Below are 72,089 nucleotides of genomic sequence, written 5' to 3'. Positions count from 1 at the left end.
TTTTTAACAGATAAAACCCTCTTTTCAGGGTTTTTAACAGATACAACCCTCGTTTCAGGATTTTTAACAGATAAACCCTCGTTTCAATTTAAAGAGATAAATCTCTGTTTCGAGGAACTATACAGATGGACAGATAAAACCCTCGTTTCCGGCAGTTTTTGCGGTCAAAAATTTAATAATCCGGCCCTTCTTCCCCCGCCCCCCCCCCCCCTCCCCCCATTGATCCGCCATGAATAATATCATGAAATAAGTAAGACAAATAACTTCAACGCCGGCATCAATGCATACACATTCAGTTACACATCTATAGAGCAGTTTTCAATTGAGTGTCGAAAGGAATCAGGTAATTCCTTTGGTTTTGGTTTTACTACGGTTTGCGATTGGCTCAGTAGTCTAATTGATAAGTAACTGGTTTGGCTTTGGTCTTATGACACTCGAACGAAAACCGCTCTATCGCTTTATTAATACAAAACGCTAAAGCGATAACTTACGTGTGCTAATTCCATAACTTGATGAAAAACGTATTACATAATACAATAAAATAGAAAATTCAACTGGGATTAAATTAAAGTTGAAGAGCAAACAGTGAAAACAATAAAATACCCCACCTGAGAAAGATGTATAAAACGAAAAACGTCACGAGTAAATACAATAGCAAGCCTAAAAGATTGCCTTCAATAAACACTTATAAAATGAAGGTAATTTATCTCCATTTAAAATGTCTGTTTGCATTTTGTTCCATGGTTTCGGCACAACGGCGCAGAAAGACCCACCTCTTGAGGTCTTCTTGAGCGTATCGCTAGGAGCACCACTGAAGACGTATTACTGGATCGAAGACTGCAAGAGTCCGAGAAGACATTCTGAGATCTAGCACTGTCAGATAAATTATCGCCCGACAAGCACCGATCTTGTCGCAGACTTGTCTGAATTCAACGCACACTAGCCGACAAGTGAAGATTTTTTGCGTGCGGTGCCCTTTCAGAGACGCGCGCTCATGTATCTCGTAAAGAGAAATTTGGTGGGAGGCCAGAGTCAAGAGCATAATACCGGTTTACCATGACCACAGCGTAGAACATGAACTAATTTAATAAGTCCGGCAAGCGTTCAAGTTCACAGAACATAAACGTCGGCTCACACAAGGGGACATATCGTGAGGGCGTGAGGCGGGGATAAGCTCCTCCGTGTGTACATGGACAAAATCTTTTCGAACCGATCAGACTCTATCCGTAAGGTCAGGGAAGCTTTTTTAATTCAAAAAGGCAGAACAATTGATCCTGATGGTCTGAACATACGTGAAGAAACATTAATTGTTTCCATTTGTTTTCTTTTATTATCTTCTCTTATTATGTTATTTTATTTTACCGTATGCTTATCTTTAATTTACATTGTCAATTACTTTTGCGTATTTTCGGTATTACGAAAATATCGGCTACATAAAAATACGTCCCAATGTAAAATTCTCATTGTACCTGAAGAAGGCTGGTTTGGCCAGCCGAAATATAGTACACCTTCAAAAAATCATCCTACGTTGTGTCGGTTTCTGCTTTTGTGTTCTTCATTTTATATGTAAAGCCGATTAGATCACTATTGATCCAACGTATACCAGCAGGATCATCGTTCCGGTTGCTTGCTTAAACATTTTGTACACAAAGGACGCATATGCTTGAGCACATGAAGCTGATACTGGTTCATTCTTTTTCGTAGTGGGGACAGATTGAGAGAGCAGCACACACGATGCGACACTGAGAATTGAGGTCATTTTGTCCCATCTTAATGATGCATGATGTAGAAATTCCAACCACAACAACATAATTTGTACTCATTCATTCACCTAGAAATGAAATAAACAAATATACGTCTAAAATATAAAGACCTGAATTCCTTGCAATATGTTGTCGCACAAACAAAACTATCGCTGCAACATGCCCCCGCTTCGTTATGTCCTCCAGTGTGTACCAACCTTGAGGTCATCAAATCAGTATATAATCTCGGTTGCTCTTTCCCTTTCGGACATCACGATGACCTCATTTCCTTCCCAGAAATCTGTATGCCCCGCGTGGCGGAAACGTGGCTGTATTCGTTGTTGACGGTAGCTTATATCGACTTGTACGCCACGAAGCGGTTATCGATGTTTCGTTCAGACTATTTCTTGACTTCTGCCTTGCTGTTAATTCTCTTTTACATACAGTCGTGGTCTCACGCGGCCAAAGCTGGTGAGTCATTGCATTTGAGTAAACAAATTTTAATTTGTTTGTAGTTTAAAAATATCAAGCAAATGGCAGGCATCGGCACTGAATACTTGACCGAATGTGAAAGAATTGATAAACCGCCATAGTATAATCGAAAAAGCTGTGTTTATATGTAGTTAAAACGCAGAGCATTAGGATATACTTCCCCTACAGACTGGGAGCAGAGTCAAGCCCGCTCTGCGGCTTAGAATGAAGAGACCAAATTGTTGTGACGGCGTTAAACAAGACCAGACAACGCTTCTAAGGGAACGTTGTGTGACGGTAAAATCACTGCAGGGAGGCAGACTAGAGAAAACCTTGTGTGTCTGATTAATGCCTTCAATCATTGTTTAATGAAAGCCACGTATTTTGTAATGCTTGTATGTCACGTTTTTGTTATGTTGTATGAAATGATTCCAATCACTCCTTTCGTTCTGTGGCTGATACCTTTAATGTGTGACCATTCAAATTGAAGGAGCAGAGCTTTCGTCTGGTGGTCTGAATTTTGCTTTATCGCGCTAGACGGTTTTAAAATTATAACTGGCCATGCCCAAGTGTTAGCTTAGTTTTTTTTTTTTCCCGTGGGATGCCTGTGGCAGGCCACGGTAAGGTTTGCCCGGGGTTCCTTTTTCATCGTCGACGCAAATCGACAAATTTGATTGACAATGAAATGCACGTCACAGCTGGAAGGTTAAACTTGGAAGCAAATGCAAGATGACATGACTTTCACAGGAGTAAAAGTACTGTAATTTCGAAAGATTCTGCGATTCTGGCAAGGAGTAGCTTGTGTAGACAATGTAATGCTCGTAGCAACGTGTACGTGTTCAGGAAATAGACAGAAGGTAAGACATTTAATTTTAGAAGGTGTTTCGACTTTGTGTATTGAATTGAACTGTGAAAATTGCATAGAGTTCGCGGATCATCCGTTCCGTATTACGCATCTAACCAACGCGTTCACTATTCACTCGGCCTGCCAAATGAACCAACGAGTTCAGCAACCGAACCTGCTTGTTCATCGGGCCTACGTGCCTAACGCGCGCTTAGTCTAAACAAGACGTTTGAAGCAACTTTGACACACGATATTCATTGAATCAGTGTATTCCAAAATCAAGGAGTCCATCACGGAAAACATCGAGACCAACCATTTCAAAACTTGGCTCAAATTCATGAAATCGAATATTTGTTAGTTTGCACTGGAAGATATTTAACCCTCGAGAGTTTTACTCTATCGAAACTTTCACAGTTCAATCCATGAGTCGACAATCGTGCTACGTGTATGTTTAAGGTTTTGTGTATTCTTGCTGACATTGAGCTACCTATTTACCAGAGCTAGACACACATGTAAAAAGTGTTTGCGAGAAGGTTTAATCCAGTCGATTTTATTTTACTTTCAGTGTTCCACTGTTAACAGTTATAAATACAAAGGGAAATATTTGTTAAGATGCATGGTTTAATCCTTTCGTTATCTCGAATAAACAAGCATACATTATGGCAATATACCAGTTGCGTTACGTTGCGTTACGTTGCGTTACGTATCTCTCTCACTCAAGTGAGCCTCTAAGGACAATCAATACTTTTGTTAATGTTTTCATAAATACCCTACTTCAGTCCTTCTCTCACACAAAAGAGCGTCTAATTATAGAACAGACAATCATTACTTTAGCCTGTTAATGTTTTAGTAGATTTGTCACTTTCATTGACAGCAATACAGCCCTTCACAATATTTTAGTCTTCAAATTTGAAGACTAAAATATTGTGATTGGATTAACGCAACGTTTTAAAAAACTTTGCGTTACCATTAATGTCTCAAATTTTCTGGCAGTACTCAACGTAAGTGATATGGCCGAATTAGGAAAAAAGCAAATCCCATTTTCCACGCTGCAATATATTACTTCAGCCAGTTTTGATGCCACTTCTAAATACCATGCACACTCTCGTCCCATCTTGTAGATCACCCAGAAAGAGGAAGGAGCAGGGGAAGGAGATTGTGCTCGCACAGTAATTTTCCGCCTACCTTATTTTCCACTACAAACACAGTGATGGTTTCTGCAACACTTTCTACAGTGATTTCTATGGCTGATCTAAATAACTAATCGTCGCACTTAACTGTAACTTCACAATTCATTCCAATGCTACGCTTACTAACCAAAGCATCCCCTTTAGGTGTCTTGTTACTCTAAGATTCGGAACTTTTGCACACAACAGACGAAGGTAAAGGAATTGATGGAAAACCTTGTCGTTTGAAGAATTCACGCTCGGTCGACCACTAAAAAGCTTCCGCTTGGGACTTACTGAAAACGGAACTTTTTAAATGAAGACTACTTCTAGGCACTGAATTTGACTACCTTTACATTAGAAGATATTGTTCCGGATGCATAAATGTCTTTCGATTAATCGTAATTACGGTATTCCGATTGCAAACCGATCAACACACTGTGACAATCCGGAGATATATGGGAGAATATCTTAACGAAGCAACAGGCTGAAAAATGTGCCGCTTCATTTCCAGAATTTATTCCCCACAGTGATATAACAATTACACGGATGTAACGATATTCGAATTCGAAGTAGTCAGTTTCACATTTTAGATTCTAAACACCCAGGGAGGCAACCAGACAGGACCGGGTTTATTTATTTTGGCAGCGTTATAAATGCAAATTTACTTCTCGCGACATCTGTTGACAGCTATCAAAAAGATATAATAAATGGAAAGAGGCGCTTTTCGTTTGTAACTTTGCATGGTATCAAGCTTTTGCCGTAGAACTTTTTTTTTCATGAAAGATCTAAATAAGATCTATCTGAAATAACATCTATCTCAGAAAAAGCCAAAAACACTTTTAAAAAATGGTCAATTTTGGGGTATACAGATACCTTATTAAGGACGAAATGTCAAAACATCCCGAAATGGCCACACACCCAGAAATATAACTTCTAGTGCAAAAGTAGTCCGGTCTTATTTCTCTTTTCGTTTACCCTAGATGTTAACTGTAATATACACAGCGGCAAGTCGTGTAAAGATTGCGTCGAAGTGTCGGGGGTAAGTTCACGTTATTACGAAGTTAGCACCACGGTCTACGAAATATAGCTAGATTGGATCAATAGCTTGACGTGGAGGCATTACATTGTATTGTTGTCATCGAGGTTTCCCGAAAACGGTAATGAAGCTGGAAGAATAATTGTTTTTGTCTAATTCTAGGTGTTTGTTCCTTTTAACCGCATTTCAGCAACTTTGTTATGGGTTGCCAAACCTTGCTCCACCTTCCCACCCCCTACCTCTATCCTCCGCTGTTTTACTCTTAGGCTTCAGATTTGGATTCCACAATTGAGACCCTCGGCTTCGTACAACAGGAAGGGTGGGTGAAGAATACCATATACTATTGCCCTTCCCCCCTCGGTGGTCGTTGTTGGTTTATGATACTCTTTCATTTTATGAATAAGCTCTCTGCCCGGAACGCGCTATTCGTTCCATGCATAGAGAGAAAAGAGTAAAAATATTAGGATCGACTCATATTTCTCAAGACAAAATGACAACAATCCTTTGGAATATTTGCAATGTGTGTACATGAATGCAAACCAACACAAGTTAAACGAATCGTAGAATTTTTTTCTTAACCCTCTTTAGTGTTCTTACTGTGAGCCAACAAAAGTATGCTAGTCAGGCAGCGTGGTAAAGAAAACCCTTCACAAATCATGCGAGGATCAGGAATGGATGACTGGACAGTGTCTGGGTAAGTGATTCACACGTCGTTCAAAGAAAATCTGGCGTGGCCGGAATGGTTAGCGTAGCCTTTTATTTGAACTTTTAAGTGGCTTCCTCGGAATGTTTTGGTCCAGTCCAGTAACTACTATAGCGTTATGTTAAAAAGTAGTCTTGCAAGGTTGTAGCTTTAATCTGCTAGTTACGCCGGATAAAGCGTTTCACACAGAAAACCAGGAAATTTTGTCCTGACATGGAAGTTCGAGTTGGATTTTCGGGCAAGACACAGCGTTTCTCGTCGTCATGTAATATAAAACATATACGTTGATTAAGCAGTGGTTTCGTTATCCTTTGCCCGTGAAAAAGAACAACTCCTTCCCCCCCCCCCCCCCACCCCTTCCCCCCATGGTATACTGTGATTGTCTGGACGACATTTATTCTGGAAAGCCGACCTTTGTTAGTGACTGACGTTTCGACAACGTCAAGAGACAACGTCAGAGTCAGCCACCAGCAACACTCCTTTCAGAACAAAATCACGAACTACTGATAGTGCTGAGTTCTGACTATTTACAGCTAATCAAGACTGTTGGCACTTTTAATGGGAGTTTTCTAAGGGGTGGATTTCCGTGTGGAGTTCATGTAAGTTATCTTTTAAGATAAAATGCTGTAATTTAATTTACAGTTTCCGGAAGAGTCCTGATCATTGCCCTGTCTGTGACCGGTTTTGTGGTGCTTGTAGGCCTAACATGTTGCATCTACTGCTGCTGTTGTCGAAGACGAAAACAAAGGGGGTATGTAACTCTTCTTACTGGGATATCTACTCATATTATTAAGTTGGTATGCATGTTCATTTAGTTATTTGACTGTTGCGATCGAAGGGTGTTTAGCGGGCCAACCTCGACCCGGAGATATGATTGTCAAGTTCTCAAACAGCTGGCCCTGACTGCGTAACATATCAGGACAGCGCCACCTTAACTAGCGTGAACTGTCACAATCGTAATTACTTTAGCGGCGAACACAAATTTGTTTTTGAAACATTGCAATTCATTGCTGCTATTTCAGACCCGACAAGGAAGAGACCAAGAACCGTAAAAAGCGACAGGAAATAACTGCCAAACACAAGGATAGGTATGTAAAAATAAACATCTGGTCAAATATAAAACTCATTTCCAAGGTTGGATATAATATAGCCCCTAATTATTTCACTCTTGCCCCTGATCACTCTTGTCCCCGTCTCGATTAGTTCTGGAAACTAATCCAGGGGCAAGCAATTCTTGTAACTGTATTTAAAAAAAGAAGATAAAATTACTGTTTAAGTTAAATCACTTTTCTAATCATTGATTTTTGTTTATTTCTCACTTTTTTCTCCGCAGGGAGGCAGAGAGACGAGAGAAGCGCGATGAAATCAGAAAGAAATATGGTTAGTATAAATCAAATGAGATTAAGTTGATCTTATTGATGGTTTTTATAACCTCAAGAAAAGTAATTTGCGATATTCGGAAACAAGCCAAATATTTTATTTTTGGTATTACCGAAGTAAACACGTTGCATAAAGGTTGGCTAGCCTGAAAAGCCCCAATGGGGAGTGGCCAATTAGGTATATTTATTATTTATTTATTTATTATTTACACAACATGCTTTCCAGCTGTAGGGATTGAGGTCTAATAGTTTATTTTTTTAGTTTTGAAGTCGGTATATATTGTAGTATCGTTTATTTATCGTTTATTTTATTTTATTTTAGTATCGTTTAAATGTTAGATAAAGGTTTCCAATAATTACAAATAATAAATCGAGGGAGGGGGCTGTTCTAATTAACGTTTCCTTCTCTCCAATATTAATTTAAATTATATTTAACATGCGGCCAACGACAACTTATATCTGCATGACAGTGACCAACTTGAAAGCTCATTGGCTACTTTGGTCACTGTACACAACTAAATATTGTTTCTTTTAGTTAATTTCTACTTGTATTTTTTTTCTGTGTCATTGTAAACCATCTTATGTTTAGTTGTTTTCTGTAAACAGTGTGCAATGATAAAACTGAACTGAACTGGTCCACTGCTAGAAGGGGGTTTATTAGATGGCCGCTGTGAGGGGTGAGATAAAGGGACGCCAGACTCGCCCTTCCACCCATGCTGTCAACCCTTTTACTTCAAGAGGGAGGGAAATATTACAAGAATTGAAATGGAACTGAAATATTTTTACTGTATAGTTCGTTAGTTCGAATTTGAAAGTAAATTAATTAAATGGTAATATTTATTTGTCCTCTAGGTCTACAAAATGTCTAAATGTGGAGTACATCAATCAAGAGTATTGCTGATAAAAGCGTTGCTACATGTGTGGGAACTGAAGCAATTATATGATAGCAATATATAATATCTCTGAGTGACGGAAATAGATCATGCAATGTTCAAGGCAGATGAATTTTCATTGTAGAAATCAAACTTAAGCCATCATCTTTTTCCTTGTCTCACTTTTGATCCACTTGCATGTAGGTTGGATGTAGTATTTTAAGGTGAAAGGAAAATTTCCCTTTAAAATTAATTTTTAGAATTTTTCAGCTTTTTATCCTAGGTTGTAAGGCAATCAAACTGTAACGAGAAAAACGCTGGTAATGCCTGAACGTTTTGTGACTTATAGTTGTAAGTTTTTATAAATATAAAATATATAAAAGTTATATTGGTGTTTTGTACTGGTGTAATGGTTTTTGGTTGGGGGGGGGGGGGGGGGCAAGTCAAACAAGTGGGATTGGCCATAATTTTCACATGACACCTCCCTGGTTTTGCTGAGTACTTTTTGCACCCCAACATGGCAGCCAAAATAAACTCTCCGTTGAAAGCTCTTTAAGAGAGGCTTGCTCTGTATAGAAGTGTAATAACATATTGTGTTTTGCATCATTTGGAAGAACATTCTCTGCAGAGAACCTGCCATCTCCAGTAGACATGAAAATTTGCATGAAAAATAACCCAACATTTCCGATGTTGATATCAAATAAAGTGTCAAAACGGGACGCAGGATGAAATTGCTTTCCTTTTAATTACCAGAGAAAGCACGGTGCCAATCGCTATATCACAAATCGTCGAACCTTGACTGGACATAATGAACCATTACCCTTCTCCTACAAAATTCAATTAAAATATATAGATTTAGGCCAGCCTAAAAGCGGAGCTCCTCAGTTATTTTTCGGAATGTTGTTACTAATGAAAATAATCCAACTTGTATGAGGTAAATTGCGAATGATTTAATAGTTTCAGCCGGAACTAGTATTACATCAGCAGATCGAGGTGTAAGATGGTGTGATTATGAAATATAGAGCCATGATTTCAAGGATTTCTTGGAAGCCACCAAAAATCTTGATCACATAACAGAACGGTCTTCTGTGCTTTTTGGTGGCATTTCTTGTTCTTTCCTACCTTATTCAGAAAGACAAGGCATTGTTATTAATCATTATATTCTTCCTTAGCTAACATGGGGACTCCCACACAAAAGAAGTTTACACATTTTTTTGTTGTGGGGACTGATTGAAATGCAGTGGTTACAATATACTCAGTCCCTGAATCTCTACCAAATGAAATCTCACAAAAGTACCAAAACAGTATACATATGTGAAAAGTTGGAAAGTTTTGTTTTCTAACTTGTCCCCAAAGATACATTTAGCCATCTTCACTATTGTATGGAGTCTCCTCCTGCTGGACGGGTTTGCAATGAGCAAAATCACCCTCGCATGAATGGTAATTACGATATTTTTTTTTTTGCTGATCATGAATACTTGCATAGGCTTCTAATAATAATTTTATTATTCAATTTCAATGTGATTTGTTCTTTTTTTCGACTGGCATTGTGGACTACAAGAGCTGTTATTGGATTCCATTAATTAATTTTACTATGATTAAATTATACCAAGAATTATCAGTGAGCTAAGAGGAAGTTATATTATGTACATGTATTTTGTCTGCACTACACAACCAAATGCACTCAAAGGTTATGAGGCATGGGTACATTTGTCAGAAGAGCCCAGCATATCCAAGATATGTTTTGATTGACACATCAATTAAGATAATTTACAGCAAAATGGATAAAAAATACATCAATATCCTACATGCACCAAAGCCAGGAGAGGGGTTATAAGGCAATCGTTTAAACAACAGATTGAAATAATTTATAAATTAGAGAACACTATTTCTACAACAGAATGGAACAAATTAACCTTATCGGACATTGCGAATGGCAAGGCTGTCTGTAGAATGTCACAAATTTCTCAACCCTTTCTTTCTACAAAAATGCTAATCCTGCAACTTTGCTTAAGACCAGTTCTCCATTTCGTGTTGGCAAAATATCAATTTATGCCATGTCCAATGCAGAATATCACAAAATTGATTTAAAAGCTCAATAAATATCATTTTAAAGCCAAAAAGCCAATTATTTAAATAAACCATGAGTAAATTATCTCTAAGAAAAACTGATTAAATTAACAGGCACTTAAAAATAATTAGTTAATATGTGTTTCTTAATAATGTAATGCAGTGTATCTGTCACAATGTTGCAGCTAGGATATTACTACAAACAGGATGGGTTGCAGAACGGAACCTCCAAGTCAGTTTATTCAATGAACTTGGTGCAGAATTTATAATCCCATCAAGTTGTCTGTAAATACAGAGAAACCAAACAAAGCATTACAATCGTAAGTAATGAATTACTGAACTCTTTTACATGTACTGTATGAACAGTGTATGTTCCATTAATATTGGGGATCTCTCAGAAGCTGCATCCATGATAAATTAATTTGTTCCCAGATGCATTTGTTTATAGAACTTTTCACAAATTAATATCTCTGTCATAACAGTGACCTCTGTGTTCTCCAACAATTAGCACACAAGAAAAATACACTCAGTAAGATATTGTTTACAATAAAAATCAATGCCTATAAGCAATCATAAGGACCTTAAATTTATATTACCTCAGAAATATCTCACCAGGCCATGGTTGCTTTGAAAATCTTTGATGTTTTAATACAGGCTCCCCATCTGTAACCTGTTCATATATTGACTGACAGGAACAGGCATGTAATTCCTTTCTTTGATATACAGTGTACTTCATTGTTAGCTGTTTACTGAGTGTTAGTAGTGAATCAAATGCTAGGGGTTGGTACTCCAACTTTCACTGTGGCAGGCTCTGCCCTGAGATACAAAGCAAACTTACATAACTGTTATGAACTTCGCCACTTGCGTTCAAGAGCAAATGCAATTTGCTTCAAACAAGCAACTGGAACATTGAGGGTTACAACAATGTGCACCGTCCCAATCACAGGGTCATCCAGGCTGTTTGGTTGTACATATAACTGTACAACTGTATATGAGTTCAGCTTCCAGAAGAAAATCTGAGTTTGTCACGATAAATACTGATGTTCTTGCTTACTCAATGAATGAATGTGCAGTTCCAGAAGATATTCACACCCAACACCCATTCATGGCCAGTCTTTAGAAATTCCAAATTAAAGTATCAGGAATCAAGAGCTCTAATAGAGAAAAAACCTCCATGTGGGGTATGAATCTTTTCTTGAAGAAAACAATGTCTGAGAAATCATTAATTACAAAATAATGCTTAAGAAACATCTTACCTTACAGAGAATTTTGTAATCTACACTGTCTGGCCAGTTCATATACATGTATTTGACAAGTTGACACTGGGCATGTTTGTAAATTTGTGCACTTCAACATCACATTACTATGTAGCACTGGCCAACTAAAAACAAACAGCATAATTTGGGTAATTAATATACACTGTACATTATTAGGTTGAAATATTGGTGTAGATTGTTGCACATCAACAGATACAGAAACTATTTGCACCTGAATCATAACAAGTGAAAAATCGTGCATGAGACATTTACATGTACATGTAACAGCCCTCCACCTCAGAACCATCACAGATATGATATGATATTTTTAAACTCTCTAAAATTTCAGATTATTCAAGATTAACATATGCACATACATCATCTGGGGCAACCCTAAAACACTGAATTTGGAAACCGAAATCCAGAATCCAGAATCTGGAATCCAGATATTATGAATGATGATAGAAATAATTCACTTCAGCAATGTCTAATAAATAAATATGAGCAAAAATCATTTTGTTGTTATTTATTTTCTTGGCTTTACTTCAGCCACAGACTGTAATTGCTAAAAAATTATTGACTAGTTCTGAACAACCCTTAGCTATATATCTGGCCCCGTTGTTCAAAAGCTGCATAAAGCTATTCATTGGGTACATCACTATCCAGTCAGGGTTACTGATTTTTTGGTAGTATCTGTCTCTATTGTCTGAGCAGGCTAAATAGGTGTCTAGTGTTTTTCTGCATTGGCATGTCACCAAGAGCCTTCATGCGGCTTTGCCACTCACACCCCCAGCCCAAACACGAGAGCCTGCTCATAGGCTAAGTTACCCATCTTTTGTTCAAGCTGGCCCTGGTGAGAGCCCGGTTCTTGTCTAGATCAAATTGCTCTGAGAAGACTGGTGAGCAGCACATTAACAACAAGCTATTATAGGATATTGCAGTGAGTTTCTGGCAGTCTTTTAGCATCTTTGAACAGCATGTGGTCTGATCTGTCAGCAAGTGAGAAGCAGACGGAAGTAAGTGTGCAACATTTCTACAAATTGTTTTAATATGATGGCCGCTAAGAATATGAAATGCTGATTTGTCACAGTATCAGTGTGGAAATTGTGTTAAGCTGGAATTGGTCTCGTATCTGTTGGAAAAATCAAATTTCATATTTAGATCAGATGGGTTAGCCCTTGGACTTCGAAATTGGGGGGCGTGACCATCAATGTACAGGGGGCTGCCACTGATGGATATCCTGTTCTCTATGACATTTTCTATCTTGTTCAGTATGTACTAGACATAAAGGATAAATTTATACTTCCGGTAAATTGAAGATCACTTATTAAACAAAATGGCAATTACCAGCAAGCTTATTTTAGACACTCTCGAGGTGCTTGGAATAAAATTAAGACGCACTTTACTGAGATTCTCATAATCATAGCCCTCACTAAAAATAACGGTTGCCCAATTTCAACAGACGGGGAATTTTCGTTTCAAAAAAGGTTAAGTTTGAGGTCCTTTTTACTTGGCAGCTTACTTTTTACAGTCAAAAAGCTAAGCAAAACAATTTTCGCGTATTTGAAGAACTTATTTTCTTTGATTTGCGGATTCCGGTTTCCAGTTTCTGGATTCCGGTTTTTGGTTCCAGATTCCGGATTCCGGTTTCTGGGTTTTAGGGTTGCCCCATATTTAACATATTGTTTGCTTCACATTCAGTTTACACATGGCTGTTATCCAGCATAGGCAGACTTCTAAGTTTTCCTTCAAAAATATATTGCAACAACTATTGCATCTTTCGTTACCTATTCTTGTGATGAAATGACACAAAATTCAAGAACAAGAAGTCATAAGCATAAAACTAACTTACATGGTAGTGCTTACAGTTCCTCTTACTGTCTGCATATGCTGTCCATAAACTGATGCTGCCTGGACAATGTACTCATTATTTTTCTGATCACACCTTTTAAAATGTCACTGTTATATAATTTGTCCTGAAAAAGCAATACATGAAATGTTATGCCTTTGGCACTGACCAAATACCTTCACATGATGTTAATGTACACCATATCAACATTCACAATTCTCTTTACTTTCATTGTAACTCTTTTGTGTCATTTTCCCTCACTTGAAGACAGGACTTCCACATTAGGTTATAATTTGCCTCTGGAATCTCTATGAATTCACAGGGAGTGATAACAATTAAATCATGACTAATTTTAGCAAAGGAGGTGTTCAAATGTCAGATTTTAATGCTAAGTTTATACAGTAACTTTACATTACTCTTCGTACATATATATAACCTCTCAATTATTGCACCTATAGACAGAAGGTGTGCTGGGGGAAGAAATGTTCTAAACTCTCTGAACTTTTCCCCCTTACCTGTAATAGGATGACTATTATGAACTACGGTTTGTAACCAACACCAACATCAGGTTATGTATACACATGTATATTTTATTGTCGTCTGTAATCATAAAAAATAAAAATTTAAAATCCTCCATAAAGTTCATACTCAATAACACTGCTACATGAAGCGCTGTCACTGGAAATCAATTTAAGTGAAACTGTTGCAACAGCTCTGCCAAAATTTTTCCTAGCAGTTAAGGCAGGATAACAGAATATACATGTACCACACAGCAAAGGCTAGAGATACACACATGTTAGTTATCAGTTAGGATTTGGTGAGCTTCTGTGCTGTAGGTATGGTGGAAAATAACAGATTATCAGAAATGAAGGTTCCTGAGACATTTTGACAGCACTGAGAGGAATTAATATATAAATTCACAAAAGAAGGAGAAGTTCTTGCCCTGTCTAGTTCTCTGTAATAAAAATATCATTTACATATGAGTCATTTGTAATATGTGGTTTGTGTTTAAAGCCGATATAATGCACACTCTGATTGGCCAATTCCAGTGCATTATTTACATTTACATGGTATACCTTGGTAAAACCATAAAACATTGCGTGCGACTAAAATAAAAAATATAAAAAATAAAAAGAAATGCCTAATTCATAACAATTTAAAATACTCAACACTAAAACGAATGTAATTCTTTACTTGAAAATAATTCTCCTGTAATGCCCATGGGCCAATTACAGGCATGCTAAGAAGTCCTAACACAAAGTAAAAGGAAATTAAGAAAACTATTGCTTTTTTCCGGAAAATTGTAGCGACTGAAGACAATGATGGAACACTCTGAGAGTGCATTCTATCAACCTGATGAGATAAAATTTAAGGAGAATAGAGAATTCACGAAGTTATATCACAAACAAATTGGTACAGGACAGGAGAAAGGAAACTGTACAGCCAGGAAGAAACTGAAACTTTCTTCGACCAGCAAAAAAGTATGCACGCACAACAAAGAAAACAGTCAGTGACATTCATTTAATAAGTTAGTAAATAAAGAATTAGTGTGAAGAAGAGAGCAAAGAGAGAGAAAGTGGAGATAGGAGAGCGCTCTCTCCAACTAAATTGTGTATATATGTATGTAAAAGTTATTCTTATTACTGAGAAATGGTCAGGGCAAGAACTTCTATTACACTGTTCAATTTACCGAGTTAATTAGTACTATCTCACTTTTTTGGAACATTTCCATATTAAGTGTAAATACCGCATTGGGGAATAACCTCTTATTAAGAAAATAGGGTCCATGTACCCCCAACCAAAAGCAATGGCACAAATAACATGAAATAGCCAATCAAAATCAAAGCAGAGCTTTATTTGCAGACAGGATTGCCATGCATAATCGTCTACTCGACATTTTGGACTATATAAGCATTTCACCAAACCGAACTAATTGGACAGACAACAAAATAAAACGAGGAAATCTACATTATAAACACAAGATGCATATCACTACATCTGAGCTCGAGTATCAACAGCAAATCCCTTTTCAATGAACGGTGACCGAATAAAAGAGAGGATAAAGAAAATTCGTTTAAGCTTGCGGTGTTAAAGTTTAAAAATTATTCACACTTAAATTTGAATATTACTGAGAGTCTGTATTTTTGCCGACGGCTTAATTTAGCTTTGCAGTCATTTTATTGGCAGTAGCTTTACCAGTCTTCAACCAATTTAACCTCGGAATTCACAAAAGCATTTCGCCAAACCGAATAAATTGAACTAACAAAACGAGGAAATCTCCATACTTTGTAATCACAATATGCAAATATTCACATAGGAACAAAAGTAAATTTAGCAAATCCTGTTCGCTTCGGCTTAAAATGGTTTGTAGACCTTTCTTGGTTCAGTTTTCAACAACAGAAGAACAAATTTTAGCAGTCTACGAAGCGGCAGTGCTAACTAAATCAGAGAAAACTTCAAAATTCGCCCGGCCGTGTTTACAAGTACGATTTTGGTTAAGCTTATTTTTAGATGTGAGGTTATAAGCTTAAATTGACGACCTCCAACCTCCAAAGCGACCCACGTGTTATTGTTTAGAGACGAGCGAAATTAAAACGATGCAATTTTTAAAATCTCTTACAGCATGGCTTCAAATAAGGAAGACTTTTAATGGATTCCAATTGAAAATAAGCTTATATCACCGAGGAAACTTGTTAGTTTTCATAGCAAACGCAACAACAAAAGTCACTTACCGCAAGTTGGCAATTCAGTTCGGCCAGTGTAAATCTTCCGGGCAGAAACTTGCAGCAAAAGTTGTGAAGACTAAACTGAAGTTATATTTTCGATAGATCAACGAATCAACCACTTCTCTCCGCTACGTTTACTGTTTTGCAATTTCTCTAAAACACTCGGGTACGTTTGATTTCTCTTGTTCATCACCTGACCAAATCAGGTGACTTTTGAATTTTCTTGCACGGCTGCACAGCATCACGTTCGCGCGAATTTTGAACTTGGCCATGGAGAGTTCGGCAGTCTTCTGAATCAATTTGTCGGGTACTTTCGCCTCCTTTCTATAGCCCTCGTCAGCTTTGGTTCACGGCATTGTTCGGTATATTATTTCACCTCCTTTCTCTAGCTCTTGACTAGCTATAATTCACGGCATTGTTCAATACTGTTTCGCCTCCTTCCCCAGCGCTGGCCCGCTCAGTCTTTTTCGCGATCTTCTTCGCTACTTCTTTGCCTGTTAATTCTTGCTTTCTGTCTTTTGCTTCAGCGCAACCCTGTCTTAAAAATATTAAATCAACCTCCGCTATCGTTTTTCTTTAAAAATCCCGCCAAGAAAAATGGCATTCACCCGCTACCAACTGAGGGTGCATGTCTCTGTCAGCCTATTAGTTTGAGTATGGCCGCCATCTTGCGCGACTCCGTCGTCGTCGTCGTCGTCGTCGTCGCCGTCGTGCGTACGCGCCCACGAGCAATACCGCTAGCCATGATAACCATGAGAAAATCAATTCATGGGTTTCCTTTTCTTCCTTATATGGGTATGGGGCTCCGCCGGAGCTCCGCTATAAACAAAACGTAACGATGCCTGTAACAAAATTAGCACGGTTAATATTCAACAACAACAACAAATTACAACAACAAACAGCTTAGTGTTGATCATATGAACCAGTCTCAAAATGTTCAAAAGTCTCTCTAAATGAAAAAAAGAAAAAGAAAAAAAAAAAAAAATGCAAGCATCTGGATAAAAGCGATCAACACTTAAGAGTCGGTGTTAGGTCTTGATTAAGTCCTGGTATAGCGAGGGAGGTCTGCAGCAGGTGTCTTCTCTTATGAACAGGTGACACTCTGAGGCTTGATAGCGGATTGTTGTACGGCAGGTGATGTAGCATTTGCAGCTCCAAATGAGGCTTGCGTAAGTTCTTCAAGAGAATCCGAGAGTGATATTGGGTGCAAACATCGCAGACAGCTAGGCGGTGTAAAACTTTGTCGGTTCCTACGTACCGTTTCTTTCGACGTCTTTCCCGGGTAAGAACGGTTAGAGGGCTTAGGCACACACTTTGTGCTCTTCCGTGGCTTGCTCTGCTCCACAGGGGCAGTCCTTACTTCCTGTACAACTTCTATTTCTGGCAGTATTTTAAGTGTGCGATCACGATCGCACTTCTGTTTGATTTGCTCATCAACTCCATTTACAACCTTCGGATGGAGAAGGCTGGTCGCGGCTGGAAACAATGTTCGTGTTCTACGGCAGCAGGACTGGCTTTCATACCTTCCGTGGAGGTGTTTTGATAATCGAGCAGAGCTAACAAGGGATCTCTACACCCTAGAGGCGTCTTATCATGCTTATCAAAAGTTGATGATTTAAAAAAATTCCACGGTGCCGTTGTTGAATTATAAGCCCCTAAAGCTGTAATTAAGGGTGTTTTTAGGAGGTCATACTGTTGCTATGGTAACCTATTGCATCGCGAAAATGATAACAACGTGTTCACCTATGATTGGGCAGTTTTTTGATACCATGATTGTAGCATCAACTGATAAAGAGTGGTTACAATGACCCATAAAAATCTAAGTGCTGGAAACTGTTTTGAGACACCTTAAAATGACAGCACTCTTAACTGATATGATCACTTCGTGTGTGATGTCGGCGAATGCGGACTCGCGTTGGGGGACGTGACCAGCTAGAGGAGTTGTGCTTCTTTGGCTGAGAGTTCAGGTAATGGTTGAGTTACCTCTGTAAGCCGAGGCAGAAATTTCAGCAGACATTTAAAGGAAGCCCAGAGGGGTCACCAGTTCTTCCTTTCAGGCACGACCAGACATTTCCTCCACAGCTTTCACGTTTTCTGGATTCGGCTTTAAACCTTGGTTAGTGAATGGCACGCCCCACGAATTTTACTTCTGGCTGTCTGAGCTTAAGTTTGAACTTGTTCAGCTTCAGGTTTGTTTCTGTTGCTCTTTGGGAAGCCTGGTCAGGCCGCTGTCATGGTCTTATCATCTCTCCTTGTCACACGACTAATACATCATCTCGCAAAACGACTTCTCCTGGAGGTTCATCTAACGTCTCATGGAGCTTGCATTCAATTCGTCTGGCGCCAGGCCTGCTCCAAATGACATTCTCAAGTACGAGGGGTCCAGAAGATGGTTTCCATGCTACTTTCCTCGTTAAGACCGATCTGATTAACGCCTTTTGAATCCAGCGTGGAAAATACCTCTGCCTTTGCTAGTCAGGGAAGCTTGTCTTCCAATCTGGGCATTTGGTACATTTGTCGCTTTAAGGCTTTGTTTAAGTCTCTGATGAGCTGACAAGAGGGGCTTGTTAATGCGATCTACTAATTAAAACTACCATTGTGTATCGCTATTAGACACGCCTCTTCTGTCCTGTGGGTCTCTTGATTGTGCCATCGTGCATTTTGAGCTTGACTGAACTCTGAGCTCTGTCCTAATTTAGGCATTCCGTTCTGTAAATGAATTGAGAGGTCTAGTTAATTGATCACGTGCGAGGCTCAAGTGTCCAGCTGGAAAGCCATGGATTTCTTGTACCAGTTAACGTGGTCGGCGTCCACTATAGGGAAAGTTGACTCGGTAAGAACTTGCCTTCCTTTACCAGCTAGGGTCAACACGTTTTCCACTTGAAGCACTGAAAGATAGCCAGAGTTGATCATCTTCGTCTGAGACAACATTGATTGGAGACGACCGTTTTGCGTTGCAATATGACGCGAACTGATTACTTTTATTACGTTTGAGGCACCCCTGACCATAAGCAGGAAAGCCTCGTGTTTTGCAGTGCATCTGATTGCCACAATCATCTTGCACCTTCCCTCCTTTTTCCTTTCCCTGGTTTATCTTAAAAATCTCTGGTTTTCTCTTCTGGTTAAAGGAAGAATTTGGCTTCTTGCCCTCTGGTTTGAACTCGTGTGAACTTGTGCACCTTTTCTACAGTGCATTTGTTTTATTCGTTTTCCAAGGATTTTTGCTGCTGACTCAGTGTGGTTTCGACTCCATCGCTTTCTGAAATGATAATCCCTCTGCCTAAGTAAAAAATCCTTGTCTTTAACACCGATCACCAAATTTTCTTGCCGCTCGGGCGACAAGTTCAAATTTCTGTAGATTTCGCTCGCCTTCTACGAAAGTTTCTTTTAAGAAACGCTATTAACATAGCGTCGCGCACTAATGACGTCACGAAAATTGAACCCTCGGTGTGTCTCATACAAAAACAAAAAAATATTCCATGGGTTACTTCTTTGAAAGCGATGTATGAAGCAACGGCTCCCGTGAGCGCTTCAGTGCCATACTGGGCCATTAATTTCGAAATTCGAGTCTCTCTAGCTCAAAATGTTAGAGAAAAACCACTACGTGCACCTTGGAATAATAATAATCCAGAGTTTGAATGAGGGCGGAAAAATATAATGCCCTTCTCACTTAGTCCTGAAGGCTGCCTTTGAATACTATCCTTAAGTCCATGGCATAGTCATTGTGCCCGACATTCTGGTGAATTACTTACGAGAAAGCCAGTAAGCCAGAAAAGAAATGAAAGAAATACCGTAAATCTGATCCGATTCGTAGCCTTGTCGTAATGAAACTGGTCCGCTCTGTCTATGCATATATACTGAAACAATTTAGCCCCCGCTATTTGTATTACACATATTATACGTATCGAGGCAGATATATCTATGAAATATATGCAGTTGCGATCTTATCACAGTCACAGATTTGTTTATGTGGTCGGATATATGGCTCTATTAAATTGCATAGTGCACTTATTCTGCCATACACTGGGAATTGTCTCAGGGATCCTTATTATGAAAATTATGTCCTCTTGCACGGTCTATCGCATTCGTTTGAGTGGACGGCTCGGGTTGTCAACTTTGAATATTTCTGGCTTCAAGTCATTTCTTTAAGACCTTAATAAACAGCAGATAAGTTCCTTCGTAATGCGTTTCTGTGTCCAGTATTCTGATCGGCTAGACGCAACCTCGTCGTTAAAAGTTTTTGACTTTCAATTCCTGAGGGTTTTAGAATCTGTCAAACTGTCTTTGTAAGATCCTTGTGCAATTTATGATATTTAGGCTCTTTTCTGGACTCCTTGAAACCGTATTGCATTACCTACGGCAGCAGTGTTTGCTTTCTAGCATTGTTTAAGTTAATCAAAAACCTAGATCTCGACCACCAATCTTTCCATTTTTGCCTGATTTTCTGGTTAAGAGACAACGCGCTCATACAAAACCTTCTACCGGACTATAATTCTTGTCTGAGTCATGTAGGAGTCTCTGGTGATGTAATCTGTTTTTAGAAACTGTGCCTGACGCTATTGAAGGATCTGCTCTCAATACCAATTGTGACACCATGTTTCGTGGGTCGGTGAAGACAAATGCTATCAGTGTGAAGTAACCACTGATGAAATTGCTTTCTTTTGACTACCAACTAAGGTACGCTGCCAATCACAAAATCGTCGAAGCTCGACACATCGTAATACTTTCCTTGGTCCCTCCAGAACAAGAGCACTTCGATCGATCGAAAGGATGGATTGCAGGATGTCGGTTTTTCTTCTTACTCTTCTGATTCTCCAATGGTTACCGCCAGTGGAAGGATCTCACTTTCGGCATGCCAGTATCATGTGGGCTCCTACAGACTCTAGCAGTAACACGGTAAGAGCAAATCATTCAGCACGCTCAGTATTGTTGTAGTAGGAGGGGTTTTCTACCATACATGTTGTGGTTGTTCAAATGTTTATCGCCTACTTATGACTTGATGTATTTATTTGAGTTTTCAACTGCTATCATACGGGCCTTTCACAAACTGTCCATGTATGAATGCATCTTAACACGAATCCACAGGAAATTGAGCGCTGCTCTTTTGTGAGCATTCCCAAGACCATTTGCGAGCTCATTTCCTTTTTATCGTACTTTTGACTTTCATCATTCGTAAATCAATCATTGTCTTCGGCACCACCTTTGCATTTTTCAACATCTTGTGACTGTTCACTTTTTGTGACTGAAGATCATTGTTCAAGCAGCCTCGTTGTTACGTGCTGCCTCCTTGTTTTTGAAGAGACAATATGAATTATACGCTTGAAATATTTTATTTCAATCAATTGCGAAATCCTTTACGACATTTTCCCTTATTTCCCAAGTGCTTACTCGCGGAGTTAGAATTTTTTGAAGTGAATTTTTTTTTTAAAGTGCCACATTTGCAAGAATCTGCGGGGCTGCATACCATTGGATCAGTAAGGGACTTTAGATTTGAGTTCGAGTACGAAATCGAGTACGAGAACGACGTTTCAATTCTAGTTTTCACACTCCACATGATCAAGCACCCATCTCAACCCATGAGCTACAATATACCTCTCTACCTAAAACCAGCATGAACAGCAAGGGCTTAGGAAACGTCACTGGTTTGAAATTTGAAAATCGTGCTCGTACTCAATCTCGTGCTCGTCGTCCAATCTAATGGTCACTAGTAAGGAGCCAAGAATGTGCCATGCTATAATTTTATATTCTAATTATTTCGATGATAGTTGATGTTTGATTGATGCTTTCAGTGTTAACATGTTTGTTCAGTTTTAGTTTAAGTGGCATGCCTGAGAAGTAGCTTGGTGTTGCTAAGCGCATTGAACACTGTTAACATGAATTTTAACATGGAACTGAAGTTTAGATCAAAGATCTAAGACTTCTTCAGTCGATTTTAAGTCTGCATGTGAGCCAAGTTGCCCATCAGGCCGGCACTTATCTCCGGGTTTTGTATCATGAGGTGATTAGAAGTATTTATACTATAGCCTGGATGAGATGCTAGTACCTTGCAGGGTTACCCTAGCACTAAATTCACCGGTACGCATTTGAAAGGCACATTGAGAGTTAAGTATCTTGCCTAAGAACACAACACAATGTCCCCGGCGAGGGATCGAACCGGGACAGCTAGATCCGTATTCGAGCGCACAAATATATGAGGCAACCGCGCCTCTTTTGAGTGAATAAAGGGCAACATCATGTTCGTTATAGTAAAACTTTAATTGACAAATTCATTTAGTTATATTTTAATCCGTATTTGACATTTGCAGGACTGCACACTACAGACCGCAGACTGCAGACATTTTTGACTACTATCATATCCCCATTTCGATTATATTACCGAAAGCTAATAAAAAGCCTAACGCGAGCGATATTTAGGCTAACCTGAATGATATTCAAGCGATCAAAAGCGCTTTTTAGGCCTAAATGTTGTTTGGAGTATGCAAATGTCGTACAACGTATCCTAATAAATATTTCAACAAGTCAAAGTTTATGAAAGCTTGTTGCCGATCAGTCTAGCCCTTTACAAATTTGGCTCTGCTGTGGTAAATTTATTGATGACTTTACTAAAGTTGTAAAGAGTTCAGAAATCCCGAATGGCTCATGCATTAGGATCTGGTGGTTCATAGTTATATACGCAAATGCACTCCGTGTCGCGATGGGATTTGTCGTTTAATTCATGACTTCAGTCCAAGTTAATTATCTTCTTTCATTTGAGTCGTCATGGTTATTGCCTCTTTAAAAAGGCTTGCTCAGGATTTAGAAAATTATGAGAGTCAACATTGAATCCGCAGGGAGGGGGAACTCATTAGGCAATAAAATGCTTTGTGTGATTTGCGCATGAAGCTTGGTGGCAGAAAAACAAAATAAACTGGACGGCTTGAATCATTATCGGGATGTGGCTTGCGTGAGTTCATTTTACCTTAAAAAGGTTTTTTTTTTCTTTTTTGTTTTCTTTTTCTTTTTTCTTTTTAATAACAATAATTGTTTTTTTCCCTCATTATAAACAAAAGACGCCACTTACACTGACAAACCTTCCCAGACGCTAGACTTATAGCTCCAGGGCTTGCACTGCTCGTTACCGGGAGTTTACTAATAATATGTAATTGAGAGCTGTGTCTTCCATTCTTCTAACAATGGTGTCATTCAGGATAAATCCATAGGTGAGTAAACCAGATTGACTGGCAAGATAAGATCTGAGTGATGTGCATTTTACCTTATGTTGTTCATGTGAACATTTGCAAATCAATTGACTGATGAAAAAAATAAAAAAATAAAAAAATAAAAAACAAAAGTCGGCTGCAACAATTTTGCTTGTCATAACTTCTCTTAGGACATCAAGACCTCCATGTATAGGTAGTTTAAGCGCTGTATTATCTGCCACTTTTGGCCGGTGTGCAAAATTACTGGTTCACAAAATAAGGCATCACAATAATTGCAAGGACGACAATAAGCGAGAAGAAATATGTAAAAAGGTTTTGCTACATGCCTTATAAATTCATCCTGTAGTCGAATTTCATACTTCAAAGTAAATGAGCACTTTTACTGGGCATTCGCTGAAACAAAGTGGGACAACACAGTACGCTGACGACGACAACTAAAACAAATTAACTGCAGGGAACGCTATACAGAACAATTGAAACAGGTAAAAAAAAAACACGAAAGTATGAAACGTTTCGTAACCGAAAAAATTATGTGCGAAACTGATTACAACTAGAAGACTAAAGAAGCTTAAAACCGTGCGGTGACATTTAAAGTGCGGTTTTGCTCATAAAAGTAAGTACAAGAAGCTTAGAGACATAATATCCAATCGCATCCACTGCCACCTTAATAAAAGAGACCGACAAAAGAGTGTTTTTTTTTCTTTGCATTGAGCGCCCCGTTGCAAAGATAACTGCTAGCGCTTACAGTACATTTTCACAAATGAACTTTTTCTTTGTGGTGTAAACTTTTACCTGTCGCGGTATTTATTGTCACGCTGTCAATAAAACAAGGAAATGTCATCCACAGGAAAATATTGCCTTGATAATTATTGCTGTCCACGCGGCAAATATATCAATGAAATATTTGCAGTTACGATCTTACCACAGTCACAGATTTGTTTCTGTGGTCGGATATATGGTTCTATTACATTGCATAGTACACTTATTCTGCCGTGCACTTGTAATTGTCTCAGGGATCCTTAGTTTGAAAATTATGTCCTCTTGCATGGTCTATCGACCGCATTCGTTTGAGTGGATGCTTCGGGTTGTCAACTTTGGATATTTCTGGCAACAAGTCTTCTCTTCAAGACCTTGATAAACAGCAGATAAGTTCCTTCGTAATGCGTTTCTCTGTTAAGTATTCTGATCGCCTAGACGCAGTTACTGCGCAAAAAGTTTTGACTTCCAGTTCCTGAAGGTTTTGGGATCGGTTAGACTGTCATTGCGGCTTTGTAAGATCCTCGTCGAATTTTTAGGCTCTTTTCTGAACTTCTTGAATCGGTTTTACATTACCCACGGCAGCAGTGTTTGCTTTCTAGCAATGTTTAAGTTAATCAAAAACCTAGATCTCGACCACCAATCTTTCCTTTTTTGTGTGATTTTCTGGTTTAGAAGACAACGCCCTCATAGAAAAACCTTCTACCGGACTATAATTCTTGTCTGAGTCCTGTGGGGGTCTCTGGTGATGTAAATTTTTATAGAAACTGTGCCCGACGCTATTGAAGGATCCGCTGTCAATATCAATTGTGACACCATGTTTCGTGGGTCGGTGAAGACAAATGCTATCAGTGCGAAGCAACGACTGATGAAATTACTTTCTTTTGACTACCAACTAAGGCACGCTGCCAATCACAAAATCGTCGAAACGCGACATATCGCAACACATTCTTGGAACCCTCCAGAACAATTGCACTTCGATGAAAGGATGGACTGCAGGATATCAGCTTATCTTCTTACTATTCTGATTCTCCAATGGTTACCGCCAGTGGAAGGATCTCACTTTCGGCATGCCAGTATCATGTGGGCTCCTACAGACTCTAACAGTAACACGGTAAGAGCAAATCATTCAGTACGCTCAGTATTGTTGTAGTAGGAGGGGTTTTCTACCATACATGCTGTGGTTGTTCAAATGTTTATCGCCTACTTATGACTTGATGTATTTATTTGAGCTTGCAACCTCTATCATACGGGCCTTTCACAAACTGTCCATGTGTGAGTGGATCTTAACACGAATCCACAGGAAATTGAGCACTGCTCTTTCGCAAGCATTCGCAAGCATTCCCAAGACTATTTGCGAGCTCATTTTTTATCGTACTTTTGACTTTCATCATTCGTAAATCAATCATTGTCTTCGGCACCACCTTTGCATTTTTCAACATCTTGTGACTGTTCATTTTTTGTGACTGAAGATCATTGTTTCAGCAGCCTCGTTGTTACGTGCTGTCTCCTTGTTTTTGAAGAGACAATATGAATTATACGCTTGAAATATTTTATTTCAATCAATTACGAACTTCTTTACGACATTTTCCTTTATTTTCCAAGTGCTTACTTGCGGAGTTGGAATTTTTTGAAGTGAAGTGCCACATTTGCAAGAATCCGTGGGGCTGCATACCATTGAATCAGTAACGGACTTTAGATTGGAGTTCGAGTACGAAATCGAGTACGAGAACGACGTTTCAATTCTAGTTTTCACACTCCACATGATCAAGCACCCATCTCATCCCATGAGCTACAATGTACCTTTCTACCTAACACCAGCATGAACAGTGAGGGCTGTGGAAACGTCACTGGTTTGAAATTTGAAAATTGTGCTCGTACTCAATCTCGTGTTCCTAGTCCAATCTAATGGTCACTAGTAAGGAGCCGAGAATGTTCCATGCTATAATTTTATATTCTAATTATTTCGATGATAGTTGATGTTTGATTGGTGCTTTCAGTGTTAACATGTTTGTTCAGTTTTAGTTTAAGTGGCATGCCTGAGAAGTAGCTTGGTGTTGCTAAGCGCATTGAACACTGTTAGCATGAATTTTAGCATGGAACTGAGGGTTAGATCAAAGATCTAAAACTTCTGCAGTCGATTTAAAGTCTGCATGTGAGCCAAGTTGCCCATCAGGCCGGCACTTATCTCCGGGTTTTGTATCATGAAGTGATTAGAAGTATTTATACTATAGCCTGAATGAGATGCTAGTACCTCTCAGGGTTACCCTAGCACTAAATTCACCGGTACGCATTTGAAAGGCACAATTGAGAGTTAAGTATCTTGCCTAAGAACACAACACAATGTCCCCAGCCAGGGATCGAACCGGGACAGCTAGATCCGTATTCAGGCGCACAAATATATGAGGTAACTGCGCCTCTTTTGAGTGAATAGAGGGCAACATCATGTTCGTTATAGTAAAACTTTTAATTGACAAATTCATTTAGTTATATTTTAATCCGTATTCGACATTTGCAGGACTGCACACTACAGACCACAGGCTGCAGACATTTTAAACTAACATCATATTCCCATTTCCATTACATTAGTGAAAGCTGTTAAAACGCTTAACTTGAGCGATATTTAGGCTAACCTGAATGATATTCAAGCTGTCCCGAGCGCTATTTAGGCCTAAATGTTGTCTGCTGTATGCAAATCTCATACAACTCATTCTAATAAATATTTCAACAAGTCTAAGTATATGAAAGCTTGTTGCCGATCTGTCTAGCCTATTACAAATTTGGCTCTGCTGTGGTAAATTTATTGATGACTTTACTGGAGTTGTAAAGAGTTCAGAACTCCCGAATAGCTCATGCATTAAGATCTGGTGGTTCATAGTTAAATACGCAAATGTACTCCATGTCGATAGGGTTTCTGGTTTAATTCATGATCTTCAGTCCAAGTTATCTTCTTTCATTTGAGTCGTCATGGCTATTGACTCCTTAAAAAGGCTTGCTCAAGATTTAGAAAATTATGAGAGTCAACATTGAATCCGCAGGGAGGGGGAAATCATTCGGCAATAAAATGCTTTGTGTGATTTGTGCATGAAGCTTGGTGGCAGAAAAAAAAAATAAACTGGACGGCTTAAATCATTACTGGGATATGGCTTGCGTGAGTTCATTTCACCGTAGGAAGGTTTTTTTTTCTTTTTCTTTAAAAACAATATTTTTTTTCCTCATCACGAACAAAAGACGCTACTTACACTGACAAGCCTTCTCAGACGCCAGACTTATAGCTCCAGGGCTTTTACTAATGATGTGTAATTGAAACTGTGACTTCTGACAGTGGTGTCATTCACGATTAATCCATAGGCGAGTAAACCTGATTGACTGACAAGGTAAGATCTGAGTGATTTGCATTTTATCTTGTTTTGTACATGTGAGCATTTGCAAATCAGTGGACGGATGAAAAAAAAAAGTCGCCTTAAGCAATTTTGTTTGTCAGAACTTCTTATTAGCACATCAAGACCTCCATGTATAGGCAGTTTAAGCGCTGTAATATCTGTCACTTTTGGTCGGTGTGCAAAATTACTGGTTTCTCAAAATAAAGCATCACAATAATTGCAATGGCGACAATAAGCGAAAAGAAATGTAGAAAAGTTTTGCTATATGCCTTATTAATTCATTCTGTAGTCGAATTTCATACTTCAGAGTAAATGCGCACTTTAACTAGGCATTCGCTGAAACAAAACACGACAACACAATACACTGACGACGACAACTAATAAACAATTATTGGATGAGGTTTTTGTGATATCCGGAATAATCAAGGTCGAGATAAGTGATATCAGCCGAAGCCGCAATTGTGCGGGGAACGCTCGCATATCAACGCAGAAAGACGTTCCCTTGACTTTGATGGACGAATTGCCCAGGAAGGTAATAACCCCATTCCGTATCTGTTATAGGTCGGGCATAACCGAGCATTTACTCACGTCTAAATCCCGAGGGTAGAGCATTTGAAATTCTATTATTGCCGGGGACCGGGCATTTGCCTACCCCCAGAAAAGCTCAATAGCGTTTGCTACTCCTGTAGCTTTGGTCTCTCGCATGTGGCGGAGAACGCAAACCATGATCAGTGATGTTGCCGTCTCTTATTCATTTCATCTCCTGTTGATCACACTGGATCAAATGAAATTAATGACAGCGTAGACATGCCACAGACTTTCCAATCCGTTAAGTTATGAACTTGAAGTAATTAAAGTAACTATGCAACTGGGGTTAGGTGGCAACTTTTTTGCTTAAAAAAAGCACATTATAGGTTAAAACTTAAAGAATGCCAGAAATGGAAAGAACGCATCGAAAGTAACAAAATTGCCAACACACAGATTCTTTGTCTTTTTTGGCATAATTTTAGCCCATAATTTTATGAAAAGTAGATCACGTGGTGGCCTAGCTGTAAAGGACCTATTGCTAACCTAAACTTTTTTCAGTCGGGTGAAAACGACCTCCTACTCTGTGATTGGGTAAGCCGGAGCATGGGCAGACAACTATCTCCGGACCCCTCTCCGACGCTACGTGACAGAGAGAGGGCCAGAAAATTGGCAACCTCCCACTAGGTGATCACGCGCAGCATATCTAAGACTGAGGAAGCCTTTGAGAAGTATTTTATACATCCAACTTAAGCTTGCTAAGTGGTTTGGTAGACACTGTTTAATTTGCCGTGTTATAAGATTTGTTCTAAATTATCACCAAAACTATAATTTTAAAAAGCAACTAGTTACAGGAACATAAAGAAAACGTACAGTAGTCATAGTATACTGCATAATTTTCAGAACTAGTTTAAAAGTGGATTTCACTAAAAATGTGAACGTTAAAAAGCAACGACGTTTCGACCGCTCGACGGCCGCAATTTTGTTGTATTGTTTCTATGTAAATATTTTAGAGTTTTAGTCAGTGTCTCATTAGCATTCTTATAATCGATTGTATGTATTTGGGCGCATGCAAAATTTTTACTTTTCAACTTGAAAATGACCGTCGAGCGGTCGAAACGTCGTTGCTTTTTAACGTTAACATTTTTAGTGAAATCTGTTTCTAAAAAGTTGTTGATTCGTAGTTTAAAACTGTCGATCAGATAGTAAATGATTTACATTTTTGTGAGTTAAAAGGACTTCTCTTATATCGTCTATTGTTTTCGCCACAGGTACGTTTTAACTTCCGTCTGGCTTTTCGAAGATCATCCCAATACTGTGACCAGAATACAATAAGCCAGGGTAAACTTATTAGCGTGGGTTCATGGAAGGCACAGTGTATAAGCGCTTCCAATCCACCATGCAATTCGTCTGAGATAACAGTTGGTAGCGCAGACTACTTTTGTACCGACTATAGTACAAGCGAAGATTGGACTATGGGTGGAAATACATTCAATTATACGTTTCCTTCTACCAGTAAGGAATGGTCTGTAAGGTATGTTCTTTTGTGTAGAGACGATTAACGGAAGCCTTTTAAAGTGTCACTAGCCCCCATTTTTTTTCATTTAATAAAATCCATTAGTTTCACCAACTACTTCAGCGAAGAAATCATCTCGATTGGTAAAAATCCCTACGTTTGTACAGGCGTTTGCATCTCTAATTTCTATGTTCACGACCGCGTAAAGTGGGATCTGGGTCGGGCTGCTAGTGACGTCACTCCGGGAACCAGGTTAAAGCACTCAAGAGACTTTTGACTGAGCTTCGAGCGCTGTCAAAACAAATTTGGGTTATTTGTGATTTACATTTAATCAAAAATGGACACGATTTTTCAGTGAAAGAACTGTATCATCTAGTATTACAATTCAGGGTCTAGCTACGATTTGGACGGCTGCGCGATGACTGCAAATAGTTTTTTTTTTTTTTTTCCATTTCGAAGTGCGGGTCGCCAGTCGAGATCGCCGCGTTGTAATTTAGGGTAGGATCGACAATTTGTTGGTCCATTTTTGGTCATAAAGGTACAAATAATGGCTGAAGGGTTAACTAATTACAGCTCTTAAAGAGTTATAAAGATGTCAATGAACACGAAGAGTTAGTAATATAATTTGACTTTACGGAACCTGCGGATTTCGGAGTTTCGAAACATTTTTAGCCTCAAACATTAGGCCATCCCCTTTTTTTTCTCTCTGCTCAGCGTCGTCCGACCGACCCAGATTTTCGCGTTTATAAAAAAAAAAAAAAAAAAAAAAAAAAGGCAGAAGGCAATGAAGGCAATCACACATTATAATATTTCAAACAATTGTCACTTTAATCTGAAACATAAGCAATTTTTCGCCTTACAGATTTTTAGTTTTTCCCTGTTCTCGTTTGATTTTAACAACGACGTCGACATTTTCCTTCCTCCATTGCCGCGATGTTGACTTTGTAACCACACCTTGTTGTTTCCAGGCTCCACGGATATTATGCTGAGGTACCGAGCCCCTTAGCTCCAGACTCCTCTTCCAATTTTTATTTTTGTTTGTTTTTTTTTTCCTTTTCCGAACGACCGACCGACCCAAAATCAGAAAACGCATTCGACAATAATAGAAAAAAAAGTCCATTTCACGTACGCTAATAACCTGGGAGTTCTTGACTTTTGCGTTTCGGTTCAATGGCAAGGGCATTCTTTCTTTCATCACGGCAAGCTATAGAGTCGAATTTAAACCATTTGTTTTACTTTCCTCATAAATTTATCAATGTTTGATTCATTTCAAGGTTTTAATTAAGATATATTTTGTTCCTCAAAAACAAAGTTCAAAGAACCAAACAATTGTGTATGCGGAATGGCCTTTGAGAAACAGCCGTATTACGGCGAGTATATGGTTTGCTATAAAATACACAAATACATGGCTAGTTCACCATTGCAAAGCCTCAAAAAACTTGATCGCCTAGTTGTAGGACGTAGGTTTTGTTCGCTATTCGTTGAGAAAGGTCTCTATTTCGAGTACAAAAAACGCGATACGTTTTACTTGCCGTATGATCTTCTCACCTTTAGACTCCATTATTTTGGTCTGGGACTCAGGTGATCGTTTGCGGAGTTCGCAATGGTCAGATGGTTCCCAGCCTATACCAGATTCGTGTCTTATGCAGTATCTTGAAAATGTTGAGTTTTCCGCCAGAAGCAAGAGAAGAATATACAGGCCATGAAAATCTCTAGGTTTTCACAAGGGCATTAAACTCGTGATCGAAGAAATCTCGCATGTGGCGGAGAACGCAAACATCAGTGATGTTGCCGTCTCTTATTCAATGCCCCTAGCCCTAAAAAAATATATAACAGCTGCTCACGATGAAGAAAATTACAAGCTTACGAGAGCTGCTACACTTTTGGAGTCAGTGGTAAACTTTTTCCATAGAACTTAGAGCACAGATCAGCCCGCTTCTTTGGTCTTTTTCTCGCTTCTGGTCGATCGTCATCGAGATAAAGGTATTGAATGAAGAGGAATACTCTATCCTAAGCTTCCTGTATTACTACAGCCTCCAAAAACAAATCTTCCTTGCATTCCGTATAGATTTAAACTCGCACCATTGCATCTTCGCGTATATTCTTCTCAGAAATCAAGCATTGTTATTCCCGGAATGGCGTCCCATTTGTCCCACTCTCCGATAGTCCTCGATCGTGAACATGGAAAAGAACAATTTTACAAACTTTGAAAACTCCTAGGAAATTAACAAAAATAGCTACACAATAATTTTTTAGCAGTGATAATCAGGAGAAGAAGGAGATTCATATTACCGAAAAACAACTTTTGGGGTTAGTAGCACTTAAATAAAATAAACAAATGGATAGATTTTTCTTTGAAGCAAGTGACAATTTTTCGGTTATTTATGCTAACTTTTCACGAGAGAGGTTTACTGCGGTTATTGCTAACCATAATTTGGTAACATTTAAACTTCAAAAAAGCCTAGGGAAAAGTTGTTTATACAGCAATGAATAACTAAGGTAGACAGTAGACAACCTCCAGTTCACGCAGGAAATTCAGCATCTTTTTGCACAAAACCTCAGGGAAGTGTTAGGGTTAGGGTTGAAAACGTAACTCGTAACCATCGCCGCTCTTTACTTTCTTATTAGGATTTTTTCCCCTATAGCTTTGCTCCTTGAAGTGTCGGATAATGTTTAAAGAAGTTTATTACTCCTCTTAAGGCCCTTTTAAAGATCGCAGCACAGCTTGTTCTTCATGTTCTCGTATTTTTGTCGGTCAGGTTAGCAGGTGTATCCTTGCGTTGCTTTTGTGTCTTGTCACAAGACAAGTCTTGCTTAAAACACCTGCTTCGTAACTCTTTAGAAGGATAAGCTTTATATTTTAACCTCTGAATATTTTAATTGTTTTAGTTGGTAGTAGTACGCCATCCTTTAAGTTCCATATGTAACTTGACTTTGATTTATTGTTGTTGTTGTTGCTGTTGTTTAATTTTCATATAAAATATTTATCTTGTCTACGGTAATTAGTTTTTCTGGCTGCTGCTGGATTTCATTGTCTCGTGGTGGTAATAATTGGCTGGTGTCTACAAGCGTCAACCTTGCCAGACGATCCGATAATGGAAGAATTAACTCATCTCCAATATCAAGGAGCGCTGCAATTGTCCGATTTAGAGAGGGTTGTCCCCAGTCTCTAAGAATCCCTGTTGAAGACCCGGATGGTGATGTCGTTAAGTGTCGTTATTCAACTTTCTCAGAGTCTCAATTTAACAATGACAGTTTTCCTTACGGTGTACTTGATGAGGTAAATGAGTTTACGGCTGGGTTTCTGCAAACATTAGATTTCCGACTATGTTAAAATATATAATATGCACTGGGTTAATTGGCCACTTGGAGGAGCAAGAATGTTGCTGTGATCATCTTCAGTCAATCCTAAGCTTTGATTTAAGGTGATTCCCTAGTAAAAGAACCCGCCGTAGATTCCCGATAAAACTTGGTATGCTGTTGATACAGGACAAGGAGATATTAAAAACGTGGTAAAAAGAGGGGGTCACCGTGCTTGTTTTCACGCCACAATGCTGACAAATACGGCTTTTTAGGCCACTTTTGGTAATCTCCGTGCGCAACAAATAAGCTCGATTATTTTTCAATGTAGCGTGTTATACCACACAGAGTTTGACTTTCTTTGATTGTTTATTCATCTACGTCCCAGAAAAAAATGTGTTCAAATACCCCGCATTTTTTTTTTATCCTTTATAGTAAACATGATTTGGACATGCGCTGTTGAGACCGTTATGTCTCCCTCTGTAGTATTTATTTCATTCCCAAAAAAGTAGCCGTAGATTTGTGCTAATTTTTCTCTCAGTTATTGAGGATATTGTTCTCATTGAAATTATGAAATAAAAAGTGGAGGTCACCGTGCTCGTTTAAGAGAAAAGGAGCATTTATTTCGCTATAGGACTTAGTTTGAGGAAATTTCTTACGTTTTGTACGCGCACGCGCTCACGTGCGCGCGCTAATGACGCGAAATGGTGCGTAGTAGGGATGCGCAATGCAATACTAAGGAATCACCTTAAATGAACTTGTTTTAACCACTTAGCGTGTTTTAAATGTACTAGAAATCCGCGGATTTATTTGGAATGACCGATAGACTACGATAGCTTAGCCAATCAGATTACAGCATTTATATTAGTATACGAGTACAATTTCATTAATGACAAGACCAGTATGAAGAGACAACTTTCTAAATAACGAGTAAAAATAGAACTGTAAGCAGAATAAGACATATTGGAATAAAAACGTTCTCTGGTTAAAAATATATTAAAAACATAAGCTTTCGGCTATCAGTCTATAGCCTTTAACAAATGAAAAATGTGGCGCGCAAGCGAAAATATATACGAATGGGGTGCGAAAAATTGAGAATAAAAACAAGCGTGAAAAAAGCTAGAAGATAAAAATGTATATGAGGCCTAATTACAATAAAATCGAGTACTGCCTAGGCAACGGTTTTGAGTTGTTTTCCGCGTCGACAGTTTTTGCTGTGTGCCAAGATTCTAGTGTTTTTCGATTTATCTCAAAAACCGCTTTCTGCGGCAGAACGTTTCCTCCTTGAGAAGGGCCCTAAGTTTGCTCCAACCCCACGAACTATCCCTGTCAAAGATATCGTCTCCGAGGTTGAAGCCGCCATCGCCCGCCTTCCCGATGACTCGAAGGACGCCATACGAACTACCACTGCCTCTCTGCTCCACAGAGCTCGACCTCCACCACATAGCAACATCACCAAAGCCGAATTAAAAGCCCTAAAGAACCTTAAAGATGACCATGAACGTGTGATAATGAAAGCTGACAAAGGCAGCTGTTTTGTTGTTATGGACAAAACAGACTATGACACAAAAATGGAAGCTCTACTTGTTGACCGTGACACCTACCATCCAGTCGACAAGTCACCATTCTCTAAAATTGAAAAAGAATTGAACAACAGACTCCTCGATCTTAAAAGACAAAATAAGATTGATGAATTGACTTATCGCAAACTCCGTTCTACAGACGGTTCCCCTCCCGCCATCCGTGGTTCTATTAAACACCACAAACCGGGCTTCCCTCTTCGGCCGATTGTTTCTCCCATTGGCTCCGTCCTTTACAATACATCCAAGTTCCTTTTGGAAATCCTATCGCCGATACAGAACCACAATGGATATTCTGTTCTCAATTCCTCACAGTTCGCCAAAGAAGTGGCTAATATGGAAATCTCTGATGATGAAGTTATGGTCTCATTTGACGTTGTGTCGCTTTTCACAGCTATTCCAGTCAACAAAGCATGTGAATACATTCGGAGCAAATTAAACAATGACAACACATTACGATCCAGAACAATTCTCAGCACAGATGACATCATTTCTCTACTGGATTTCACTCTTTCAAACAATTATTTTGTCTATAATAACTGCATATACAAACAGATCCACGGCTGTGCAATGGGCAGTCCAGTTAGCCCCATTGTTGCTAACCTCTGTATGGAAGTGATCGAGGATTTAGCTATCAGTACCTCACCAGTCCCACCAAGGGTTTGGAAACGATATGTTGACGACAGCTTTGTGATTATCAAGAAGGACGCCGTTTCTTCCTTCCACGATACTCTTAACGCCTGTGATCCCAAAATTTCTTTCACAATCGAACTTGAAAACAACGGCCAAATTGCCTTCTTAGACACCTTGGTTTCCAGAAGAAATGGAGTTGCCTTTATTGATATATTTCGGAAGCCAACCCATACTGACCGTTATTTGGATTTCTCTTCCCATCATGCAAAAGAACACAAAATCAGCACGGCCTCGACCCTCTTGTTCCGGGCATCCAACCTCCCTAGCAGTTTTGAAGGAAAAACACGTGAAACCAATCATGTTAGGGCCGCGTTAGAAGCTAATGGTTACCCACCGGCTGTTATTTCTAACATTCTCAATAAGAAGCCACCCACATCTACAGTTCCTCCACCGGAAGAACTGGTTTCTATGTTCTTCAAATGGGCTGATCCATCTAATATGTACCAGGGTTTTGCATGTCTCCCTTACATCAGCGGCCTAACCGGGCCCCTCACAAGATTACTCCGCAAAAATGATATCCGAGTTGTCAACAAACCACTTAAAACCCTTCAACAAGAATTCCCGTCACCAAAGTTCAGACAACCCTCAGATTTTCAATGTAATGTTGTTTACAAAATTCCATGTAAAGACTGCCCTTGGAATTACATAGGAGAAACCGGAAGATGCTTCCAAACCCGAAAAAAGGAACATCAACGAAACTTGAAGAACTATTCAAATGGCTCTAATGTTGCCAACCATGCGTGGCAAAACAATCACTCCATTGATTTCGACAATGCTTGTGTCATTGACAAAGGCAATTACCGGGTCCGAAAAACACTAGAATCTTCGCACACAGCAAAAACTGTCGACGCGGAAAACAACTCAAAACCGTTGCCTAGGCAGTACTCGATTTTATTGTAATTAGGCCTCATATACATTTTTATCTTCTAGCTTTTTTCACGCTTGTTTTTATTCTCAATTTTTCGCACCCCATTCGTATATATTTTCGCTTGCGCGCCACATTTTTCATTCGTTAAAGGCTATAGACTGATAGCCGAGAGCTTATGTTTTTAATATATTTTTAACCAGAGAACGTTTTTATTCCAATATTTCTAAATAACATTGCAGAAATCCTGTGTAATAAAGTACGAAGGTCGGAAAAGGACAGTTGGCACTTACGCTGTAGCGATGACTTTAGAAGATTTCCCGGCAGGAACTACAGACTTTAGTAACGTCAAACCATTCAGCGCTGTGGGGCTACAGTTTCTTGTCATAGTCACCGGTCATTCTGGTTCTTGTAATGATACTCCCGTATTTGCTGGAAACACTCCCCAAGATGGCGAATGTTCCGAAGTGCAGGTTGGCTCGGTGTATAGAGCAGTCATTCAGGCATCTGCTTCAGACGTCTCAAAGCAGTAAGTTTCTGAGATCTGTGCAAGTTATTAGGTTGTAGCCAAACATGTCGCGACACGTTAATGGGGGACACGACAACTGATTATCACAAATAAGCTGTTTTACAGTTGTGTGCTTAATTACCTGGCCTATGAATGCAAGCGAGGCTGGAGGTGACCTTGCTTTGATACAGACCTCCCTGCTTTTTTCGTGTAAATACCAACTAATTAGCATAAGGACAACTTGATTTACACAACAAAAACAGTGAGGTCTTAATCAAAACAAGGTCACCTCCAGCCTCGCTGCCATTCAAAGGCCAGGTCACTGAATAGAAAACTGTAAAATGGTCTATTGTTTACAGTTTGTGCCGGATTATTTTCAGGCATCCTTAACACGGAGCGGTCTCTCTTTACAATAAAGTTGACGACAATAGTCCAATTCAATCACCTGTCGACCCTAAAATGTCACGCAGCCTAAGACAAAAAGAATTCATATAAATTTTATCGGCAAAGGTCCATTTAGGAGATAACTGTATACTCTTCTCTTTTCTTTTAACCATTTTTGTGGAAAAAATGCCTGTCCCGTTTCGTCTGTAAAAATTCTCAATTAAGTTTTTTTTTTTCTTTTTTTTTTTGTAAATACTTATTGTTAAGACGCAGAAACGAATTATGTATCGTTTTCACTTTTATTGTCTTATTATTGATTAAAATAACAACTTTTCTTAGGATTGCCGAGATAGTCACATCTTCACCAGTGGGAATGCAACTAACTACTTTAAGCAGCCGTGGAGGGTTTTACCAAAGAAATGTCACGTGGTACCCAAACCAGCAACAAATAGGACAACAGGTGTTCTGCTTTAAAGCGGTGGACTCGGCGGGGTAAGACTGGTTACTAATAAGTCTCATCAACTTAACGCACAGGAAGCGAAAGAATTTTTTTGATCGTATTTGCTGTTTAATTCACTGTACATTTACAGAGCGAAATCGGTCTGTTGTTGATTCGAATCACTGTTCTTTATATACAGCTGTACTTGAAATCCTAATCCGCGAAAATTGGTCGTTTACCGAAGGGCGATAACTCTGGAAATCGAAGCTTCCCGTGCGAGGTACGACTGTGCCGAGAGGGAAAAAAGAGACAAAGGGTGAAACTGACCATCACATGATTCGTTAACATTTAATGTGTAATGTTCTGTTTACTTGGCCACAGATTTGGAACTGAACAGCGATGCGTCACGATCCTCGTAGGTCAAAGTGAGTACATAACTAAAAGGAAATATAGAATTATTTCGCTATCGATCCGCATCGTAAAGTTTTAACCTCGTAAAATGCGATTTAGATGACAGAAGAAAAAGTAGTAAAGAGAAATAGAAAAGGTTTTTGATGTTTCTATCTACATGTAGTGCTTGAAACACGAGTGGAAATTTGGGAGAGCGAGAACTATCTCAAACTTTCAAAAGCGTTCCCTCAAGTACATAGAAACAAGGAGAACACCCCTATATCTTTTAGGAAACACTGGGCAAAAAAAAAAAAAACATAAAGAAATCTGTGGTTTATTTCTCTATCGAAAAGAAAATTCTTTCTGCTTGCGCCATCATTCAACTTCGTCACCAGAGTCTTTCTTCTAGAGAATGGGATGAAGAGAGGGAACGAGGTTGGCCATCACCACTTCTTAGTTCGTGCTACTTCTGTTTCTATTGAGTTACGAAATTACGGTGCTTAGCGCACAATTTAACGCAGGGTGTTTTTAATGTCTTAACAAATAGTCAGTAGCCCTATTGTCGTTCGTTCAATATTGTTTAGGTTAGGAAAGTACGAAATCAACGCTTCCACGTTTCACTCCCGCGCCCCTCCGCTCTCCATCGGGCCTCGTAGGATTAACGAAAAACGAAAGAAACAATTTTCATAGAATTTCTTTATTACTTTAGGATGTCTCGTTCATCCTAACATCCAATTCTTTTGTTTTTTTTCTTTTTATTAAATTTTATATCTTTAGTTTATGTAGTGTGATCGTCCGGGTGAGCGTAGTTCTGAAAAGAACTGTTGTTGGTGACAGTCACCAACAACTTAACAGTTCTTTACAGAACTTCCCTCACCCGGACGATCACACTTTTCGGCCTACTGATACTCCTGGGTTCAAACCATTCACTATGTTAATATCTTTACCAAAAGATGGGGCAACAAACCTCTAGCGGTAAATAGATGGAAAATATATTTTCCAGCATCAAGAAACAACTTTTCTCCAATTCTATTGATTTTTTCCTTACTTTAAGTACCTTTTACCGATTTGCCAATTGCAACCCCTGTATTTCGATGTGACAGACTACCTTTGCCCAACTATTTCTAACAGACCAAACAATAGAGGGTAACAATTGAATGAGACGATTAATTTCCTAGGTAACACTCCACGAGTGATTATAGGAAGTCGCAGTCCAAGAACTCCAAACAGTACAAGAGGACCAGGTTTTGTCCAGTTGGGCATCAAGTTTGACCGAGTGGTAAGACCAGTATATTAGATCATCAGCATTCTTGATAATCGTAATATCTGGTTTGCACTTCACCTCATCACAGTCACACTAATAAAAATCTTCTATCCTCAGTAGCCTCAAGAGAGGATGAAGTAAAAGAGAGTTCATCCTCCTTATTATATGACTAGTTACGTGAGAGGACAGGAGAAACCAAATCCTGTGCTGCGATTGGCTATCCGAGCGGGACGATGGCGCTATCTTGCCCGATGTGTCCTTCAGGGAAAATTTTCCCGAAAACCGTACAATAAATCCTTTATTGACTAAGCTTGTTCGGTCAAGATGGCTGGAAATTGGCCTCGGATTTTTGTTGTTGTTGTTGTTGTTGTTATTATTATTATTTTATTTTTTATGTTATTTTTTTTTTCGCGTGTTTATGGACCTTGACTCTGTCTCGGTCCGTAATCACGCAAAATAAATAAATAAATAAACAAATAAATAAAATAAACTTGGCCAATATCCAACCATCTTGATCGAACAAGCTTGGTCAATAACCCATATATATTTAGCAAATAAAGAAGCCTAAGCTGTGTATTACACTGTGATAAAAAACGACGGGCATTTGAGAACATAAGGGAAATGTAGAAAATACGAGCCGCAGGCGAGTGTTTTCTACATTTCTCGAGTGTTCTCAAATGTCCAGAGTGTTTTATTACAGTGTAATACACGGCTTAGGCTTCTTCGTTTGCTTTATGATATATAGAGGTAATGTGGCGAAAAAACAATAAAGCACGCTTTTACTTTGTTTTATACTCTGATAAAACAGGGGTTTTTGACCAATCAGAGCGTGCGCAGGGTCCTATCTACATTATAAGCACATGTATAGGCTTTATTGCCAGGCTAATCCCTCTCACGTTTAAGAAATACAAAACATGTACCGTGTTTCTATCAAGTTATAGAAACACGAGTGGAAGTTTGGGAGAACGGGAAATGCTGTGGGAACACGAGCTGCAGGCGAGTGTTTTCACAGCTTTTTCGAGTTCTCCCAAATTTTCACGAGTGTTTCTATAACTCAATAGAAACACGGAGAACATGTTTTCTATTTCTTCTAGAAAACAGCGCGACGAAGAAAAGGAAACAACTTGTTAACTTTGATTATTAAAATGTAAATTCTCTTTACTCGCGCCATCATTACGTCACAGCTCGTGCTAGTTCTGTGTTTCTATCGACTTATAGAAAAACGATTTTTAATCAATCAGCGCGCGTATTTTCTTAGGACTGTTTTCGAATTTTCTTTAAAGTTGGTACCCAGGTCTTTCCGGAAAAATTTTACCACACACAATGCGTGAATATTTCCTTGGATACTGAAAAATCGGAATTTATGTGTTATTACATTGCGTTATTATCTTGCTATACTAAATAACCGAACAGTGCCTCGCTTAATTAAACCGCAGGGGGAAAAAAACCTGGTTAATACAGATCTTCCAGTCACACATGGTACTTGATTCAACTATTATTGATATTTTTTTTATGTTGCTTTATGTAGATAAAGAAGCCACGTACCTCCTCTTACATCAGACTTGTCTTGCTGCCCAGTGGACACACAATGTACAAAGTGGACACACTTTCTCAATACGTCGAAATCGGTTCAAATGACACTATGCTGTATTTTGAAATACCCAAAGCAGCATTCAGCATGAGTGGATCATACGCCATCTCAATAGATAAAGGTGCAGTGGTTGGACAAGGCTGCGCGTATGATGGACCACCCACACCAGGCATAGAATCTCTGAGGGACTGGCAATTCATCGTAGACGGTGTTTGTCCATTTGGGTACTACCTCGGCCCTCCAAAATTTACCAGCTGCGTTGGTATGTATAATGTTATGATAATAATAGTGGATATTTTTGCTTACTGACGATCGAGCGAGTAACCAGTGAAGCTATTCTGAACGGAATCAAGAGACCAGTTAAGTTAGCTAGGTTAATTAAGTGACCAACCAGGTTAGACAGGTTGGAATCTGATAAAGGTGTGTAAAGCTCTCCGGGATTAGCCTTACCGCCTCTAGAGGGCAAAAACAACAACAGCAATACCAAAAACGACAACAACAGCTTCATTGGCAAGGCCATAAACGGTATTATCATCAAACGTCATTTATCATATTTATAACTTGTGAATATAAGAGGCCGTTAGATTGAGATTTTTTATGATTTGTCTATTTACAAACTTTTTTACTGCTTAAATTACCACGTCAACAAGGAAAATATACAATGCAGAGAAAAAATGTAAAACTAAAAGCAAATTAAGATGTGCTTAGCGACCAGGCAGCGTACAGGACATTGATTCCAATACGTGCCATGATTGCAGGAATGCAAGTTCACGTAACGTATCCGAAATGTGTGATGTAGGAAGTCTAATCGCTGCAGAGCGAATCTTTGTCAACAATATTTCCCACAATAGCAGAGTTAATCCAGTTTGTGATCAGGCCACAAAAATATATGTCAGTTCGGATGATTGGAAGGGTACAGTTTTATTAACTGTCCTAACGAATTTGACCCTGATGGATTGTACATGTTTTGTGCGACGCGGGCTTAAAACTCAAAATTACACAAAAATATATGAGGTGTAAGTGCTTTTGCCACCTAGGAATTTTGCAGTTTTTGAAAGTCAATTTCTCCTTGATTATTACAACCAAAGAGCCAAATGATGCCTTCTCTGCGAAATTCGTATATTAATGAGGAAAATTGTAAACAATGACGTTAGCAAAGATCGTTATATCTTAGTGGAATTTATTGTTAAATCTATAATTTCACATTTATGATAAATTTTCGTTTGCAGACATAAACGAGTGTGAAGCTCCCTCAAGATCCAGTAAGTGCCCTGAACTCTAACATAATTATGTAGCCTACAGTTGTCGTTGTTTTATGGTTCTCATATTTCGATAGAGCGTAGATATTATTCCCGAAGGAACTTTCGTTTGCGACTCATTTCCCCTTGAGATCCAGCTTTAAGTTTCCCGCTTGTACCAGGGCAGTATCTAAGTTGAGCGAGCGCTTCGGAGATGGGTGTCTAATAGCGTCACGTCAGGAGGAGCACATAAAGAAGTTCGAACTAAAATACTGTTCCACTAAGATCATATACTTCTCAATATAAGCAGGATAATTCATTCATTAAATCAAAGTGTTATGTTGAAATCATTGAAATGATTAAAAACTGCATCCATGTTTGTATGCGATACGGTTTTAATGCCATTTTTTAACATTAGTAAATGCTGCCATTGAGGGGAGCTAGGGTGGCACATGACGCAATGGAGAGCTGCCGGTTCCCATCAACGTGTCCTGTGATCGAATACTGAGCCTGTCGTCATAACTGGGTTGAGTTTGTTCTTGATCCTCGTCTTCCAGAGGGTTTTTGTCTGGGTTCTCCGGTTTTCCTTCCTCCACAAAAACCAACACTCCAAATGCAGATTCGATGTTCATGCACGAATGCTTCTTAACAAGTTTACGAGAGCTCTTCCTTGCTACCGGCGTGTGGGTCAATTAAATTAATTAACATTTACATATTAATCTATTACAGTTCCTTTTTATACATACAGCTGTTGCTAAGGCCGCTAACCTTTCTGCCTCCCTGGAAAGTCCTTTGGACTTCGAGTTGCATATACCAGCGGACTGCGATTATACCTGCCTTAACAACCCAGGCAGTTATAGCTGCGCATGTCGCAGTGGATATGAACTGGATTCTGAAGAAAAGTCTTGCATTGGTACGAAACATGAATAATTCAATTTCACTCATTCTTTCCAAAAATAATTAATTTTACACTTATCAATATATATACGAAATAACACATCATAAACAGAATTGTTCTGATCAATGTCGTGTATTTGCTATCTGGTTAGTTCAAGTTCAAAAATTATGCTAACAGAACTAGAGTTCAGAGCTTGGAGTTCGCGACTAATTATATATAAAATTGTGGCTAAGGAATTTATTAAATCCATTTTGATATCACTGATGTCCTTGCATTCTGATTGGCTCCCAGTGGTGCGATTTATTTACGAATCGCACTATTTTTGCTTTAAAGTGCATCCTTTTTCTCAGCCGATGAGAATGGGACAGTAAAACAAAACAACCAGATTTCAAGGTTAGTTTAAAGTAACCAATAAAATTTCAGGAAAATGAAAGACAAAAAAGCCATTGTATGGCGAATTTTGCAACTTTTATTGCCAAAGCTTTGTTTGTTTGTTTGTTTGTTTGTTTGTTTGTTTTTTTAAACAATTGACCAATTTAATTATTCACAGTTACTGAATGACGGTAAAGAACTCCCTTACGCTGATAAAATTATGCGATTTCAAAATGGATATAATAAAATGGCAATTCAACTTCGTGTCGTGCAATTTTGGTCTGAAACCGTACTTGTGATTTCAAATCGTATGGTTTCCGACCAAACTGCACTCCACTCAGTTCAATTACCGTTATTAATATTTTCTCAAATCAGCCATGAGGTTATTCAAGAGTTCGAAGTCTCTTAAATATAACAATTAATTGAGTACTGTATTGAGTACCTGTTCGCGAGTACTCTGTTCATATTAAGAATACGTGAATAAAGTAGCTCTGTAATCATAACCTTCGAGATTTTGCTATGGCTTTCCGGGTGCGAAAACTTTTCCGGACCGTCGAGAAACGGGCGCCCGGACGTATGTGCTGATTGGGAGCGTCTCGTGAATAAGGCACTCAAACTTTAAAAGGCATTTCTTCAGGATGGTGGATTACTCACAAAGATTAGTGTTTTTTCTTACTTCATTCTAACGTAGTTTCACACTTTCATTTCTATATATAACGTTACCAAACTTATCGGCATTTGACAATGGTGACATGTCTTCGCCGAAGGGTCATCTTTAGATATGGCTACTGTTTATTTTAACATGTTTTACGAAATCTTCTGTTATCGGAATCTTTCAATGGGCACATTTAGAGGACTGAACTCTTGTTAAAAAAATGACTGGCCAGGAATACCTTTTAACCACAAGACTATATTCTCTATAGATACTGACGAATGCTCTAACAGAAATGGCGGCTGCAGTCATGATTGCTTTAACACCCCTGGGTCGTTTTACTGTGGATGTCCTGAGGGGATACCCATGAGTTCCAACAATTTGACCTGTGATGGTAAGTGTACGCAGTACAGTCGAAACACAATGCACACGCATAAACTTCTTTTTGAGTCCGCGAGCAGGCAACTTCTTCTCTCCTCACGGAACGCCGGCGCAAGAACTTCAGGTAGTTGTGTTAACCTGATAGCACTTACTAAGAAATAATAATAATAAGATTGTGAAAAGTGAACTGAACAGCATGACACGAGCGTGGGACAAAGAAACAATCTGATTCCGACAGGAGTCGAACCCATGACCTCCCGAACACCGGGCGGGCGCTCTATCCACTGAGTTACGAGAACTCGTGGAGAGCAAGGTCGTTTAACTGAGTTCATGTGGCAGGCGTCCTACATACTGCTAGGTTCAGCACTGTCGAAGTCGTCGTGAGGGAGTTCATGGGATCGATTCCTGTCGGGGACTCAGAGTTTTTCTTCGTCCACGCTCGTGTCATGTTGATCAGTTCACTTTTCAAATTTCATTACCGAGCTTAAAATTCACCATCTTTATTCAATAATAAGATTTTTTGACAGCTCTATTATGTAAGAAAACAATAGAGGACTTTTTCCGTGTTTACATACGCGAATGGCGCTAGGAGAATTGGAGACAGTTATGCAAACACTAGACGCATTCGACGGTTTGCACAATCTTCGAGAATTCTGGCAACCCCCTTGGTGTTTAGACGACGCGATGAAAACACGGAAAAAGTCCTCCGTTGCTTTAATAAAATATTTCTCGTAACAACCGTGTTTACATACTCTCATCTAAACACACATATCGGCCAATGAGCGCACGCGTAGAATCTCTGTTTATCGTATTTCGAGTATTGCATCCTAGTTTGTTCTATACATGTTGTTACAGAGCAATTTAAGGTGGCTAGTCACAATTTAGATGGAGTAAAACGGTCCAGCTTTTAACTCTTTCGTAAACGTTTTCCACAGTTTCTATTTATCTTTTTTTCATTACTCTTTCGTTTAGTCTTTAACCATCGATATGCGACACTAGAACAAACAATAAAAACGTTCATAAATGGCCAAAATGAACGATCCAGTCGGTCCTAACAGTTTGAACAACGTTTACCCTAAAATTTTAGAAGCTAGGAATTGACTCTGACAAACATTCATGCAAAAAAGTAATGAAAATACTTATAATAATGACAACGATAATAAATATTAATGATCATAATAATAACAAGAAGAAGAAGAAGAAGAAGGAGAAGAAGAAGAATAGCAAAAAATGAAATCCACAAGACGTATTTTTTGTAAAGAAAAGGAGGCAGCGTGGCCGAGTGGTTAGGGCGCTGGACGTGAATTCTGGAGGTCGCAGGTTCAAGTCCAGCTTTGACCACTAAGCTGGAGTTGTTTCTCGGTAGAGCCCAGTTCAATTCCTCGATCATGTTTGTAAATAGCCACCCAGTCTGCCTCCCGCCAGTTGGGTTTTTCAAGCCTATTATGTTAATTTGAAATATATATATATATATATATATATATATATATATATATATATATATATATATATATATATATATATATATATATATTTTAAGCAGCATGCGTGGGAACTAGCTAGGTGTAGCTAAACGCATTGACCACTATTAACAACAACAATTGAACATTTGATTTCAACATTTTGAAATTTCAAGAATAGCTCAAAACCTGTCGTGCATATTTTAATTCATTTTACATGAATGTTTAATCGGAGCCAATTCCTGAAATCTTGACACAGGTTTGTAACGGTCAATTTTGAGAAGAACATCGTTTAAGCTACTAGAGCCCAGTCTTCCCTTTGCGTATGATGCTTAACATAAATTAATTATAGGAAGAAAAACCACGTTGGAAAATTTTACTTCAGAGTGAAAAGTTGAACTCTTTTAGTTTTTCAAAACTGAATTCAGCCTCCTTAATTTCTTAAACTCTGTTTCATTCCAGAGCCAAGTAGTCTCACATGCACACGCAACAACATGACGGTGACGTTGAAAAAAGAAAGATATTATTTCCTTAACGTCAGCCAGCTGCACCTCCGATATGCTTCATGTAGAGCCACAGAGAATTCAACACACTTCGTGATCAGCACACCTTTAGATGACTGCGGGACATTAGTGAACGAGACAGAGGACGGTATTATCTTCCGGAATGAAGTGCAAGCGGATGCCTTGATTATCGACAATGTCATCACTCGAACTCATGACGTAAAGTTACCATTTTCCTGCCGCTACTCCAGAAAGACCTTGCAAAGCCTTGGATTCACACCTCAGAGTATTTTCTTTGGGCATGAAGGTAATGGAGGGATCTCTTTTTTTAAACAAATTTTTTTCGGGTTTGTTTTTTCTTACGTATTTTCTTACAATATTTCAGTTTCCTCTAAATTTTGATACGTCAGCTTGTCCCACTAGTGGGGGTTCCTTTAAAATTGTTATCTCCTTTCTTTTAGCGGGATACGGTAACTTTACCTTTCAAATGGACTTTTACGATAGTTCATCATTTTCCACGGCTTACACTCAGAAGGACTACCCACTGGAAATGTCTCTCGACGATTATATGTATTTGGGCTACAGCGTGGAATCAAGTGCTGAACTGGTGATAATGGCTGTGAACTGTAAGGCCACTAAAGACGGAAGTTTTTACTCCTTGCCTCAATACACCATTATGGAAAATGGGTAGGTGTACTTCCAGCGCTATGGATGGCAGCAACAATTAAAATGTGTTCTTCTCTTGGCGTGTGTTAAAGTCAAGTTATAAATACTACGACGAGAGCAAATTACGTCCTTAAACAGAATTCTAAATTTCTGCCTTTCTTTTGCGGTTGCTTTAACTCTCGTCACAAACAAATTTTGGTAGCGGCTGAGCAGCATTTTCGTTTTGAACGATTGATTCACTGCTGAATCCGGTTGCCTCTTTGAACAACGCACAGCTGAGAGGAACGTAAGTAATTCAGGCAAATTAGAACGTAGCTTTAGGGAGCCTGAGAGAGTTGAGGGCGACTGTACTTAGCTTGTATAAGGACCAACGGAACGAATTAGTTTCTGGGAAAGTTATTCTTGACATATGCTGCAGCATAGCCTCCTTGTTTAAAATAGGCCAAGTTAAGGAAATACTGGAACAAATATAAAGGTAAGTACATATACCGGTTGCGGTGTTCGAGTTCACCCTCGGAAAAGCAAAAAGAAATCTTCGTCACTGAAGGTCACCAGAAATGCAATTTCAATGGAGATAAATGACACTTAGGATAGATGAGGTTTCGCTAACAGTAAACGACGATGAATTTGTGTTTCGCGCAAAGAAACTTTTGATTACCCAAACTGAAGAAAAATTTACCTCTTACCTAATGAAAGTTTGGTTTCAACCAAATGAAATTCCTCGAAATATCAGCGAACGTTAGTTTTAGGTTGCCCTAAAGTTATATCTCGCCATTTTTTCACCGAAATTCGCAAACAATTTTGAATGTTTTTGACTTTCTTTTCCATTACTTTTGCAAAGTACAGTACGTTAATTTTGTTCTCACTTTTCTTTTTATAGATGCCCGCGAGATACAACACTGGATTACAGCTATGATCCAACCCGAAGTTTTCAGCAGCTTAAAATCAAAACGTTTCGGTTTTTCAACGATTATGACACCGTTTTCGTCCATTGTGAGTTGTTCGCCTGTCATAAAACTTCCACTAATTCCAGGTGAGTTCTAACTGACACTGGTAGAACTCAATTAGTATATTAATGCAAATGCTGTAATCTGATTGGCTTAGCCATTGCACACTATCTGTCATTAGTTTGCAGTGGCTAGGTGTAGTCTACAAAATTGCGACGTTTTCTCGTTTCACCGAAGTTTTGAAAGAACATTTGAAACACTCAAATGGATAATTAAACTCCTGAGAAAACTAAAAGAAAGACATTCACGGTTTCTTGAATTAAGAAAAAAACTCGAAATTTTTAAAAGAATCAACTGCAAATGTCAAATAAACAATTCAGTCAGCGCGAATTTTCTAAAGCGTGAAATTAAAATAACTGGAATCGTTATTTCAAGCAAATTTTAGTTAGAATTCTACTAAATAATTCAGTTATTCAATCTCGATTTCTATAAGGCGATAGTTGATGCGGCCGAATCAACTTTTACCTCATAGAAATCTAGAGCTCATAATCTAATTGTTAACTGGTCATTCTTAGTGGGTACAAGTTGACTTTCAAAGGGTTTCGTTTTCTTCTTTTAGGAGAAGTTCGGTTTTCCTTCCTCTGAGCTTTTGCTTTGTAGCTGTTCTTTAGTGTTGCATGGCTCTGCGATTCGAAAAGTTCTTGTCATTTAGTTTGTAAAAAATAGTACCTCGGTTCTTCTAAAAACTCATATGTCCCTCGTACTTTTCGTAATTTTAAACAGGAGCAAAGGTTCTCTACTTCCACTCATGTCACGTGAGCTTAATGTTTCTTTCCAGCGCCATCCTCTGATGTACTGACTGCATGTCAATAACTTCAAAAGATCACAAGTTCTTTTATTATTTTGTGTCAGTTGACTATAGTTCAGTGAACAGCCTTGACAATCGACAATCCATCAACTTACAGGTGCAGCAAAGGTTGTTTAAGCGGTAACAAGATAAAGAGAAGAGATGTGACACGTGACGACATAGGACGTGAAGAAAGCACATCAAAGGTCATTCTCACACGCGGACCCTTGTTGATTAAAGAAAAAGAAAGCCAAGCTTCTAATCGAGAAGGTTAATTAATTATTAGAAGAAGTTACGTTGTTGCGTACTGAGCATGAGGTCCAAATGTAGAAATCTCGACCAATCGAGTATTTTCTTGGTCAATTAATTACGACTGACAGAAATTAAAGTCGAGGTCAACTGTTAAACGAAAAAACAAATGAATAAGGTCAATATTTCTGCATCAGGAACAAAGAAGCTTTTTCAATAGTATTTGGATTTTGTTTGTTCTAACATAGTCCAGTCCCTAGGCTCTCTCGTCCCCGCTCTATAGTCAGCGACTGGACTAGTTCTAACATTGAAAAAAGGCTGCTTAAGATGACCAGCGCGAGTAATCGAACGGGGCTACCTAAACGAAAACTAACCAATCAAAACGTAAACTGAGAACAATGAACTGGCAGCTTTCTCGTGAAGGCAAGTATTAAGGGTCTATTTGAGATGAATACATAAACACTAAGGACTACTTAACAATTGCGGGCTACGGGTCACTAGCCCATGAGGCGAAGCTATTGACCCGTGGTCGAATTAGACCGTTGGTCTAATTGTTTAAGTATCACCCAACTAGTCGGACAGAAAAGGCAATAACAAAGTCAGCAAATGCAAGTTGAAGAAACATTTATTTGGGAATAAAACGAAAGAAAGCGTAACGCTCGATTGCGCCAATTTCGCTACTCGAGGACTATTACTAATAGTCCTCTAGTAGCATAGCCAATTAAAATGAAGGATTTGCATCAGTCCACTAGTTGGGTGATACTTATCTGCGTTATATATACCCTTAGAGAGTCTTTTTCCTTGACGGCGATTTATCATAATTATAAATCTGGCTTAAAAAAAATTAGCTTGAAAACTCAGTTTGCGACAACTAAACCGCAACCACTGAGGAGCGAACAAACTTTAGGATCGAAACTAACCAATCAACAAATGGTAAAGTTTCCTGTGAGGTTCGCAACTCTTCCCACTCTGTTGGGTTTTAAATTTTGTTAAGTGTCATTGTTCGTGTTTTCCAATATCTTCTTCTTCTTCTTCTTCTTCTTCTTCTTCTTCTTCTTCTTCTTCTTCTTCTTCTTCTTCTTCTTCTTCTTCTTCTTCTTCTTCTCCTTCTCCTCCTCCTCAAGTAACGTTCTCATTGGTTAACTCTTTTCCAAGTGGCCCGCTACGAGTAGTCGCACTAAAAAAAAATGCTGTTGTACCATTCGTTGAAAAGGTCAGATTGCGCGATTCCATTCTTGTGGACGGTGCACAGAGTACCAGCGCGCTTCTTTTACTCACTCATTCCCCAGCAATTAATGAAATAGAAAGTGCGCGCTACCATACCATTTCTTTCGGAACGTTTCATCAAAGATGACGACACTGGGTACCAAGAGAATACTCCCAACAACTGGCATGAGGTTTGGTCAGTAATACGCATGAAAGAGTATTGCTTGTAGGTTATTGGCTTTTGGCGGCATTATAGTCCCTCAACTAGTAAAAAAAAAAATAATAAAATAAAAAAAAAAAAAAAAACAAGAACTAGAAACGGTTCAAATAGGATGAATGACAAGATAATCTGATTTGATTATAACGGACATTTTGGTCCTCTATACATTTAACCTTAGCCATTTGTCGACTGCGAAAGGTATCTTGTACCCTGATATTCTTTACTATTTCTGCTGGAAAAATTAAGGAATGCACAGCGCTCAAAATAAATTTGAAGCCTCTTTTAGAACGGAATATAAACGTAGAACCCATTTACTGACAATGCTGATCATGCTTTGCTGAAAGAGTCGTTTCTTTGCAACCCGTCTCTGGCCGAAATGCTTTAAAATACGTTTAAAATCTTTGCTTGCTTGTCTGAAACGTGTTCATTTGTTTTGATATCCACAGATTCTGGTCACGACAAACATACTGCTCTAATTGGTGGCGTGGCGGCAGTTGGTGGATTTGCCCTGGTTGCAGTGATAGCCCTAGCTGCTTTAGGTGTCAAGTACCGCATGGCAATGGCGAAACGGTTTATGAACGCAACCTATGTATAAGCAAATCGTCGCCTTGCACACTACCCACGACCCACTGGGCAGAAAAAACCTTGCTGTCTCCGAATCGGGATCATTTTTGGAATCTGTTAGTTATTTTAAGGCTGTTAGTTAGGGCCTTAAACCCTTGGACGTACATATAAACTCATACGTCCACCGTGGTAGAAAGGAGGGGTAAATGGAGCCCTTCCCCTGCGGTCTCGTTTCAATAGGACATTTTTAAAAATCGTTTTACTATGAATAGATAGCCCCTGGCCTGCTCTGCAAGATCAGTAATTTTTTTGTTGTTCGTGACGTCATCTGGCGTCACATGAGGTTGTTAAGTCTGCCAGCCTCTTGAATCTGCGATCTTAGATTTTACTATTTTCGCAGAAACTCAGAAACGCGAGATCTGAAAACCCCGGCTCCATGTTAGAAACAAAAAAAATCAGGACTGTCACAAAACAGCGGCCATTTGACGAGCGCCCTCCAGTTTACTTTTGACGGGAAAGTTTCGACGCCTTTTAACCCCAAAAAACAAACGCTCAAAATTTTGATTTTATTTTAAAACCTCCTTTCACTTTGACTCACGGAAAAATTATTCGATTGAAATTGACCAAGCTATCGTAGCCATACCAGGTCAGTGGCTTGATATCACAGGATATCAGGACAGTAGACACGGCTTCTGATTGGCTGATTGCGAGTTTGGATAACATAAAGTAAAGCCTCCTTTCAAAACTCATAAAAATCCTCTGAAGGGAGAGGGATCCAACCTGCTCCTCCTTGCATGTCCGAGGGTTAATAGTTTAAACAACCAATCGATGGTAAGTTATGATAAGGCCATCACTATAAAACTCAGCCTTTACCGTCATTACGTTATAACAAGTATTTTTACTTTAGCGGATAAAAATTTTGGGTATTAGTTACACTTTAAGCTTTGATCTTTATAACCGTTTAGTAATATGTTATAGAGCCGTTGCAGATTACAGAATCGCATTTGGTACGACTTAGTTGCTGTAGCATATAGTCAGAAGTGACCGTCATTTCTGGCCTTTTTCATAGCCTGATTAGGATTACGTTTGTTTTATAACCGCTTTCTGCTTTTAAAGAACAACCAAATGACGATACATTTTTGCTCAATTAATTAGCTTAGCTATGTTACACGTTTAAACCTGTTACTTACCAATTCATCTATAGTCTCAGTGGATGCTTTACAGTGTGTTCAACACTATAGCCTTAACTGTAGCTACATTGTAGCAATAAAATTTGTGGGCTTTAAAAGGATGTTCAAGACGTTTTTATGCCAGCCAGTTGCCATTTCTTACAACAGAAACTTCTTATTTCTTTTCTTTGTTTCTTTGTTTATTTCTTTGTTTGTTTGGTTCTTTATTTCTTTCTTTCTCTCGATCCTCGGGTGCATAATTGCTGCTTATTCTCCCTCTAAATTTGTAATCCTTAAAAATACTTATACTCGTCTTTTAACGACTGTGCCAAATTGGAGGGAAAGTACAGCATTATGACGGTAACAACGCGCGTGTGCGTAGCAAATAATCAATCGTAGATACAAGGACCAAAAATAATATATAAATTATCGATTTTAGCAGATTCCGACGGTCATGTTGGAACTGATAGACCCCCCCACCCCGACAATCTGAAATGTTTCTGATTCTTGGACGACTCAATTTTGGAACAAAATCCTTTCTTAAGCTATGACGTAACCTACACCTAAAATTAAGTTGAAGAATTTTTTTCGAGGTATGAGAATTTTTTCCCCATAAAATGCCCTCTTTCGTCTCAAACAAAATAATTGAGCTTTGAGGTATTCTAGACCTAAAAGTTGAAGATTTTTTTCAAGATATGGGAATTTTCCCTCCTAAAATGCCTTTTTTTCACGTATGGCTGGCACTTTGAAAGAGGAATTGCCTCCAATCTCGAATAATTCCATTTATGACATTTTTGTCCACTTATTCTGTAAGGTATATTTCGTAGCAAATACCCAATGTGGTAGAAATACCCAGTTTCAGTTTTCCGCTACAAAGTGTTATTTTTTAACTTAAATTCGATAACTTGATGACAGTTACAGTGACAGTACAATAATAAAATAAAATGACGACAATATCTGGTCAAGAAAAGTCTGAGAAATAATTTATTTGGATAACTGATTTCTGTGGCTCACAAACAACAACAACAACAATAGGTGTAGTACATGTACACTGTCAGCAATACTTTTGATGGCAGTTCCTTTGCGTGAGTCTTGTCTAAAATGGCATATGTACGCTACTAGTCACGAAACTGGATAAATAAATTATACTGTCATATGCTTGCAGTTCACTGAATGAGAATTGAAAACTTGTTTACAAAATTATAGAATTATTACTTTTCAGAATAATTATTTGAAAGTAATTTTTTAATTGAACACAGTTTGTGCAACAAGTAATCCCAGATGTTCTGGAAGAATCACTTTCTTGGACTTAAGATTGGCAACATCAATATCAAGGTTTATGTAGGACCCATGAAGTGGCAACCAGTGAGGAATCACACGACATGGCATAAATGGTATTCCTTCTTTGAGGGCCACCCAGAGACGATGGTTTCCTTCAGTGATATGGGCTTTTCCATCTTGCAGATCACATGAGATAATTGCCGCGTGCAAGAACGTCCCCTACATTTTTTGGTCATTTTGAAAGTGTTCAAAAATAGCTGAATTTTGGCATGTAGGCTTCGTTTTACTTGAGAAATATTGCTGTGAATTTTTTTTGGCTGGGGCGCTCTTCGTTCTCGAGAAATAACGTATGTAAAAAGCTCAGTTTTCCAAGCGGCATCTTTTGGAGATCTTTTGTTTAACAAAAAACAAAAGAAACCTTATTATTTTGTTGAACAGCAAACAGGCAGACTGTTTCTAGTGTATTCCACTGAATCTTAGCTGTCTTAAAGTCAAAGGAAAATAGTATATAGAGCGGAAATCTGGGAACAGATTGTTTACATCGGTTATTGTGACGTGAGCACAACACGTGAATCGATCGAGCGGCAAACGAAATACCATCGAACAAAAAAGAGATGTGCCGCATTAGAGCTCTGTCAACTAATATCTTAAGCATTGTGTTAAAGTACTTCGTATGCCTGCCTGGTGGTTGAGAGGCATCATAAAGCCTCGAGAAACCCGTAAGTCATCAGCACGTTATAAAGAATCAAAATGTGTTCTGAAACTTCGAAGGTAGCTGATATACCGTAATCGTGTCATCGGCGTTCGAAGTCAGATCGAGCCAGGCAGCAAAGTCCAAGAGCTGTTCTTGCCCAAGAAAAATACCCTCTCGTGAGTTGTGGCCCATTTGCCAAGCGTTGCTAGTGTCAAAGTTTGGAAAGCGAGAACTGGTTTTTGACTTATAAAATTTGTCTTGTATCGACCGCCATGTTTTCCCGCGCACGAGGTGTAAAGACCCTTTCCGGCATGCATTGCTCCGTTTCTCGAACTGGTAACTAGATTGTTTCGGCTTTTTTCATTTAAAGATAATAATGGCCAACAAGTAGCGATCGATTGTAACATAGATCTGTGATCCAGGTTGCGTTGATTTTATTTCATATGATTTAAAAACCAAATTCCAGTTTCCTTTACCACCCTCTCTTTACTTTGTGAGAAAAAATTTTTAAGGTAAGTGACAAGAGCAATGTCCTCATTAATCGATCCCCATAACATAGCAAGATTTGATTCATTTGATTCAGTTTGTAAGCCATGCATATCACCAGAAAGTTGATTCCAGTAGTCAAGCATTGCCTTTTTGCCATACCATCCAAGGGCAGTTGCAGCCTTACTTCCATTTATTTTTCCCTTACTTGCATTGAAGCATTTATCACTCCTTTGTTTGTAAAACCTAGGGTCATCGTTGCCACTAGATGATGCAGGAATTGGTTCATAGCATTTAAAGTCTTAAAGTTTTTTTGCTGTTAAAGTACCTAACATTTTTGTAAGAGATGCACTAGCAGAATACCATGTGTGCTTAACAGCTGGAGGTCTATTCTGCATGATTTTGGATTTCAATTGTGGGGTTTTTCCACTTTTCTTGGGACATGCTGTTTGTATGTGGCCTTGCACACCACACAAGAAGCACTTTTGTTGCGCCAGCCACTCTGGTTCATGGCCCTCTGGGCACTCAGCAGCCCAGTGACCTAGCCTTTGGCAACGGAAACAGGTATCTGATGGTTGTGCTTTTGTCAAATTTCCTGTATCCTGTTTTATGTGGAATTTCTTCAACATTTGCCTAATCGCAGATTCATCCTCCTCATGTTGTGGTGCAAGCCCATCTTTTGCTAAATACGTAACACACCTGCGCTTTGTAAATTTCCGAACAAATGCAGAAAGAACATTGCATGACAAACTAATTAGAGAATTTGAAATATGCAGTCCTCGCAGTAGTTCTCTCCAGTAGAAACATGGTGCACTATCACCCTTAAGTTTTGTTAGTGCTTCCTGAAGAGAGTTTGGAGACTAGTTTCCAGTGAAAAAAATTTGTCCTTAAGTGGTAGTCAAGTTTCCTAGAAAATAATAACATATGATGGTGATTCTGTCTGGCATGCATGGCAGTTAGTATGGGTTGTGAAGTTCTTAAAATAGTAGTTGGTGAAAAAAGATCTATATATTCTACTGTTTGTTTGACATGTCTTGACAGCTGTTCCTTGTCGGCAGCATTGTGGAAGGTTTCGTCAAATCCCCACCTTTTCTCAATAAAACTGTCTGAGTTAAGCTGGTGAGCACATAATTCCCACCCTTCTTTTTCACTGAAATGTTTTGTAGTTTCATCGGATGACAGCTTCTGTTTAGATAGTGGAATGGAAACAAGATTAGGTAGAGCTGCCAAATCGTAAGAGCCAATATTACTTTGTAGGCCTTTCATTTCTGAAGTCAGAAGGAGTTCAGTTTCAAGAGAGGCAGATGATTTAAAAAACTGTAAAGTTGTTGGTTTTCCCCCTGCTACCCTGGCCCGCGGTAAAGAAAAATAATTTTCGACATCATCTTGACACATGGTTTTTGGTATGATATGTATTTCTGGATGGTGCATTTGCACATACTGGACAACTCTTAGGAAAGCCCTGATACTTCTTTTTAGATCTTTGTAAGCTATGCGTGGTATGAATTGTTTCCAGTGGTCTTTCAAACCGCTTGCTGCTTGCCAACTGTTTTGCTTCACTTCTCCACACCAATTGTCAAACCAAATCATGATAGATAGCAATTGCTTGTAGCATGTAGGATCCACTTCTGAATTTTTGTTGGAAATTTGAAATAATTTGTGGCATTGCTTTAAGTAAGTGTGGGTTCCAACTGTATCTTCAGGAGGTAATGGACCCTTAAGGATGTCTAATGCAACATCAAGAGAGCAAACAGTGACAGCTCTTTTGACACTCATTTTTGTTCGGGGCGTCGATTTTATGTGTTTCCAGTTCAACTTTGTTAGTAGACCTTGAGCAACAGGTATCAAATGGTTCACTGTTACCTTTTTCCCCTGTGTTTGAAGTTGACCATCAGGATTAACAATAAAGTTTCTCAGCTTTTTTATCATATGGGGGTAATCTGAAAGCCACTAAATTGGTTTGTTGTCATTAAAGGGATTGTATGTCACCCAGTTCTGTGCACCCACTCTACTAAAAAAGGCATGAGAGCATGTCGAGCCATCAGATACACCATAGAGAACTTCTATTTTCTTTCCATCATCAAATTTAAGACCACCAATTGCCTCGCATACTTGCCAAACGAGAGTACAAAGAATTTTATGGTTGATTTTGTGTAAGGGTAAAGAGGCAACTGGCCAAGAAAAGTCCCCTTCTAAAGATGAAAATAAGAACTGACAAACAAGTTTAGCTTTTTTAGATGATGGGGTTTGTTTAATGCTGGGCAATGCAGTTTCAGGACTGGAGTCATACTTCTGGTCAGATGCAACAGACAATGAGTCGGAATCTGCTGATTCAGAGGAAATGTCACTGTGTTCTTCGTCATTATCATTTAGATCTTCTGGTCTAGTATTGAGGTCATCATCGATGTTTAAGTCTTCAAATCCAACCAATTCTCCAGTCCGTTTACATAGCACAATCCCTTCCTTTATGGCCATCTCATCCCAGTGAATACCTCCAATCCCCTTACATCCCCTTCGTGTCATTTCTTGAATCATGAGTGTTAGATTCTCCTGGGATATTGGGTTTGTTGTACTTGCTGCTTGTCGATATTGTTTAACTGTTTCCCAGTTTGGAATGGGAAGGATGCTTCTTACTATTTCATAGCCTTTTTTGTGGCACTTACTGGCTATCATGCAGTTCCACTTAATTACAAGAGGATTGTATCTCATCCCTTTTGGGTGTGGTTTTTGTTTATTTTCAGTAAGATTTCCATGCTTTGCAAATTCCGCTTCCTGTTTCTTTAATGATGTCAATGTGTCAATGAGGAGCGCATAGAGGACAGAATTTTCAGCAAGCCACTGATTCTCAATAGCAATGTCCATTAACTTTGCAAGGTCAGATGATTTGGGGTTGTAATTTTGGGGTGCTTTTATGTTTTTTTGTTTTTCTTTTTGATATAAACTGTAATATTTTTTTGCTTTTCTTTGACCTTGGGCAACCATTTTGTGTAGATTTTTGGCTCTGGCTATGAGTTCAGCACGGGAAGGGGTGCTGAGTTTAGTACGTGAATCATGGGCAGTTTTGGATTCAAATGTACTAGATGAAGGTGTTGTCTGCCAACGTAAGTAAGCCCGTAGGACATCCTGACAATTGCTGCATCTTATTTTTGAATGCAAAGATAGTTTATAGGCACAACCTGTACTTCTAATGCATTTCACAACTTACCCATTTACAACTGTTCCTGTGGTGTCTACAAAATATTACTGGCTTTTGTTCTTTCTTTCTGCAGTTTCAATGAGGGCTGGGTCATTGATACCTGGGCAAACTGGTAGGTGGTCAATTATTTCAAGCATACCACCAAGAGCAGATTTGAATATGTTTGGGTGGAAGATGCTGTGTGGGACTTCACCATAGTCAACTCTGTTACCCAAGAATTGCAGTGTAAATGGACGGAAATCCTTTGCTGAAATTCTTCTAAGTTCCGAAGGAAGAAAAAATGTCAATTCTTTCCACTTGGTTATTTCGACACCTTTTGCAATGTTAGGGGTAGAAAGAGTAACCTTCATGGTGTTCTCTGTTGATTTCAGGTGTGTGAATGACACTGTCCATGGACATATATCTGACATAACTGTTTGGAAGATTGTATACAATGGCATAGGTGCCACTGCCCCACATTCATTGTATTCACCTGATGTTTCTTGTGAATTATTTTGCAGAATCTCAGTTAACACTTCTGTGAAAATACCTGGTTTTAATTTTGAATTAATTTTGAGTCAGACACTGTAACTTCTCTTTTATAATACTGTTTGTCATCTGCTATATTACCTTGCTTATCTTGTTTTGAAAAAGAATCATATAGATGTGGGATTGAGTCAATAATATCTTCAGATAAATCCTGCTTTTGAGAATTGTCTGAATGTGACTGGGTTGTGGAAGTTGCACATCCTTGTTTTTGTTGAAACATGTTTTGAGCTTTTTTGCATTCATTCTCTATTTTAATGGATTTTAAAAAGAAAGGCTGACATGACATACATATATAGTCTATACTAGATCCATTGCAAGGATCTATGCATGTATACAAGTCAATGTGTAAATCTGTCTTATTATCATTTATTTCATCCAAAAAGTTGCAAGCCACCGAAAACTGGTTATTAAAAGTAATTATGTTATGTTTCTTGCAGGGAACATCACTGGTTAGGCAAACCTTAATTATTGTTACATTGTGAGCATGTCACAACGCATGGTGTTGATTTCAGAATACCTCGCTGGGCATCACTGCGTGATCTTGAGGAACTTTTTCCCTTTGCAGGCTTGTGCCCTCTAGGTGGTAAACTGCCATAATGTTTATCACATACTCTAAGATTCTTGACAATTTCAAAATCAGATTTTATGTCCTCAGGGGTACATTTCATTTCATACTGCCCAATCACACTATCAAATTTACGAGAACCAGCCGCATTTTCACATCCCTTAAAACAGCATTGTATACCTCCAATCAACCGTCCATGCATGATCATTGCTCCAGTTATTTCATTCAAAGGTAAACAATCAAGCAATGGCTTGCCACGACATGACAACCAATAAAGATCACTTGTTATCTTGAATTTGCTATTTACTTGAGATCTTAAATCTCTCACAGTTCCATATGGTGCAAAAGTAAATATGTGGGCTTTACCTGTTATACCAATTACTGAGATGGTTGTCACAAACCTTTTTGGCCTTATCACCATGCTGAATAGAAAACCTGGATGGTGTAATTCAACCATTTTTGCACAGGGATAACTTAACAGTACACGAAAGCAAAGATACAAAATGGGAAAAAACAGTGGCAATTCTAAACAGTGTCTAGAGTTAGCATCAAAGCTCTCCCCAAGTGCCATTACAGACACAACATATGATCCCACAAGAAATGGATATGGTAGGGCTGATATGGTCAAAATAATAGCAACAGCCAACAAGTAAACAGGAGCGGAATGAAGCTCGCAGTCTAATACTAAATTATGGGTTGTACCAAGATTGAACAAAATACCATGAAAAACAAGAAGGCATGTTGTAATTAGACTGGAAAGAAAACACTTTGACTTTTTATGCCAGAAATATTGTACCAGTGAGAATTTGACTTGTGGCTTTATGTGTAACAAAACTTTATAAAGTGGATCAAGCAAAGATAAAAATACTCTCAAAATAATAACAGCAGCGAATAGCAATATCTCCAGCACCCAATTTAACAATGTATTGTACTTAACCATTAGCCTTAAGCAAATCCTGTACAGTACATTCCAGTAAAACAGGAAAGTAAGTGTAATGATAATACATGTCAAGGCTAAAATAGAAATAAAGAGGTTTGATATGTAAACGTTTTGGAAAAGCCTTACTTTGAACTGTATTAAAAAAATAGGCAATATGAAAGAGACTACCATTTTTGACACATCCATATTTTGACTGAGGAACAAATCATGTACATGTAATGCCCAAGGGGAGTGAGTTATTTTTTCCTCATAAGATTTTGAAGGGATATAGAGGGAACATGGCAGTTTCGAAAGGCTTGGGAAAGTAAGCGATGTGACTGCTAACACAGCATGAGCACGCAGGGCAGCCATCACAAGAAGCACAATATAATGAACTTGTGGGCTAAAAAGCCAAGAAATGTCAAATATTAAGAGCCAGTGCCCATAAACTAAAGACGAAACAACGGCACAAGTCGAAAAATCGATTTCGCTCATTTTTTGCCCATAGATTGGCCCTAGCTAGTAAACAAACGGACCATAGTTAGTTTCTGCTAATGCAGCTTTTTTGGGGAGAAATTTGTGAAAAACGATTTCGCTCCGATTGAGCTCAAAATCTACTTCCTGTTATGCTAAATTTTCTGAAAATTTGATTGCTTTTCGGGTCACACAGCAGCTACTTAAGAATCTTTCAATGGTCTTTACATTCAGCTCAGGTCTTCATGGTATGACTGAGCGAAAAATAAAATAAATCGAGGTTTCGTTTGAGCCCGAAACGAGATCGAACAGAAACGCAAAATATTACGATGTGTTGCAAACGAATTATAGCACTAAAATATCGCAATATTTTTCTATGGGCTATAACTTTAAATGCCATGAAAACACTTTCTACGGGTTAACTGTACACCCACTTGTTTGAAAATCAAAAAATATCTCTGGGCAAATGGTTTTAAGTCGCCCGCCTTGGCCTGTGCTTCTCATAAATTTTGCCCTGAACCGCCGTGAGAATGTAGACAATTGCGTGACGCTGGCGGTCACCCTGAATCCATGATTCGTTTCCAACAAACCGCAGATGGCTATCTTAGAACATTTGGGTGAAAAAAGAAAAACAAAATGGACCACTTTTAACTTTGATGTTTTTAAAGTCATCGCTTTGGAAATTTCGTTAATTAAAAACGCCAATTAAAAGCAATTTACTTGGAGTTCGGGTGTTACTGCTATGTCGTTTTAAGCTGTCGTTCTTTCTTTGACCATTTTAATTACAAGACCGAGTTCTAGAAAGAAAATCGTTCTAAGTTCATTTGTTAAGCGTAATGACAAGTTGATATTGTTGGTTTGTAGCCTTACGTGATCTGAAAGAACGCTACAGCGATTAAATTTGTATTTGTTGATTTCGACGGATCGATTTTCGGTTAAACCTTTTTATTTGTACTAGCACATTTACTGCCTTTTCTCTTGCTGAAAAGTCGGAAAAAGTAAAGTAAACAAATCCTAAAAGTTTAAATCATAAATAAGAGGCATCGACGGTGCGAGAGTCTCGGTAAGCTGTTAATTTGAACAATTACTGAGCTGGACGGATTGCTTTCCAGGTTACGCACGTACTATATTGTGCGCGAATGTTTCTGTTTCAAACAACTGAAATGCTCAATGCTTTTTTCTTTTTTACCTCAGTCTTAAAACTTAAGGTTAGAGTCAGGCTAAACCCTAAACTGTTTTGGCGGCCAACCTATTTTTGGCTAATTGCTTAATCAAATTATATATGTATTTCATTGAAATTCGCTCTTCCGTGACCGACTTCCGCGAACAAAACAAGATGGATGTTAACTGTTCATTAAAGACTACAATGCAGGTCAAAAGTGTTGGGACAGTTACGGCAGATGACTTCACAGGCAGCCTCTCTTAAGAGCAAAATTAAACCGCGCAAGCCCGCCTACCCCCCTCCCCCCTGTCAATGTTGATAAAAATCTTGAAGAAAAAAAAAATCCTTGACAATAGCTTCAGAATAGCCACGTTTCAAGAATTGCTCGCTTCCTAGAACAGTATTCTCGAAATAAAGAAACGATAAGATAGATATTCACGTCTTATTCCAATAATAGCGATTTTTCAGCAATCGCGTTTGGTTCCAACACAACTGTCTAACCACTTTCTATTGTCCCTTGTTCCTTTTTTCCCACACCCGACCTAGTCTTCAGAATAGCTTCATTTTCATGCAACATTGCTAAGGGGTAGGGGGGGGGGGGTTAATTGTACTTTCTTCTATTCATCTTTTGTTCTAAAACGTTAAGGACGTAGTTGAAATCGTGGGTTTTAGCGCGCAAAAAGGGGGAGGTGTCCCAACAACTTATGGCCAGGATTGTAGGTTTACACTAGAGGAAATTGTTCCGGACTCGTGATGAATCCGGAACGTTTTAGTGCCGGATTGATTTTGCCGTTTACACAAAAGTGGACGAATCCGAAATAAAAACTCCCCGGTTTGGTCGTGTCTCCGGAGATTTTGAATTCGGAATTTTAAGTGGAAACTTTGAATCCGAAAACTTTTGAATCCGGAGAGTTTTGTCGTGTAAACGATTTTATCTCGAATCCGGATATTTTTTCGCCTGTGATCTTTTGAGTTTGCGGTGGAACGAAAATGGCGGGTTACATGATCTAGTCGTAGTCGAGTCGTAGGCACATTGATGGCCATTTGATGGCGGTCACTGGGTGATTACCTCGTGCTCTTTCAGGTGTAGGTAATCACTTTTGTAATGGGTAATGCCATACTCCTCAGAAACCCAATTTATACTTTCCTGCGCAGATGACGACGATGGCATGATCGAAAACCTCGACGGTTCTAGATATTAAGTAAAGACCAGAATAAATACCTGGAGGGACCTGACATGATGGACAACAGTACCGTGGTCAGCGAGTTGAAAGAAAACTTCAGACTGTCTCAACCTACCCTTAGCGTTATTTTCGGAAGCATTTTGTTTCTCGTTGTCTAGGCAACAAACTGCTTGTTAACCATTCCATCATGAATGTTCCCGGAGTTATCGTCGTGTGCAAACGGTTGAGAATGCGAATATCCTTTAACTGTAAACCTCTACTAATCCGAATACTCTAAAACTGATGAATCCGGGAACTTTTACGAATCCAAAAGAACTCCTTTAGTGTAAACCTAGTCCTAGATCGACCACTGTAATGTTTATTTGTCTACCAGTGTTATGATCTGCAAATTTCAGTTAATCGATCAAACAACCAAAGTAGAAAAGATGTATTTTTTCCCCAGTTTGATTGAAACTTAAACGCAATTTCTTCCTCGGCTAATTCAATTCAAGAAATTCCGGGTTTTCTAGCTGAGTTTGAGCATATTGTGTAGGTACAAATGTTCTACACAGCTAGAAGAGCTGAGATGCCGTCACGCAGTTAGTAGTTTATAGAAATTATGGTATTTCCACTTGACTTTATTTGTCAGTCAATGATTCAATTGCCATAAACCATAGAGGATTGGTTAAGTGTATCTCTAAAACTACCACTGTATTGTAAGTTATCGGTGAAATCAATAAAATAAACAAGTGTTAAAATCACTTCCCGGAGTACTGTAGTAACGTTCTTTATCAGGGATGTCGTGGGTGTTGCAATGCAAGTGAAAAAACATATATATTTATACTAACTTAAACAAAAAAAAAATTCCATTATTTTATCCACACAACTTTTCAAAAATTTCTTTCATCGGATTGCTGGAAACGAATATTTTACTCGAGAGTGGCTATCCGCGTCACGCAATTGTTTACATTCCAACGGCGGATTTTGGGCAAAATCTATGAGAAACATAGGCCAAGGCGGGCGACTTGAAACCATTTGCCCAGATATATTTTTGGATATCCTAACAGGTGGGTGTATATTTAACCCGTAGAAAGTGTTTTTATGGTATTTAAAGTTACAGCCCATAGAAAAATATGGCGATGTTTTTATGCAATAATTCTCTTGCGACACACTGTAAAATTTTGCGTGTCGGTTTGATCTCTTTTCGGGCTCAAAACTAACTTTGATTTATTTTATTTTTCTCTCAGTCATACCACGAAGACCTGAACTGAATATAAAATCCATTGAAAGATTCTCAAGTAGCTGTTCTGCGGAGCGCGAAGCAATCAAATATTCGAAAAATTCAGCAAAACCGGAAGTAGATTTTGAGCCCAATCGGGTCGAAATCGGTTTTGGCGTATTTCTACCAAAGAAAGCTGTATTAGCAGAAACTAACTATGGTCCGTTTCTATTCTTACTAGGACCTATCTATGGACAAAATACAAGCGAAATTAATTTTTCGACTTGTGCCATTGATAGGCGATTTAGGTCCATTTTTATAGGCATTCACTCTTAAATCATACAGCAACAAGCCTGTCACCAAATATTGTTTTCGAATATCTGTCGGTGACCGACTCATCACTGCCAGTGTGACGTCACATAGCAACAAGTCAAGGCTTCGCTTGGCTTGCTCAATTAAGTTGTGTTCCTGAAAGTATGTCCCTTTATCTTTAGTAGTTTCACAGTGATTTTCTTTGCTTTGACATACTCCGAATAAAACACAAAAGCCAAACTGTTGTATGTAAACAAAAACAATGGTGTTGCTGACTAGGACCCTTTAAGGGGAGTTTTAGATGGCTCCAATGCATTGGGAACGAGTGTTAAAAAAAGAAAATTAAAAACACGCCTATTGAGGTTACCTTTGCTACACCCTGCCGCCTGTTCCGTAACCAGTACCCATTTATACATCTGGGTGAGGAGAGGCACTATGAGAGTACGAACACAATGCAATGATCCCCAATAGGGGTCCATTGCACCAACCATTGGGCCATCGTGCCTCCTCCTCCATAGAGTAGAGTGGAGTTTACCCTAACATGACAGTTATAAGTCTAATAACCCGTTCTACAGGGGCAATTTGAGTGTGTTGAAACCTTTTTAACATTGCGTAACCGATAGCAACTTAAGGCGACTTTAGGCGACTTAGGGCGACTTAAGGCGACTTAAGGCGACTTAAGGCGACTTAAGGCGACTTAAGGCGACTTAACGCGACTTTAGGTCCCAGAGTAGGCCTATTACACGTACACGTATCACGGCAAATATATCTATGAAAAATATACAGGTACGATCTTGTCACAGTCACAGATTTGTTTATGTGGTCGGATAAATGGCTCTATTAAATTACATACTACATTATTTCTGCCATGCGCTTGGAATTGTCTCAGGGATCCTTATTATGAAAATGATATCCTCTTGCATGGTCTGTCGCATTCGTTTGAGTGGACGGCTCGGGTTATCAACTTTGGATGTTTCTGGCAACAAGTCTTTTGTTCAAGACCTTGATAAATAGCAGATACGTTCCTTCGTAATGCGTTTCTATGTTAAGTATTCTGATCGGCTAGACGCAACCACCGCGCTTTAAGTTCTTGACTTCCAAGTCTTCCAATTCCTGAAGGTTTTGGAATCTGTCAGACTATCACTACGGCTTTGTAAGATCTTCGTGCAATTTGTGATATTTAGGCTCTTTCCTGGACTCCTTGAGTCCGTTTTACATTTCCCACAGCAGCAGTGTTTGCTTTCTAACATTGTTTAAGTTAATAAAAAACAACCGCTAGATCTCGAGCAACAATCTTTTCTTTTTTGCCTGATTTTGTGGTCCAGAAGACAACGCGCTCATACAAAAACTTTTACCGGACTATAATTCGTGTACGAGTCATTTGGGGGTCTCTGGTGATGTCATCTATTTTTAGAAACTGTGCCCGACGCTATTGAAGGATCCGCTGTCAATACCAATTCTGACACCATGTTTCGCGGGTCGGTGAAGATAAATGCTATCAGTGCGAAGCAACGACTGATGAAATTGCTTTCTTTTGACTACCAACTAAGGCACGCTGCCAATCACAAAATCGTCGACGCGCGACATATCGTAATACATTCCTGGAACCCTCCAGAACAACTACACTTCGACGAAAGGATGGATTGCAGGATAACGGCTTACCTTCTTACTCTTCTGATTATCCAGTGGTTACCGCCAGCGGAAGGATCTCACTTTCGGCATGCCAGTATCATGTGGGCTCCTACAGATTCTAACAGTAACACGGTAAGAGCAAATCATTCAGCACGCTCAGTATTGTTGTAGTAGGAGGGGTTTTCTACCATGCAAGCTGAGTTTGTTCAAGTGTTTATTGCGCAATTATGACTTGATCTATTTATTTGAGTTTTCAACTGCTATCATACAGGCCCTTCACAAACTGTCCATGTACGAGTGGATCTTAACATGTATCCACAGGAAATTGAGCGCTGTTCTTTCGAAAGCATTGTCAAGACCATTTTCGAGCTCATTTTTTTTTTATTTATTTTTTTTTTATCGTACTTTTTACTTTCACCATTTGTAAATCAATAATTGTCTTCGGCACCACTTTTGTATTTTTCAGCATCTTTTGAACTGTTCATATTTTGTGACTGAAGATCATTGTTCAAGCAGCCTCGTTGTTACATGCTGCCACCTTGTCTTTGAAGAGACAATATGAATTATACGTTTGAATCTTTTATTTCAATCACTTGCGAAATCCTCTACGACATTTTCCCTTATTTCCCAAGTGCTCATTTGCGGAGTTAGAAGTTTTTGAAGAGAATTTTTTTTTTAAAGTGCTACATTTGCAAGAATCTCCCGGGCTGCACACCAATGAATCAGTAACGGACTTTAGATTTGAGTTCGAGTACGAAATCGAGTACGAGAACGACGTTTCAATTCTAGTTTTCACACTCCACATGATCAATTACCCATCTCATCCCATGAGCTACAATGTACCGCTCTACCTAACACCACCATGAACAGCGAGAGCTGTGGAAACGTCACTGGTTTGAAATTCGAAAATCGTGCTCGTACTCAATCTCGTGCTCGTAGTCCAATCTAATTGTCACTAGTAGGGAGCTGAGAATGTTCCATGCTTTAATTTTATATTCCAATTATTTCGACGATAGTCGATGTTTGATTGGTGCTTTCAGTGTTAACATGTTTGCTCCTTTTAGTTTAAGAGGCATGCCTAGGCCTGAGAAGTAGCTTGTTGTTGCAAAGCGCATTGAAAACTGTTAACATGAATTTTAACATGGAGCTGAGGTTTAGATCAAAGATCTAAAACTTCTACAGTCGATTTAAAGTCTGCATGTGAGCCAAGTTGCCCATCAGGCCGGCGCTTATCTCCGGGTTTTGTATCATGAAGTGATTAGAAGTATTTCTACCATAGCCAGGATGAGAAGCGAGTGCCTCTCAGGGTTACCCTAGACTAAATTCACCGGTACGCATTTCAAAGACACAGTGAGAATTAAGTATCTTGTCCAAGAACACAACACAATGTCCCCGGCCAGGGATCGAACCGGGAAGCTAGATCCGTATTCGAGCGCACAAATATGAGGCCACCGCGCCTCCTTTGAGTAAATAAAGAGCAACATCATGTTCGTTATAGTAAAACTTTAATTAAACAAATTCAGTTAGTTATATTCTAATCCGTATTCGACATTTGCAGGACTGCACACAAAAGACCGCATGCAGACTGCAGACATATTTAACTAATATCATATTCCCATTTCCATTATATTACCGAAAGCTATTAAAAAAGCCTAACCTGAGCGCTATTCTGGCTAACCTGAATGATATTCAAGCTATCCCGAGCGCTTTTTAGGCTTAAATGCTGTCTGCAATATGCAAATGCCATACAACTCATTCTAATAAATATTGCAACAAGCCTAAGTATGTGAAAGCTTGTTGCCGATCAGTCTAGCCCATTACAAACTCTGCAGTGGTAAATTTATTGATGACTTTACTGAAGTTATAAAGAGTTCAGAACTCCCGAATGGCTCATGCATTAAGATCTGGTGGTTCATAGTTACATACGGAAACGCACTCCGTGTCGATGGGGTTTCTGGTTTAATTCATGATCTTCAGTCCAAGCTATCTTCTTTCATTTCAGTCGTCATGGTTATTGCCTCTTTAAAAGGGCTTGCTCGATATTTAGAAAATTATGAGAGTCAACATTGAATCTGCAGGGAGGGGGAGCTCATTAGGCAATAAAATGCTTTGTGTGATTTGTGCATGAAGCTTCGTGGCAGAAAAAAAATAAATAAATAAACTGGACGGCTTGAGTCACTTACCGGGATATGGCTTGCGTGAGTTCATTTTACCGTAGGAAGGTTTTTTTCCTTTTTTTTTTTTTAATAACAATATATTTTTTCCTCATCACAGACAAAAGACGCTACTCACACTGACAAGCCTTCTCAGACGCTTGACCGCTAGACTTATAGCTCCAGGGCTTTTACTAATGACGTGAAATTGAAACTGTGACTTTTGACAACGGTGTCATTCACGATTAATCCATAGGCGAGTAAACCTGATTGAGTGACAAGATAAGATCTGAGTGATTTGCATTTCCATGCATAGGCAGTTTAAGCGCTGTATTACCTGTCACTTTTGGTCGGCGTGCAAAATTACTGGTTTCTCAAAATAAAGCTTCACAATAATTGCAAGGACGACAATAAGCGAGAAGAAATGTGTAAAAAGTTTTACTACATGCCTTATTAATTCATTCTGTAGTCGAATTTCATATTTCAAAGTATATGCGCACTTTTACTGGGCATTCGCTGAAACACAACAGGACAACACAATACACTGACGACGACAACTAATAAAAAAAATTATTGGATGAGGTTTTTGTGATATCCGGAATAATCAAGGTCGAGGTAAGTGATATCAGCCGAAGCCGCAATTGTGCGGGGAACGCCCGCATATCAACGCAGAAAGACGTTCCCTTGACTTTGATGGACAAATTGCCCAGGAAGGTAATAACCCCATCTCGTATCTGTTATAGGTCGGACATAGCAGGGCATTTGGTCACGTCTAAATCCCGAGAGTAGAGCATTTGAAATTCTGTTATTGCCGGGGACCGGGCATTTGCCTACCCCCAGGAAAGCTCAAGAACGCTTGCTATCCCTGTAGCTTTGGTCTCTCGCACGTGGCGGAGAACGCAAATATCAGTGATGTTGCCGTCTCTTATTTATTTCATCTCCTGTTGATCACACTGGATCAAATGAAATTAATGACAGCGTAGACATGCCACAGACTTTCCAATCCGTTAAGTTATGAACTTGAAGTAATTATTGTAAAGTTTATATGAAATATTTCATATATGAACTGCGGTTATAGATGAAAGTGAAGAATGATCATCACAGTTAATTTTCCAATAACTGCGATGATCATTCTTCACTTTCATCTATAACCGCAGTTCATATATGAAATATTTCATATAAACTTTACATCATTTCACTCCTCACGGGAAGACATGAACTCAATTGACCTCGCTCCCAATGTGTGGCTTCATAGCTCAGTTGGTAGAGCATCGCACCGGTATCGCGGAGGTCACGGGTTCGAATCCCGTTGAAGCCCTGATTTTTTTCAGGCTTCTTCTTTCCAGTTGCTTAAATTGGAAAATTAACTGCGATGATCATTCTTCACTTTGAAGTAATTAAAGTAACTATGCAGCTGGGGCTAGGTAGCAATTTTTTGCTTAAAAAAAGCATATTATAGGCTAAAACTTAAAGAATGCCAGAAATGGAAAGAACGCATCGAAAGTAACAAAATTGCCAACACACCGATTCTTTGTCCTTTTTTGGCATAATTTTAGCCCATAATTTTATGAAAAGTAGATCACGTGGTGGCCTAGCTGTAAAGGACCTATTGCTAACCTAAACTTTTTTCAGTCGGGTGAAAACGACCTCCTACTCTGTGATTGGGTAAGCCGGAGCATGGGCAGACAACTATCTCTGGACCCTTCTCCCGACGCTACGTGACAGAGAGAGGGCCAGAAAATTGGCAACCTTCCACTAGATGATCACGCGCAGCATATCTAAGACTGAGGAAACCTTTGAGAACTATTTTATACATCCAACTTAAGCTTGCTAAGTGGTTTGGTAGACACTCTTTAATTTGGCGTGTTATAAGATTTGTTCTAAATTATCACCGAAACTATAATTTTAAAAAGCAACTAGTTACAGGAACATAAAGAAAACGTACAGTAGTCATGGTAAACTGCATAATTTTCAGAACTAGTTTAGAAATGTTGTCGATCAGATAGGAAATGATTTACATTTTTGTGCGTTAAAATTATTTCTCTTATATCGTCTATTGTTTTCTCCACAGATACGTTTTAACTTCCGTGTGGCTTTTCGAAGATCATCCCAAAACTGTGACCAGAATACAATAAGCCAGGGTAAACTTATTAGGGTGGGTTCATGGAAGGCACAGTGTATAAGCGCTTCCAATCCACCATGCAAATCGTCTGAGATAACAGTTGGTAGCGCAGACTTCTTTTGTACCGACTATAGTACAAGCGAAGATTGGACCATGGGTGGAAATACATTCACTTATACGTTTCCTTCTACCAGTAAGGAATGGTCTGTAAGGTATGTTCTTTTGTGTAGAGACGATTTACGGAAATCTTTTAAAGTATCACTAACCCTCATTTTTTTTTTAGTAAAATCCATTAGTTTCACCAACTACTTCAGCGAAGAAATTACCTCGATTGACAAAAATCCCTGCGTTTCTACAGGCGTTTGAATTTGTAATTTCTATGTTCACGCCCGCGCAAAGTGGAATCTGGGTCGAGTTACTGGTGACGTCACTTCGGGAACCCGGCTAAAGCACTCAAGAGACTTTTGACTGAGCTTCGAGCGTTGACAAATAATAATTATTTATAAATAACATATTTGGGCAAGATTTTTCGGTGAAAGAACTGTATGATCTAGCATTCAGAGTCTAAGTGCGATGAGGTTCACCTTGCATTCTGCAAAGATTTAAACTTGCACTATCGCATCTTCGCATGTATTATATTCTTCTCAGAGGCAAAGCATTGTTTTTCCCGAAATGACGCTAGGAGCCAACTCTTCCCATTCTCCGCTATTCCTCGGTCGTGAACATGAAAAAGGACAATTTTATAAACTTTGAAAATTCATACCAAAATAACGAAAATAGCTACAACGATATTTTTTCGCAGCGGTGATCAGGAAAAGAAGGAAACTTATATTACCGAAAAACAATTTTTGGAGTTAATAGTACTTTAATGAAATAAACAAATGGATCGATAGATTTTTCTTTGAAGCAAAAGACAGTTTTTCTGTTATTTATGCTGACTTTTCACGAGAGAGGGTTACTGCGGTTATTGCTAACCATATTTTAGTAACCTTTAAACTTCCAAAAAGGGAGAAACTGTTTATACAGAAATAAATAACTGAGATAGACAATAGACAACTTCCAGTTTACGCGGGAAATTCATCTTTTTGCACAAAACCTCGGAGAAGTGTTACAGCAATGCTGTGGAAACCGTACCTCGTTACTTTCGCCGCTCTTTATTTTATTTTTATTATTATTATTATTATTATTATTATTGTTATTATTATTGTCATTATTATTATTATTTTCTCTATAGCTTTGCTCCCTGAAGTGTCGGATAATGTTTAAAGGTTATTGCTCCACTTTAAAGATCGCAGCACAGCTTGTTCTTCATGTTCTTGTATGTTTTTCGGTCAAGTTAACAAGTTTATCTTTGCATTGCTTTCAGGTCTTGTCACAACACATGTCTCGCTTAAAACACCTGCTTCGTAGCTCTTTAGAAGAATAAGCTTTATATTTTAAACTCTGAATATTTAAATTGTTTTCGTTGGTAGTAGAACGCCATCCTTTAAGTTCCATATGTAACTTGTCTTTGATTTGTTGTTGTAGTTGTTGTTGTTTTAATTTTAATGTGAAATATTTACCTTGTTTACGGTAATTAGCTTTGCTGACTGCTGTTGGATTTCATTGTCCCGTGGTGGTAGTAATTGGCTGGTGTCTGCAAGCGTCAACCTTGCCAGACGATCCGATAATGGCAGAATCAACTCATCTCCAATATCAAGGAGCGCTGCAATTGTCCGATTTAGAGAGGGTTGTCCCCAGTCTCTAAGAATCCCTGTTGAAGACCCGGATGGTGATGTCGTCAGGTGTCGTCATTCAACTTACTCAGAGTCTAGAATTAACAATGACAGCTTTCCTTACGGGGTACTTGACGAGGTAAATGAGTTAACGGTTGGGTTTCAGCAAGCATTTTATTTCCGACCACGTTAAAATATGTAATACGCATTGGGCTAATTGGCCACTTGGAGGAGCAAGAATGTTGCTGTGATCATCTTCAGTCAATCCTAAGTTTTGATTTAAATAAACCTGTTTTAACCACTTGGCTTGTTGTAAATATACTAGAAATCCGCGAATTTATTTGGAATGGCCGATAGACTACGATAGCATTTGTATCAGTATACGAGTAGAACTCTATTAATGATTAGCTAGACCAGTGTAAAGAGACAACCTTCTGAATAACATTGCAGAAATCCTGTGTAATAAAGTACAAAGGTCAGAAAAGGACAGTTGGCACTTACGCTGTAGCCCTGACTTTAGAAGATTTCCCGGCAGGAACTACAGACTTTAGTAACGTCAAATCATTCAGCGCTGTGGGGCTACAGT

At 38.8% G+C, this 72,089-nt stretch overlaps 3 protein-coding genes, 1 long non-coding RNA gene and 1 pseudogene across 8 annotated transcripts in view; 4 read left to right on the top strand and 1 right to left on the bottom strand.

The window, feature by feature from the left end:
* Positions 1–2,044: 2,044 nt before the first annotated feature.
* LOC110053141 (uncharacterized) lies at positions 2,045–8,602 on the top strand (annotated as a pseudogene). Its single transcript, XR_016205922.1, has 7 exons — positions 2,045–2,213; positions 5,207–5,265; positions 5,851–5,956; positions 6,608–6,716; positions 6,988–7,053; positions 7,299–7,345; positions 8,197–8,602. The product of XR_016205922.1 is annotated as an uncharacterized LOC110053141 (transcript).
* A 539-nt stretch (positions 8,603–9,141) lies between these two features.
* Positions 9,142–16,940, bottom strand: LOC149114865 (uncharacterized). 3 transcript variants are annotated; one of them, XR_016205925.1, is made up of 6 exons: positions 16,124–16,940; positions 13,907–13,991; positions 13,395–13,518; positions 11,543–11,667; positions 10,883–11,102; positions 9,142–10,569 (listed from the first exon to the last, which is right to left on the bottom strand). It is a non-coding gene; the product is annotated as an uncharacterized LOC149114865 (long non-coding RNA). The 3 variants fall into 3 exon arrangements; XR_016205924.1 differs by lacking the exons at positions 9,142–10,569; positions 13,907–13,991 and having other exon boundaries at positions 10,923–11,102; XR_016205923.1 differs by lacking the exons at positions 9,142–10,569; positions 16,124–16,940 and having other exon boundaries at positions 10,923–11,102; positions 13,907–16,068.
* Positions 16,941–20,834: 3,894 nt separating this feature from the next.
* Positions 20,835–52,004, top strand: LOC110052709 (uncharacterized). Of its 2 annotated transcripts, none has more exons than XM_089284461.1 (16): positions 20,835–21,013; positions 29,252–29,514; positions 32,503–32,776; positions 36,177–36,463; positions 37,166–37,318; positions 37,647–37,690; positions 38,834–38,934; positions 40,448–40,772; positions 41,740–41,772; positions 42,497–42,661; positions 43,942–44,064; positions 45,974–46,321; positions 46,476–46,701; positions 47,561–47,713; positions 48,593–48,744; positions 50,596–52,004. In XM_089284461.1, exons 1-16 carry the CDS (start codon positions 20,888–20,890, stop codon positions 50,742–50,744), a joined length of 2,922 nt encoding a protein of 973 aa, XP_089140587.1. In that variant the 5' UTR covers positions 20,835–20,887; the 3' UTR covers positions 50,745–52,004. The 2 variants fall into 2 exon arrangements, with proteins under 2 accessions (XP_089140587.1, XP_089140585.1); XM_089284459.1 differs by lacking the exon at positions 20,835–21,013 and adding an exon at positions 24,722–25,186.
* On the top strand, positions 33,960–36,152 carry LOC149114864 (uncharacterized). The gene has a single exon (XM_089284465.1). The coding sequence runs from the start codon at positions 34,308–34,310 to the stop codon at positions 35,967–35,969; it is 1,662 nt and encodes a 553-aa protein (XP_089140591.1). The 5' UTR covers positions 33,960–34,307; the 3' UTR covers positions 35,970–36,152.
* A 13,268-nt stretch (positions 52,005–65,272) lies between the features above and the next one.
* Positions 65,273–72,089, top strand: part of LOC110053250 (uncharacterized) — a 22,405-nt gene continuing 15,588 nt past the window's right edge. The window contains exons 1-4 of the mRNA XM_089284463.1: positions 65,273–65,645; positions 69,738–70,000; positions 71,369–71,642; positions 71,954–72,089. The exon at positions 71,954–72,089 is cut by the window's right edge and continues 151 nt beyond it. Of these exons, the coding sequence (XP_089140589.1) occupies positions 65,349–65,645; positions 69,738–70,000; positions 71,369–71,642; positions 71,954–72,089 (970 nt within the window). The 5' untranslated portion in view covers positions 65,273–65,348. The remainder of the gene's footprint in view (positions 65,646–69,737; positions 70,001–71,368; positions 71,643–71,953) is intronic.

The sequence above is a fragment of the Orbicella faveolata genome, unplaced genomic scaffold (genome assembly GCF_042242905.1).
Source record: "Orbicella faveolata isolate gen_17 unplaced genomic scaffold, um_ofav_v1 contig_13, whole genome shotgun sequence".
Classification (NCBI taxonomy): Eukaryota; Metazoa; Cnidaria; class Anthozoa; order Scleractinia; family Merulinidae; genus Orbicella; species Orbicella faveolata.
Note: the sequence above shows the minus strand (reverse complement) of the source record. Positions and strands in the feature narration are given on the sequence as shown.

What these genes read in the sequence shown, in the direction of transcription:
- LOC110052709 (XM_089284459.1), top strand. Translation starts at nt 24,890, where the DNA reads ATGTTTCGTGGGTCGGTGAAGACAAATGCTATCAGTGCGAAGCAACGA. An exon ending in AAAATTTACCAGCTGCGTTG is followed by an intron (nt 40,773 to 41,739) that starts GTATGTATAATG and finishes TTTCGTTTGCAG; the next exon opens with ACATAAACGAGTGTGAAGCT. An exon ending in AAAACTTCCACTAATTCCAG is followed by an intron (nt 47,714 to 48,592) that starts GTGAGTTCTAAC and finishes ATCAACTTACAG; the next exon opens with GTGCAGCAAAGGTTGTTTAA.
- LOC149114864 (XM_089284465.1), top strand. Translation starts at nt 34,308, where the DNA reads ATGAAAGCTGACAAAGGCAGCTGTTTTGTTGTTATGGACAAAACAGAC.